Raw genomic sequence first — 70,328 nt, forward strand, 5'->3', positions numbered from 1 at the left:
TTGAGAGTAAAGAGAGGAATGAAGGTTGCAATTTGTGGTTCTGTTGGTTCCGGGAAATCTAGTATGCTCTCAGGAGTTTTGGGAGAGATATTTAAACAATCAGGGAATGTTAAGATTAGTGGAACAAAGGCTTATGTTCCACAATCAGCATGGATACTTACTGGAAATATTAGGGACAATATAACCTTTGGAAAAGAGTTTGATGAAGATAAGTATGAAAAAACTGTTGAAGCATGTGCATTGAAAAAGGACTTTGAACTATTCTCATGTGGTGATTTGACTGAGATTGGTGAAAGAGGGATTAATATGAGTGGTGGACAGAAACAAAGAATACAGATAGCTAGAGCTGTTTATCAAGATGCTGACATATACCTTTTTGATGATCCTTTTAGTGCTGTCGATGCTCATACTGGCACTCACCTCTTTAAGGTCAGTTTTTCTTTTCTGTACTTTAAATTTGTTAAATATTTCATGGTTTGAAGACTTGTTTGAGAAACAATTACATTGCTTTAATGTTTGGTGTTTCATATGTTTTCCGCAGGAATGTCTTTTGGGGATTCTCAAAGAAAAAACTATACTTTTTGTTACACACCAAGTTGAGTTTCTTCCAGCAGCAGACCTCATTCTGGTAAATGATGCTTGCTTGAAAGTTTGGTTCTATATTTATTTAGTCAATAAAGAGTATATCGAATTATGTTGTTGACGAGACTATAGTCTATTAAACTAAGAATTTAATTCATATACACCGTCAGTTTAAAGATTTTCTACATTGGCAATCAATCTTAATCCTCAAATCTTTAAAAACATTTGGCTTTAATCAATAAATACTTCTAAAGTCAGACATATGATGATTGGTTGTGATTTTATGACGGTGTAAAATATATAATTTTACTTTGGATTCATATTATTTAAAAAAGAGCCAAATGATTTTACTTTGGATTCCTTAATCTTGTTATACCTCTTCCATTTTTATCATACATCACACTGTCATTGATCCAAATGAAAACCAGGTGATGCAAAATGGAAGGATTGCACAAGCTGGAACATTTGAAGAACTTCTAAAGCAAAATATAGGATTTGAATTATTAGTTGGTGCTCATAGCAAAGCACTAGAGTCAGTTCTTACGGTTGGAAATTCAAGTCAAGCAAATTTAAATCCAATACCTGAAGGAGAATGCATCACCTACTCGAACTCAAGTTCTGAACTTTTACACACACAACTTGACACAGTGCAAGATAATCCTCCTACAGAAAGCAAAGGAAATAATGATGGAAAATTGGTTCAAGATGAAGAAAGAGAAACAGGAAGCATATCAAAAGAAGTTTACTGGTCTTATTTGACAACTGTTAAAGGAGGAATTCTTATTCCAATCATACTATTGGCACAGTCTTCTTTCCAAATACTTCAGATTGCTAGTAACTATTGGATGGCTTGGGTTTGTCCTACAAAATCTGATGCTAAGCCTATATTTGATATGAATTTCATACTACTTATTTATATGGTACTTTCTGTTGCTGGTTCCCTTTGTGTTCTCCTGAGAGCCACGTTGGTGTTAAATGTTGGACTTTGGACAGCACAAACTTTTTTCACAAGAATGTTGCATAATGTGCAACGAGCCCCCATGTCATTTTTTGATTCTACCCCAACTGGAAGAATCTTGAACAGGGTAAGAATTCATATCTATTAATGCTATCTTTGACTATCATTGTTATTATTACAATGCAATATTGAACAGTGTTGTCAATCTTGGATAGAGGAAAATAGTGCTATAGCGTCGCTGTTGCCTCTATTTGATAACATTTTGTACTAAATAACATATCGCCTAACAATATCGATTTGTTCAAATTCCTCATATGCTATAGCCCTACTATGGGCACTATATAACAACACTGATATTGAAAGTCTTACTTTCAGGCCTCCACAGATCAAGGTGTGCTAGACTTAGAAATGGCAAATAAAATAGGATGGTGTGCTTTCTCAATAATACAAATTCTTGGCACTATTGCGGTGATGTGTCAGGCAGCATGGCAAGTATTTATCATCTTCATTCCAGTAACTGCAATCTGCATATGGTATCAAGTATGTATCCTTTTACCTTCTTGCTCTCTCTATATGAGAGGACATAAAACAAGTGTTACTCATTACTAATTCCAAAATTAATGCAAGATATAATATTCCAATTTTACAATGTGTAATCTATGTGAACCGAAGCTTAAATTCAAATTTTAAATTTAATATTTAAATTGGATAAAAATGCTCATATTTGAGTTATTTTTGTACTTACAAAGAAATCAGTCTCTTTCTCATGTCTTTCTCTATCCACCATTGTTTTATGAAATCCTGACAGAAGTTGAATGATGTTTATTTCAGCGATATTATAATCCGACAGCAAGAGAACTGGCTCGCTTAGCACAGATACAAATTACTCCAATTCTCCACCATTTTTCAGAATCTTTAGCAGGAGCTGCATCAATACGAGCTTTCGATCAAGAAGGCCGTTTCATGAGCACAAATCTTGTTCTTCTGGATGGCTTCTCAAGGCCATGGTTTCATAACGTGTCTGCAATGGAATGGCTTTCTTACAGATTGAACCTGCTTTCAAATTTTGTTTTTGCCTTTTCACTTGTCTTGCTAGTGAGCCTCCCTGAAGGTTTCATAAATCCAAGTAAGTACAAAGCTTTATTGAGAAAATATCAGTAATAGACAATAAAACCATGTGTTTTGCAAACATACGAAGTTATTTTCATATAATACTCCTCACATGAATTGAAAATGATCTTACTTTCTTTTCCGGTATGTTACAGGTATTGCAGGGTTAGCAGTAACATATGGAATCAATTTGAATGTCTTGCAAGCTTCGGTTATATGGAACATTTGCAATGCAGAAAACAAGATGATATCAGTTGAAAGAATTCTTCAATATACAAATATCGCAAGTGAATCACCTCTTGTGATTGAAGACTCCCGGCCGCCAAGAAACTGGCCAGAAACTGGAACAATATGTTTCCAAAATTTGCAGGTTTGATATAGCAAGAATTAAGGACACACAAAATATGTAATGAATCAAGTTTCTATGTCCATTTTTTCCTAACATATCTTCTACACAAAATATTATGTTACAGATACGATACGCTGAACATCTACCATCTGTGTTGAAAAATATCACTTGCACTTTTCCTGGAAGGAAGAAAATAGGTGTTGTAGGACGAACTGGCAGTGGAAAATCAACCCTCATACAGGCAATTTTCAGGATTGTTGAACCAAGAGAGGGATGCATTATGATTGACAATGTGGACATATGTGAGATAGGTCTCCATGACTTAAGGTCAAGGCTCAGCATTATCCCACAGGATCCAGCCTTGTTTGAAGGCACAGTCAGAGGAAACCTGGACCCTCTGGAGCAATACTCTGACAGTGAAGTGTGGGAGGTAAGCACTTCAATCAAAGTTAATGGATATTTATTACTATTAGCACAGTTAAAATTATCTTCTCATTGAAAAGGAAAGAGAGTATCCAGATGAATACTCAGTGGTTACATTTAGGGTGTGTTTGATACACTGAGGTACAAAACAATGAGAATAGCACAAAACAAACACTTGATACACTTCACAACTCTTTGTTCTGTACATTTTTTTTATGGAGAACAACACAAGTAATATAATGTGAAATTTACTAAAACATCCTTAGTACTTTTTCTAAGAACAAATTATATATAGGTAGCTACACGTGAAATAGTCGTATTTTTTCCCTTATCATCAACTAAATGGTTTTTTCATTTTCAGGCACTAGATAAATGTCAGCTAGGTCACCTAGTGAGGGCCAAGGAAGAGAAGTTGGACTCCCCAGGTTATTGACATTAGCTATCAACTTGCACAGTTTATTATGCTTTTGGTAATAATAATCATAGTTACTAATAAAAACTGAATTGCTTTCGCAGTGGTTGAAAATGGTGATAATTGGAGTGCTGGACAAAGGCAATTATTTTGCCTTGGAAGAGCTTTGCTGAAGAAAAGCAGCATTTTAGTACTAGATGAAGCAACAGCCTCAGTGGACTCTGCAACTGATGGGGTGATACAGGATATCATTTGTCAAGAGTTCAACAATCGAACAGTTGTCACAATAGCTCATCGAATCCACACAGTCATCGATAGTGACTTGGTTTTAGTTCTCAGCGATGGTAAGTGTTTGAGATTACAAAAAGAACTAATTTTGACCATTTAATTGTGTTGCAAAATAGACCTTTAAATAGGTTTTCAAATAAAAAAATGTACACCGACAGTGTAAATAAGCATTACGCCAACAAAAATATGAAATATGTTGATAAATATTCTACAACCAAATGAAGTAACAAAATAATGACACTAGAGTTTGACATTATATGGCAAGTAGCTTAATATATATCTTATGTTACAGGGAGAATTGCAGAATATGATGAACCATCAAAGTTACTTGAAAGAGAAGATTCCTTCTTCTACAAACTTATAAAAGAGTACTCTAGCAGATCCCATAGCTTCAACAACTTGGCAACTCAACATGTCCAAGACAGGGAATAATTTCAAGACTTGGGGGATAATATATTAATTTATGGAGTCACAGATAGCTACTTGTTTGATGGACAAAAAAGGCTCCAAATTATTTCAGCCATAGCTTCAATAAAGAAAGAAGCTCTTTCCTGGTCCCATCCATATGAGGTAACAGAACAAAATGGGAAATCATTAAGAGCCTCTTTATTTGATATACCATATGTGAGGAGACATAGGCTCCAATTTTGAGCAGGAAAAAACAAATTGGGATGAGATTGTAAATAGGGATGTCCAGTCTCTCATCTGCTAAAACTGTAATAACTAGCAGTTCTCTGTAATCTGTTAAGAAGTGCACTCTTAGAGTATGGTTGTTTTTAGATGGAATTCTTCACCGTCCGTTTAGAAAGTAAAACTGAAAAAAAAACTCTTGTTTGATCTTTAGATTGGATCTTATTGTAAACTAAGTTTTGCCTCATTTTGCCTTCAAATTCGGTTTAAAATGGAATGGGAGGTTGTGCTTTAGCAAACTTCAATCCAATCTAATCCCGTCAAAAAGGGATCTTTCACTCGCAACTTTATAGAATAATCACTCGAGGAAGCTGAGATCCAATTAAGGTTTCCATGAGCTTGTACCTTTCCAAGACCACAAACCTGTGACAGAGCTTAGGAGATGTGGAAGTCTACAACTAATAATTGGGAGCGAAGAACTCCACTTTTAGCTCAAAAATTTTATAAGTAAATCCCCGCACATCAACTAAGCTATACCATTATGAATGTGTTCAACGCCAAAATTTAAAATGCTCTGATCATGTCCTAATAATTCCTTCAACTTGATTGTCAGTAAATATTGGGATTGAGGAAATAAATATTGAAAGAATTGAACCAAAAGGTAGTCTCTTTGACTAAAATAATACAGTTAAGGAAAGCATGTACAACTTCAACAATGTTCAAACCAAAGACCCTACTTCATTTCATCAAGGATAGGGTCACAAGTAATTGATTCTCCTACTAAAATTGAAAGGAAACAGGATGAAGCCATAAAAGAGAGAGAATTAAATTGATCCATAAAAGACACTGGTATTTATCTTTTCAAATTAAAGGAGCAAGAATGAATTTCAAACCACCTCACACATTATTAAATTTTGATATTTTGCTTCTAAACTCCAATGATTCTACATAAAGAGCTTGATCATCCTTACAATTTCATATAAAACATCTACCAACTACATCAAAAAACTACTTTTATCAACATCAATAAAGGCAAAACCAATAGCTCTAAATATGCAGCCCGCAGCAAAATGTTCGGCATTAAAATATATACACAGGGCAATTTTGCCAATTGAATGAAATAAGAGTATATGAGTGTGACTTGGGATTTTGCATGGGATCTGCTATGCCATATATCATTTTGAAATCCAATTCGAATATGGTTTTTGTTTCCTAGAATGACCACATGAACACTGAATTGTAATCATATTAACAGCTTATATCTGTTTCAATACAAGTCCGTGTATGTAAATATAAACACTATACACTAATTATTTTAAGCTACAAAAGCTATTCTCGAAAACAGATTCAAAAGAAGACCTTGTTTATGAGTTCACATTGATTAGATTAATATCAATCCCTCAATATTCATGTAGTTTAGAAACCTCTTAAACTATCCAGGACCAAATTCATTGTACAAAATTTGATCAAACATAACTTGGTTAATGTCGTTGGTTACTTTTTAAAATTAAAAGCAGTTGGTTTCAAACACAACACTTTCATGAGAAATCACCTAGGAAATGGTTCTGAATGTACAATATACATATCATAACCTGTTATTAAAATATTATTTCTATAGACTTCAGTCTTCAAATAATTGCACGCAGTAAGCAATTATAAGAATAAGAATTTACGAAGTTCAAAAGTTTTTAAAGAATAAAAAAGACTTTAACTTGATATTCAACATTTTCATTAAAGATGAAATGTATTATATACAAAATATACTTTTACAATGCCTACGAAAGAGTAACAAAGCATCAATCATTTTTCTCAAACAAACTTTTACCAATATCAAAGAATAACCCTTGACTAAGAGTCCACAGTTTTACCAGCTTGTAGAGTCAGGTTGCTCATTCTGTAAGAATTGATAACTTCCATCTTGTTGTAAACCCATATCATAAACTTCAGAATCTGCATCTCTAACCCTTCGTGAAACATTGTTTGAACTCCTCTGAGTATATTTTCCATATCTCCTGCCTGCAATGGAATTACTCCCTCTCTGTGTTCTGCCAGAAGCATCTCTTCCTGCATACATCCCATTAGACCCATTAACATCCTTTGACATAAACCTCTTTCCACTCTCCTTCCTCCTCAATCTAATATCACCAGATCCATTAGACCTAACAGCATCACCATCGTTGGATAAAACCCTCCTTGCACTCCCTTTATTCCCGAAATTGCCATCAAAACTCGCTCCATTCCTCGCATGTGAAGGAGAAGAACGCTCTGCATCATCCGACCCATCTACACCCTTTGGAATAAACTTCCTTCCATTCCCGTGCTTCCTCATTCTAGCATCAATATTTGATCCATTCCTCCCAGAATTCAAAGAAGAATAAGGATCTTCATTATCTGGCCGATCAACATCCCCTAATGAATACCTACTCCCGTTCTTTCTCAATCCACCACGAACATTCAACTCGGTCTTCCTAGTACTCAAATGAGAAGAACGCTCCCCATCATGGAACTGATCGACATCTTCTGGCAAATAACACCTCCCATTTTCATTCTTTCTGAATCCACCACGAACATTCAGTTCACTCCTCCCAGTACTCAAATGAGAAGAACGCTCCCCATCATGGGACCGAACAACATCCTCTGACAAATACCTCCTCCCATTCCCGTTCTTTTTCAATCCACCACGAACATTCAATTCACTCCTCTCAGCACTCAAATGAGAAGAACGCTCCCCATCATGAGACCGATCAACATTATCTGACAAATACCTCCTTCCATTCCCATTCTTTTGCAATCGACTGCCAACATTCACTTCATTCCTCCCATAATTCAAAGGAGAAGAAGAACCACCCTCACCATCATGAACATCATCTGACCCATACCCTTCACCGCCATCATTTTCTAGAACATCAGATCCCTCCAACAAGTCATCACTAGTAACCTTCATATAAGGCTTGATACTATGAACAACCCCTTTAGGAAAGAACCTTGCAGAAGGCAACTCATCAGGGGTTTGAAACAACTGAGGTCCATCATTTTCAGTCCAAAGGTCAAACCCACCAGGCTTCTGAAACCTATCAGCCAAAACCTTGAGCTGCTCATCGGCTTTGATAGAGAACAACTTAGGGGGCTTCTCAACCACCTCCCAGGGCCTCTCCAAGTCAGACACAGCAGCCTTAAGCTCAGCCCTCTTCCTCATTTCATATATCTGCCGCTCCCGGCACAGTCGTGCCTTCAAGAGTTGCTTGGCCTTCTTGGCCTGCATACGCTTCCATTGCCACTTGGACACCCCGCCTGGATACGTCCTTGGCCCACCACCCATTCGGATGACAGTTGAACGAGAAGGTGGTTTTGCTACAGTCACCGTAAGGAACAGCGCATTCTTGTTCTTGTTCTCCCATTCAAAACTTGATAAAGATTTTGAGAATGAAAATGACAGTTGTTGTACGACATTGGCGGATAACACATTCATTTTTGGCAGCTCAGTGTCTGTAGTATGGCTCAAAATACCACCATCCAATTTGTTTAACTTTTATCTGAAAGAAAAGAAAAAAAAAAGACAGAACTCAACCGCAAATGCGATATGAAAACAATACCATAATACATAATGAAACTGAAATTAACAAAATTTGAAATTGAAATTGGTTAAAAAAAGGAAACTGAAATTGGTCTATTTTTTTGGTTAATTCAGTAGCTTCTACTTAACCTCCATAAAAATGTTAAATTGAAGCTTAGAGAGAATTAGTGCAAAAACGTTGAATTGATGCTTGCAGAGAATTAGTTCAAAGCGGAATAGTGAGAAATGAAATTGGAAGAATGGAAGTGAAACTAACCGGAGAAAGAGAAAGCGGAGTATCGTCGTCTCTGTCTCTGTGGCTCTGCTCTGCGTTATCTCTGTAAACCGCCAATGATTTACTACTTACACCCCATAAAATACTACGTATATACCCCCTTTGACAACATCTATTTTTGGATCGATGGTATGTAGCAAGACATACATACCCAGGACGTATCCATTGCCACTTGGACACATGTCTTCATTAATTTAAAATCTTAATTGTTAAATATTTTTTTTGTCACATATCTTACATCCAAATCTTAAATGAAGTAAATGAAGTTTAGTTTAAATGGAGCAAATTAATTAATGTAAGTAGTTAGTTAATGACACTAAAATCTTTCCAGAAGACAATGACTTATCATCGAGTCATGCATACAATTGCAAATTATTTTCAGTAAAAAAAACATTCGAAGCAAGGACAAGATTCTATTTCTCAACATTTTCTATTATAAACGTGTCGTAAACAAAATCAATTTAACAACTAGCCTACAATTTGGAAGTATGTGCATAGTTAAAGAAATGAATATCATCACTTAATGTCATGATTATCATTAACTTCCTCTTTCTAATAACAAATAGTCAACATCATCATTTCATTCTGTTTATAAACATTGTACAATTACTGTTATTATTATTGAAATTATGGTTAGCTCAATTATAGGACCATGACTGTAAACTATTATGTATATTTAAGCACAGTTGCTGCAATGGAATATATATCACATTATTCACCATTTTCTATCTTGGTATCAGAGCTTTAAGCTTGAAAGCTCTCATCGATCCAATCATGTCATCCGCTGCCAACACCAACCAGAAAAATGACCTTCCCACAATAGTTTCTGTCAAGTTGGACAGAGACAACTATCCATTATGGAAATCATTGGTTCTTCCATTAATCAGAGGCTGCAAACTTGATGTCTACATATTGGGGACAAAAGCATGCCCAAATCAGTTCATCACATCAGGTGAAACAACAAAGAAAGCCAATCCTGACTATGATGATTGGATTGCTCGAGATCAAGCACTCCTGGGATGGCTAATCAACTCCATGACAACAGACATAGCCACACAGTTACTACACTGTGAAACATCCAAGGAAATTTGGGATGAAGCCCAAAAGCTTGCAGGAGCTCATACAAAGTCAAGGACAATCTACCTCAAATCTGAATTTCATAATACTCGTAAAGGGGACATGAAGATGGAGCAATATCTCATGAAAATGAAAACTCTTGCAGACAAATTGAAACTTGCAGGGTCACCAATTTCAAACTCTGACTTGATGATCCAAATTCTGAATGGATTAGATGCTGACTATAATCCAGTGGTAGTTAAGCTTGCTGATCTGATTGATCTCAGTTGGGTTGAATTTCAATCCCAACTACTAGCTTTTGAAAGCAGAATAGATCAACTCAACAACTTGAGTGGTCTTACAATCAATGCATCTGCAAATTTTGCAAGCAAGGCTGAGTATAGAGGAAACAAACAAGGAACACGAGGCAATTGGAGAGGTTCCAACTTTAGAGCAATGAGAGGAGGTGGAGGAAGAGGAAGGATGCCTAAACTCATATGTCAGGTATGCAATAAAACTGGTCACACTGCTGTACAATGCTACCATCGATTTGATAAGTCCTATACAGGCTCAAATAACTATGATGAGAGTGTAAAACAAGGAACTCATAGTGCCTTCATAGCCTCACCCCATTATAGTCAAGACTATGAATGGTATTTTGATAGTGGGGCTAGCAATCATGTCACACACCAAAGTGACCAACTTCAAGATCTTGGTGAGAACAGTGGTAAGAATTCTCTACTTGTTGGTAATGGTGAAAAACTTACAATATTGGCTTCTGGTTATACTAAGTTAAATGATGTCAACCTGCATAATGTATTATATGTGCCTGAAATCACCAAAAACTTGTTAAGTGTATCCAAGCTCACTGCTGACAATAATGCTATTGTTGAATTTGATAAGAATTGTTGTTATGTGAAGGACAAACCGACAGGGAAGGCACTTCTAAAGGGGAGGCTTAAGGATGGCCTATACCAACTTTCAACCAATAAAGAACCATCAGCCAATAAAGATCCATGTGTTTACATGTCTCTCAAAGAAAATTGGCATAGGAAACTTGGACATCCCAACAATAAAGTACTGGAAAAGGTGTTGAAAGATTGCAATGTAAAGACATCACCTAGTGACCAATTTACATTTTGTGAAGCCTGTCAGTTTGGCAAACTTCACCTGCTACCCTTCAAATCCTCTTCCTCTCATGCTAAGGAACCTTTAGATTTGATTCATACTGATGTATGGGGCCCTGCACCAATTTTATCTCAATCAAATTTTAAATACTATGTGCATTTTATTGATGATTTCAGCAGGTTCACTTGGATTTTTCCCTTAAAACAAAAATCAGACACTATACATGCTTTCAATCAGTTCAAAAATTTAGTTGAAAACCAATTTGACAAGAAAATAAAAATGATTCAGTGTGATGGTGGAGGAGAGTTCAAGCCTGTCCAAAAACTTTCCATAGAATCTGGTATCCAATTCAGAATGTCATGTCCATATACCTCTCAACAAAATGGGAGAGCTGAAAGAAAGCATAGGCATGTAGCTGAACTTGGATTAACACTACTAGCACAAGCCAAAATGCCACTCTCATACTGGTGGGAAGCCTTCTCTACTGTTGTCTACCTAATAAATAGACTGCCATCATCTGTGAATACAAATGAAAGTCCCTACTCATTGTTGTTCAAGAAAGACCCTGACAAAACTGCCTTGAAACCTTTTGGTTGTGCCTGCTACCCTTGCCTCAAACCATACAACCAGCACAAACTTCAATTTCACACGACTAGATGTGTATTCTTAGGGTACAGTAGTTCTCACAAAGGCTACAAATGTGTCAATTCACATGGAAGAATTTTTGTGTCAAGACATGTAGTCTTCAACGAAAATCATTTTCCCTTCCAGGAAGGTTTTCTGGATATAAGAAATCCTATCAAAACTGCTACTAATGAAATTTCTATAGGGTTACCTTTTTATCCTGCAGGTGTTACTACCGACAACACAACTGAGGAAACCAACAATATTGTTGATCACGAAGAGCAAGAATTAGATGACAACAACACTATAGCAGATCAACCGGTGTTGGGTGGTAGCTCTGAGAATACACATGAGAACAATCTCAGGGAAAGTGACAGTGAAACTGAAGACTCACCAGAAGCAGTTGGAACACCAGAAAACAATTCACCACCTCAACAGAACATCAGCAACACACATTGGATGAGAACAAGAGGCAAGGAAGGAATATACAAGCCCAAACTACCTTACATAGGGCTTACTGAGGAACTTAAAGAAGACAAGGAACCAGAAAGTGTAAGAGAAGCACAAGTCAGGCCAGAATGGAAAGAAGCAATGGATGCAGAATACAAGGCTCTAATGAACAACAAAACATGGGCATTGGTACCATTTCATGGACAAGAAAATATCATTGATTCAAAGTGGATCTACAAAACAAAATACAAGGCAGATGGCACAATTGAGAGGAGGAAAGCGAGACTTGTTGCTAGAGGTTTTCAACAAACAGCTGGATTGGATTATGATGAAACATTTAGCCCAGTTGTCAAAGCAAGCACTGTAAGAATCATTCTATCTATTGTTGTACATCTCAATTGGGAAGTTAGACAACTAGATATAAATAATGCTTTCTTGAATGGCAACCTCAAAGAAACTGTTTTCATGCATCAACCTGAAGGGTACATAGATAAAACCAAACCACATCACATATGCAGATTGACCAAGGCAATATATGGCTTAAAGCAGGCCCCAAGGGCTTGGTATGACAGTTTAAGGCACACATTATTGACTTGGGGATTTCAAAACACCAAGAGTGACTCATCTTTGTTTGTTTTAAGGGAGACTAGTCACACTACATTTCTACTTATCTATGTTGATGACATAATAATCACTGGCAGTAATAACAAGTTTCTAGAGGCCTTCATCAATCAACTTAATCTTACCTTTTCACTGAAAGATCTCGGAAACCTTCATTACTTTTTAGGAATTGAAGTTCATAGAGACAACAGTGGGATGTACTTGAAACAAACAAAGTACACAAAAGATATGCTCAAGAAATTCAACATGGAAAATGCATCATCCTGCCCTACACCAATGGTAACCGGGAGACAATTCACAGCTGAAGGGGAGCCAATGTCCAATCCTACACTCTACAGACAGGCTATAGGTGCATTACAATACGTAACCAACAGAAGACCTGACATAGCCTTTGCTGTCAACAAACTTAGTCAATACATGAGCTCTCCAACCACAGATCACTGGCAAGGAATAAAGAGAATACTGAGGTATCTCCATGGTACAACAAACCTAGGCTTGCACATTAAACCATCAACTGATCTTGACATAGCAGGGTTCTCAGATGCAGATTGGGCAACAAGCACAGATGATAGAAAGTCTATGGCAGGTCAATGTGTGTTCCTTGGTGAAAACTTGATTTCTTGGGCTTCAAGAAAGCAAAAAGTGGTGTCCAGGTCAAGTACTGAGTCAGAGTATAGAGCCTTAGCTGATCTAGCAGCAGAAGTGGCATGGCTCAGGTCACTACTTGCAGAACTCAAAGTGCCAATACATAGAAAGCCAGTTTTGTGGTGTGATAACTTGAGTGCTAAGGCACTAGCTTCCAATCCGGTTATGCATGCCAGGTCTAAACACATTGAGATAGACGTTCACTACATACGTGATCAGGTCCTTCAAAATGAAGTCGCAGTTGCTTATGTTCCTTCTGCAGATCAAATTGCAGACTGCCTAACCAAAGCTCTCACTCACACTAGGTTCAACATCTTGAGGGACAAACTTGGAGTAACAGAGTCACCATCAGTTTGAGAAGGGGAGTTAAAGAAATGAATATCATCACTTAATGTCATGAGTATCATTGACTTCCTCTTTCTAACAACAAATAGTCAACATCATCATTTCATTCTGTTTATAAACATTGTACAATTACTGTTATTATTATTGAAATTATGGTTAGCTCAATTATAGGACCATGACTGTAAACTATTATGTATATTTAAGCACAGTTGCTGCAATGGAATATATATCACATTATTCACCATTTTCTATCTTGCATTAGGTTGAAATGGACATAAAAAATGAGATCGAAATTATTTGACATTCATTAGGTTAATCCAACCATCAACTTCATTGATCAAGTTTGCCAAAGGAAACAACACCATCTTATGCATCACTAGTATAAACCTTGAAAAGGAACATATATTGACAATATATTTCTATGATGAACTTGAGGTTTTAGACCTTTGTACAAATAGGCATCATGGTCTATTTCTGATCCTTATCTAAAAATTTAAAACACTTAGAAAACTTTACATTTGTAAAAATTACATGTCTGTTGAAATTCCACAAGAGATTGGTAAATTAACATCATTTGAAGACTTAGTGACTTGTAATAACTTGGGGTTTTTCTGCTTCTCTTTATTAGGTGCTCAATTTTTATAATTAGAACTTCAAATTGTTTAAAGCGGTCCTTTATACAAGTCTCAGCTTATTGTTATATCACTTATGTTGATTTCTCTTGTTTTTCTAACATTGTAGGCATACATGGTGGAATTACATAAAAATGCTTTGAAAAATCTCATGTTGCCTAAGAATGCGGTAATGATCCATATGTTGCCTGTATTTTTTTGAAATGGCAAATTTATTACGACGAGGATTGCAAGGCGCAAAACACTCACGAAAAAATGAAGAAATAAATACAAATGGCGCTGTAAATACACGGGACACCAACAATCCAAACACCCAAAACAAAACAAAATAATGAGACCGAAGTATACCACCGGAACATTAAAACACCGGAAGCATACCCTGCCTCAAAAATATGTTGCTCGTATAATTTTCAATTGCTAAACATTTATGGTTCACAATTGATTATGTAGAATGATTAAAAGTTGTTTATCTATATGATATGATGTTTGTCGAACCAAAGCTTTCAAAACATGCACAAAATCATGTCATGATTTCTCCAAAACTCTTCCTCAATAGAATTCAACACTACTAGAAAATATTTTTTTTCATTCAAAAAAAAAAAACAGTTCATTAAATATATAATATTTGATTGATAATTTTTATCTTTCAACTCAATGTCTTTCTTTTTATTAATTTAAAATATATTTTTATTATTTTATAATATTTATAATTTATTAAATCTATATTTTTTTTAGGGGAATCAATATTATTATTCTCTTTTTTAATTTATTTTTTTGTTCTTTCGTAATGAAATACTTATTTTTATTTATTCTTATTCTCTTTTTATCATATATACTTTTTTAGAGGTTGTCATGTCTATGTTTTGTTTTTCCCTAAAAAAAAAAAAATGTCTATGTTTTGTTAAGCATGTTAATTTTTTTTTTTCCTTTTCACTTTATTTTCTCTATCTTTCTTTCATCAACCCAATACAATATAAAGAATTTAGGAGCTAACTTGTCCCGATTTATTTTTTCTTTCTCAAGGATTAAAAATTGTTTTTGTTTTTACTATGGACTAAATTGTGTCTCATAGTTTTTCTTGGAGACTAAAATGATTCTTAACTTAACAGTTTAAAACCGGGTGCTAAAAACAACTTTTTAGTTAGGGTTTAACTTTATGATTTATTATATTTTGCAAAAAATTAACTTTATGATATATGTATTTTTTATTGAGAAAACTTTAAAACCTTTATGTGTTTATTCTATCATAATTTTAATTTAAAAATTTCAAGTGGCCAAAATCAGACGCACCAAACATGTTGAAAATTTCACATGATTAGTCTTATCTCCATATATTCCCTAAAAAAAAAACAAAAGTCTTATCTCCGTATATGACAACTCCTTTTTTTTCATTAACCATTGCTGAAAAAAGAAAAAAAAAATTTAGGTATATTTTCTTATATGTTTTTCATATGAATCTTAACTAAACTACTCACGATTTTTTAAATCCACAACTTTCTTAAAGTTTGTTATAGCCACAAATATATGGTTTTAGTTAAAAATCATAAAAAAAAAACACATAAGAAATACATCTAAGTTATGTTCTTTTTTTACAAAGAAAATGACTCCATTTATTAACTACTTGCTTTAGTTTTTTTTAACCGTAGTAATACGGGATTTCTCAATCATTCCCTGAATTTACATTAAAAAATATAAATTTAAAAAACTCCTCGACAAGTTTAAGAGCCAAACCCCAAATCAAAACTAAACTTTCAGGGTCACGTTGCTTTGCATACTCTTTCAATATAAACAAACACCTAACTTTATCCATATATCGTGACAAAATAGATAGCGTAAATCTTAGTCTAGTTTATGATTTTTTTGAAGGATAGTATAGCTTATGGTTGAGTAGTACCGGTTCACCACCTCTCACACTTCTCATCTTTAAAATAATCTCAAATCACTTTCCAACCATAAAGCTTAATATTTCTCATCTAAATAAATTTTTAAATGTGTTGTGTATATTACAATCGCTCCAATATAATATAAGATAAATCTTCTTTTTTAAGAAGTTAAAATAGAATTTCAATAACCAAACTTCTTTGATTGCCCCACAAAAGTAAGTCCTGATCAATATTTACAAATTCATGCACCACTACATCTTATTATTATTTTATTTTTTTTGAATAAAGAAATTAGGAAATTAATTCCGAGAAATACAAGTTATGGACTTGAGCTGGAACTTTTTCCACCCAAATCTTATTAGGGTCAGTGATAGCTAATTGGGCTAGTCCATGAGCTACACCATTACCACTTTTTCCACCACTGCATCTTATTATTATTTCAACATAAAGAACTATATCAGAATGCATTATTTGTATGAACATTTCACTTCTAGCAGTGGCGGAGCCCTTCATGAGCTGTGGCCCACTCGGAAAAATTAAAAAATCAACGATTATAGGTCTATTTTGCGAGATTTTATACAATTTTGTGTTGGTTTTATGTTTTGGTTGATCCAAATTCATGCAAAGTGGTGTAATGGCCCACCCGAAAATTTAAATAATTCAATTATAGGTCTATTTTGCGATATTTTATACAATTTTATGTCGGTTTTAGATTTCGGTTGATCCAAATTCCCGCAAATTGGTGTAGTGGTTCACCCGAAAAATTTAAATAATTCAGTTATAGATCTAGTTTGCGAGACTTTAAACAATTTTTCAATAGTTAATTTTAGTGGCCCACCCTGACATTTTTTTCTGACTCCGCCATTGACTTCTAGTGAGTGTTTTTATCCCCTTTGTCTGTTTTTGGCTCCTCGGTTCCAAAGTCTAAACCTTGGAAAGACTTTTGTGTTTTAGTTGGTAAATGGAGATTTTCAAGATTTGATAAAATGATTGTTGTATCTATTGTGTGGCTTTTAACTTTAGCTATTTAGCACCGACTTTTCAATTAAAAGATGTGTTTGGTGTCCAAAACCGACACATTTTATTCAACCATTTTACTTACTCAAATTATTATAGTACAAGCATGTTAGTTTTATGTCCGTATGTCTATGTTGATGTTTAACATTATTGAACAAAATGAGCAAGTGAATGAGTTTGTATATGAGAGTAACATTTATACCCAAGATACACATAAAGCAAATGTTGCAACTTGCAAGGATATTAACAAATAGTAACAATTGAATCATATGGCAACATTAATTCAGGGTAGGAAACTTCATTGAACATCTTTGATGACTGTATATCACCCGGTCACAATTTTAAGCAAATATTATTTTTTCAGATTCATTGAATAACTGATGTATATGAACTATCATATGGTTTAGATATATCATATGGTTTGGATACATCAATTGTTTAATGAATTAAAAAAAATTGTTTAAAATACGAATACAAGAAATGTTTAGGAAGACATCAAAAGATCCAAGAAACAATTCAAAAAGAGAGAGAAAAAAATAAGGGACAACCAAGGAGAAGGGAAAAATTAAATTACAGCAGTGAGACACATCAAAGGGTTTTGCCTCCAAACATTGTAGTGAAAATCGAATGAGACAAAATACGATTTAAACCACTAAAACACTGGAACTTTAACCTGCTCAATGGTGGAATGAATAGTCTCGTCATTATGTTGAAAAATATGCATGTTTCTCTCTTTCCAGATAACGCAAACAACTGCTAACCAAATCATCTTGAAAGCTAAACAAATGTTTTTCGAAAAACCTCCCTAACCATATAAGTGATGAAGATGCGATAAAATGTTGCGAGATGATGCCGAGCAAATCCTAACCAGCCACAAATCAAATTTATCAAATATTACCATAAAAAACACAAGTGACAAACATATGATATCTATCCTTGTATACTCAAAAGCCTGTGTTATCTTAATAATTCTCAACATGTGCCACAACCTAGGGTTCTTAATAATTCTCCTATTTCTTCAAAATTTCTACCGATTGTCATGCCCACCAATTATTTGTTCATCTAGCTTGTTTTTCCCAAAATAAAGATCAAAGACGAAGTCACTAAAGTGAAAGAAATATAAACCAATTTTTATTTGATCACAAACCTAAATATAAAGGTTTTAGGCGCACACATAGGTGAATAAAAATAAAAAGAATTAAACAAGGTATATTTTTTAAATAAATAAACAATATATTTGATGTATGTGTATCTAAATCATCTTTACTTGGGCTTGTACCTTTGTAAGTATTTCTCAAGGAATATGATTCTCAAAGATAAAAAGAAATATACAATGTGATTTCTAATCTTTTTAGTTTTTACAAATCGACGTAGAACAAAAAGTATGTATTTTTTTCTTTTTTTTGAATCGGCAAAGATTTATTAACCAATAAATCTGTGCAAGATGCACTAATAAGTTTGGGTGAAAAAAAAAACAATTACAAAGAAAAATCGATTGCCATAGTAATACCGACTCGAACTAAAACCTCTTAAAAAATCACCCTCAAAGAAAGGAACAAAAAGTATGTATATAAAATGTGAGTTTTCTTTATTTATTATCATTTTTTGCAATTTAAAAGATGACAGCCTATAACAAAGTCATATAAAGAGGACCATGGAGGGACCTAAGGGCCACATGGACCCCTAATTTGATTCTACAAAATTGACTTTTAAAAATTATTTTAGTCATTAGATTAATTTGAAAACACCATCTTATCATACACTTGTAACACTGGATTATTTCTTTTACACCTCCCACCACCCTTCTCTCTCCTCCCGACCACCAACAACATCAAAACACACCACCAATTCTCCTCCCACCACGCCAGCTTTGCAATAGCTTGAATGACACAGATCTTCTCAAACAACTCTCATTCATGAATCTCCGAGTATCTTCTCCAACATTATAGTTTTTTAATTAATTTTTCATATGATTTAACTATGGTTTGAAAATTAGAGTAAACAAACTAAAATAGTGAATCGATCTTCTCCTCTTGTGAAATCAATTTAACATTGCAGCTGCTTCTATGTGGAACACACTGCCATACACAAACTCAATTATAAGAAAAATTGGAATCTGCAATTTTCATGAAGAAAATAAAAATTGAAGTCTACAAGCATCTAGCCACCCACAATTTGATTGAAAAACAAAGAGTACTTGAAGCTTTGTGAGGACTGTGTTCCATTACAATTCTCTAAATTTCACCATAAACCAAAACAAAAACTTAATTTTAATTATTACTTGTTTCGATTGATATGATGTGTAAATCTGCGATTTTATTACCTGTGAGTAGATTTGGTGAAGAAGAAAGTTGGATGTTTTTGTGAGAGGTGTGATTTTGAATTGCTGCGGAAGAGAAATGAAGGTAAGTCATGCTTTGTTTCACACACTTAAAGAGGTTTCAATTATTGGTGGTGTTTCTTTGAAGGTGGTTGCTGGTTGTGGGAGATGGAGCCTGGAGGGAGACGGCCACAAAGCTGGGAGCAAGATGAGAAAAATTTGGAAAGTGAAGCTATTGAGATCAGATGTGGGAGAACATGATAAGCTTTAATAGAAATGCACAATCTAACCATTTATCTTGTGTGACCCATGGTGGGAAGGTTTTATACCTTCCCATGTGAAATGCCACCAATAAATAAATATGAGAAGTAGTAGTTTTTTATAGATTTTTTAGCATCTTGGAAAATCAAAATAAAACAAAAGTAGGGGGAGGTTTCAATTTAAGACGATAGTCATAGTACCACTTGTCAAATTATAAATTGGTTTTTCCTTAAAAAAAATATATAAATTGGTTTTGTTTGTTAGCGAGCAAAATATTGTACTTTAAAATGTGCACATTAGCGGTGATCCCAAACATGTCTTAGGTCCTGTTTAGATAAATAACTTATATTGATGCTTATAACATTAGAGCTTATAGCACTAGAGCTTACATCATAAGCTCTTATACTCAATAAGCTCTTTATGTTTGGATATGTACACTAAAAAGTACTTACATAAATTGAAGTGTTTGGATGTATCATTATATAAGCAATTATGAAATGATAAAATATTTTTGGTTTAAATTAGAGAATTAAACCATAATTTTTGTAAGGAATTAACCCACGATTATAAAGTTGTAAAAAGAACAATATTGAAATATAGTAATAATTTTAACATGCATATAAAAAAGAGTTAAATAAGCTTTTTGGCCCTATAAATAAATATAGTCAATTTTATTTTTTAGTCCTCATAAAAATATGACATGTTTTGGTCCCAATAAAAAAATTCAGCAAATAGTTTTAGTCAGTTAAATTAAAATTTCTTTAATTATGATTAAACTTTGAAATTTTTGAATGTTTTTTTCATACTTGTTTAGAACATTATAATAAGTTCCTCCACAAAAAAATGTACTCAAAAATTGATTTTTAAACCAAAATTTTACTATTTTTATCTTGAAATTTTGATGTTTAAAAAAATCATATTTAATTCTTTACATGATAAAAAGTTATAATTTTTGGGAAAAGAGTTTTTTTATAATATTCTTAACAAGTTTGTCAAAAAACTTTAAAAAATTTAAAAGTTTAAGCATAAATTCACAAATTTTAATTTAATAAGGACTAAAATTATGTGCTGGAAATTTTATGGGGACCAAAATATGTCTCTTTTTTTTATTAGGACTAAATAAAATTAGATATATTTATAGCGATCAAAAATTATTTTACCTTATAAAAAATCATCAATATTCAAATAGAAGAAAATTAACATTAGTGGTGTATATAAATAGTGTAAACATCACCATTCTTAATAAGTGTTCCTTCAAAAAAAATTCTTAATAAGTGTAATAATGTAAATACCCTTTTAAAAAAATATAACTATGCAAATATAAAAGTAAGAAATAACTAAGGCTTAATTGCACTTTTGGACCCCTATCTTTTCAAAAGTTGCGGTTATGGACCCCTAACTAATTTAAATACAAAACAGCCCCTTATGTTTTGATTCTTTGGCAGTTTTGGACCCCCAGTCCATTGTTGACTCAGTCAACGCTGACGTGGCACCCTAAGTGAGGTGCCACGTGTCAATTTTTTTATTTATTTTTTGCTTTAGGGGTCCAAAACTGCCAAAGAATCAAAACATAGGGGGCTGTTTTGTATTTAAATTAGTTAGGGGTTCATAACCACAACTTTTGGAAAGATAGGGGTCCAAAAGTGCAATTAAGCCAATAATTAAACATAGGTAAAAGTTTCATAGTCTTATATCATTGTTGAAAAAGTCTTTATTTTCTTGTTGATTGTTATGTGTGTTACTGTACTTACATAAAGATAAAAAAAGATAACTATATGACTAATCACAACAAAAGATAATTATACAATAAATAAAAACAGGCTTTGGAAAAAATTGCAACGAGAATCGAAGCACGTCTCCTTATTTGTATAAGCTGCGTAATAAGCTATATGTTAAGCTTAAAATTTAGGCTTATCAAAATATGATATAAGCAGCTTATGAAATTGTGATAAGCTGTTTTTATTGATTTACCCAAACACCTTTAAAAAAGCTTATGTTAGTAGATAAATCCATATAAGCTCCGAATAAGCCAATCCAAACGGGGCCTTATTCTATTTTTTATTTTCTATTTAAAGAGAAATTATTTATGTTAAAGTCAACTCAATTATTGATGAAGGGGTAATGAAGAGTTTAAAAATGGGACAATAATAAATTATCTCTTGAGAAACTATTTTTCATATATGTCATTGTCTAATTAGGTGTCATTGATTTCAATTTTACAGAAAAAAACAATTTGGAATTCTAGAGTAATGTTAAAAGTGATAAAGACTAATGAGGTAATATTCAGTAAAACCAAAGGAGGCACAATCACATTTCTAATATTTTTACGTCTAAACTTTTTTCAAAAAAATAAAAAAAAATACTCTACGTATAATCTAAGTTTTTTTTTTGCCGGAGTTTGAATCTCGGACCTTGCATATGTTATGCACCGTCTCTATCAATTGAGCTTAAGTCACGAGGACATAATCTACGCTATTTGAAATGATTTAATTTGTTTATTGAATACAGCAAAAAAAAAAAAAAAAACAATCCAAGATGTAGAAGAAAAATTAGTATTTTAGAAAAGAAAAATGAGCTGTCTTTGATATTTCAAACAAGGATTATACCAAATTAACAATAATAATTTTAGTTTTAGGAAACTACTTGGTAGTTCATGCCAAATACTATTAAACGTTCAATTAGTCTTTTTAGTTCAATTAGTTTTATACTTTACTTGGCTCAAAACTAAGATATTCTATGATTTTTAGAGATTTGGATTGTGTGCAGTCACAACTTCTTATTATACATGAACACTCAAATGATCCACATTTAAAGTTTGGTGTTTTACATTCCTTACAAAAAAAAAAAAAAATTGGTATTTTAGATTATAAAGAATCAAAATATGTATTGAAATTTAGATGTGAGTCACTGAGTGCCTCTCACACTACACACAATCCAAATCGAAGTTTGATTTAGATACCCTATACACCTCACTTTGTGTAGTCTCAATACTACTTTTGCTTGAACTATATCCTCAATTTCTTAGGAGTTTGATATCGCTCTTCATTTGGCTTTGACAGAGCTAAGAAGTTTTTCATGGACTACATGGCAACCATTAGTCTGACATGCTTGTTGGAACATGTAACTTTACCTCTAGAATTTGGCTTTCTTGTGATATTGTTAGTCCAACTCCTAAGAAATTGCATGAACAACATCACCAAGCAAAACAAGGTCTCAGAAGTGCATCCAAATTGCATAAAATTTGGTTTTCCTTACAAAATAAGCTTAGCTTGCACCACTTTATTGTTGGCTATTCATGCCTTAATGCTAATATTGATGCTCAATCATGAGCCTCAGTGTACTTCAAAACTTCAAACTTATACATCAGAGATCATTCAAGTGTTATCCTCTGCGACTATTCTAATAGCAATATGCAAGATGTCAAAAACTAATGCTAATTTCCATTGGATTGTAAGGCTTTGGTGGTTTTTCAGTTTCCTTTTGAGCATTATCAGCACAGCCCTTCATGTCAATTTCAGTATAAAAAACAAGGGTGTTATTGGTATAAAAGAATATGCAGATTTCCTTGGTTTGGTTGTTTCAACATGTCTGTTAGTTGTTTCAACAAGAGGGAAAACAGGCATAGTCATCATTGCAACAAATGGTAGCATATCTGAACCACTTTTGGAAGAGAAAAATGAGAAACATTCTTCTGAGTGTCTAAAAGAATCACCATATGGAAAAGCTACAATTTTTCAATTGATAAATTTCTCATGGCTCAATCCGTTGTTTGCGGTAGGGTATAAGAAACCTCTTCAATTGGATGACATTCCTAATCTTGACATCAAGGACTCTGCTGAATATCTAAATTGCGCATTTGATGAGAGTCTTAGACAAGTTAAGGAAAAAGATGGAACTACAAATCCATCTATCTACAAGGCAATCTATTTATTTGCTAGAAAAAAAGCGGCAATCAACGCGCTTTTTGCAATAATAAGCGCTTCAGCATCTTATGTTGGTCCATATTTGATCACTGACTTTGTGAATTTCCTCACCGAGAAGGACAGTCGCGGACTAAAGAGCGGATACCTTTTGTCGCTAGGTTTCTTATGTGCTAAAATGGTTGAGGTTATAGCTCAGAGGCAATGGATTTTCGGTGCTCGGCAATTAGGCCTCCGCCTAAGGGCCGCATTGATATCACATGTATACAAGAAGGGCTTACATCTGTCAAGCCGATCGCGTCAAAGTCATTCTGGTGGTGAGATAATGAACTACATGAGTGTAGATGTGCAGAGGATTACGGATTTCGTTTGGTATGTAAATGTTATTTGGATGCTGCCGATACAAATTTCCTTAGCTGTTATCATTTTGCAGACAAATCTTGGATTAGGTTCATTGGCTGCATTAGCTGCTACACTAGCAGTTATGACTTTGAACATACCTTTAACGAAAATACAGAAAAGATACCAAACCAAGATCATGGATGCAAAAGACAACAGAATGAAGACCACTTCAGAAATTCTCAAAAACATGAGGACTTTGAAATTTCAAGCATGGGATAGTGAGTTTTTCCAAAGGATAGAAGCATTGAGAAGTGTTGAATATGGTTGGTTATCAAAGTCATTAAGACAACAGGCATTTTCGGCTTTTATCTTCTGGGGTTCACCTACATTCATTTCAGTGATAACCTTTTGGACATGCATGTTCATAGGGATTGAGCTGACAGCCGGAAGGGTCTTATCCGCATTTGCGACATTCCGAATGTTACAAGATCCTATGTTTAGTCTACCTGATCTACTCAATGTCATTGCCCAAGGAAAAGTTTCCGGCGATAGGATCGCTTCTTTTCTTAAGAAGGAAGAAATCCAACATGACGTGATTGAATATGTTTCTAAGGACAAAACAGAATTTGATGTAGTTATTGAGAAAGGAAGATTCAGTTGGGATCCTGAGACAACAATTCCAACACTTGATGAAATTGAGTTGAAAGTTAAGAGAGGAATGAAGGTTGCAATTTGTGGTTCTGTCGGTTCCGGGAAATCTAGTATGCTCTCCGGAGTTTTGGGAGAGATATTTAAACAATCAGGGAACGTTAAGATTAGTGGAACAAAGGCTTATGTTCCACAATCAGCATGGATACTTACCGGAAATATTAGGGACAACATAACCTTTGGAAAAGAGTTCGAAGAAGATAAGTATGAAAAAACTGTTGAAGCATGTGCTTTGAAAAAGGACTTTGAGCTATTCTCATGTGGTGATTTGACTGAGATTGGTGAAAGAGGGATTAATATGAGTGGTGGACAGAAACAAAGAATACAGATAGCTAGAGCTGTTTATCAAGATGCTGACATATACCTTTTTGATGATCCTTTTAGTGCTGTCGATGCTCATACCGGCACTCACCTCTTTAAGGTCAGTTTTTCTTTTTCTATACTTTAAATTTGTAAAATATTTCATGGTTTAAAGACTTGTTTGAGAAACAATTACATTGCTTTAATGTTTGGTGTTTCATATGTTTTCCACAGGAATGTCTTCTGGGGATTCTCAAAGAAAAAACTATACTTTTTGTTACACACCAAGTTGAGTTTCTCCCAGCAGCAGACCTCATTCTGGTAAATGATGCTTGCTTGGAAATTTGGTACTATATTTATTTAGTCAATAAAGAGTATATCAAATTATGTTGTTGAAGAGACTATAGCCTATTAAACTATGAATTTAATTCATATACACTGAGTTTAAAGATTTTCTACATTGGCAATCAATTGTAATCCTCACATCTTTAAAAACATTTGGCTGTAATCGATAACTACTTCTAAAGTCACACATATGATCATTGGATTTGATTTTTGGACAGTGTAAAATATATCATTTTACTTTGGATTCCTTAAATTTTGATATACTTCTTCCATTTTTATCATACATCACACTATCACTGATCCAAATGAAAACCAGGTGATGCAAAATGGAAGGATTGCACAAGCTGGAACATTTGAAGAACTTCTAAAGCAAAATATAGGATTTGAATCATTAGTTGGTGCTCATAGCAAAGCACTAGAGTCAGTTCTTATGGTTGGAAATTCAAGTAAAGAAAATTTAAATCCAATACCTGAAGGAGAATGCATCACCTACTCAAACTCAAGTTCTGAACTTTTGCACACACAACTTGACACAGTGCAAGAAAATTCTCCTACAGAAAGCAAAGGAAATAATGATGGAAAATTGGTTCAAGATGAAGAAAGAGAAACAGGAAGCATATCAAAAGAAGTTTATTGGTCTTATTTGACAACCGTTAAAGGAGGAATTCTTGTTCCAATCATACTATTGGCACAGTCTTCATTCCAAATACTTCAGATTGGTAGTAACTATTGGATGGCTTGGGTCTGTCCTACAAAATCTGATGCTAAGCCTATATTTGATATGAATTTCATACTACTTATTTATATGGTACTTTCTGTTGCTGGTTCCCTTTGCGTTCTTCTGAGAGCCACGTTGGTGTTAAATGTTGGACTTTGGACAGCACAAACTTTTTTCACAAGAATGTTGCATAATGTGCAACGAGCCCCGATGTCATTTTTTGATTCTACCCCAACTGGAAGAATCTTGAACAGGGTAAGAATTCATATATGGCAATGCTATCTATGACTATTATTGTTATTATTGCAATGCAATATTGAACAACGATTTCAATCGTGGATGGAGGAAAATAGCGGTTCATTGAAATTCTCCTAAGCAACAATGCTATAGCGTCGCTATTGCCTGTATCTGACAACATTTTGTACTAAATAAAATATTGCCCAACAATATAGGTTTGGTCAAACTCCTCATATGCTATAGCCCTACTATGGGCACTATATAACAACACTGATATTGAAAGTCTTAATTTCAGGCCTCCACAGATCAAAGTGTGCTTGACATGGAAATGTTACACAGAATAGGATCGTGTGCTTCCTCAATAATACAAATTCTTGGCACTATTGCGGTGATGTGTCAAGCGGCTTGGCAAGTATTTATCATCTTCATTCCAGTAACTGCAATCTGCATATGGTATCAAGTATGTATCATCTCTCTCTCTCTCTCTCTCTCTCTCTCTATATATATATATATATATATATATATATATATATATATATATATATATGAAAGGACATAAAACAAGTGTTACTCATTTGTAATTCCAAAATTAATATAGAAGATATAATATTTCAATTTTGCAAAGCATAAGCTATGTGAACCGAAGCTTATATTCAAATTATAAATCAAATATTTAAAGTAGATAAAAATGCTCATATTTAAGTTATTTGATAATAAACGAATCTAGTAATTTGAAAAGGAGTTTACATTTCGGGACAAAAATAAATTCAAATGGTTGCTTAGATATAGGGACGGAGGGAGTACTTACAAAGAAATCAGTCTCTTTCTCATGTCCCTCTCTATACACCATTGTTTTATGAAATTCTAACAGAAGTTGAATGATGTTTATTTCAGCGATATTATAATCCGACAGCAAGAGAACTGGCTCGCTTAGCACAGATACAAATTACTCCAATTCTCCACCATTTTTCAGAATCTTTAGCAGGAGCTGCATCAATACGAGCTTTCGATCAAGAAGGCCGCTTCATGAGCACAAATCTTGTCCTTCTAGATGGCTTCTCAAGGCCATGGTTTCATAACGTGTCTGCAATGGAATGGCTCTCTTACAGATTGAACTTGCTTTCAAATTTTGTTTTTGCCTTTTCACTTGTCTTACTAGTGAGCCTCCCTGAAGGTTTCATAAATCCAAGTAAGTACAAACCTTTATTGAGAAAATATCAGAAATAGACAATAAAACCATGTGTTTTGCAAACATACGAAGTTATTTTCATATAATGCTCCACACAGGAATTGAAAATGATCTTACTTTCTTTTCCGGTATGTTACAGGCATTGCAGGGTTAGCAGTAACATATGGAATCAATTTGAATGTCTTGCAAGCTTCAGTTATCTGGAACATTTGCAATGCAGAAAACAAGATGATATCAGTTGAAAGAATTCTTCAATATACAAATATCGCAAGTGAATCACCTCTTGTGATTGAAGACTGCCGGCCGCCAAGAAACTGGCCAGAAACTGGAACAATATGTTTCCAAAATTTGCAGGTTTGATATAGCAAGAATTTAAGACACGCAAAATATGTAATGAATCAAGTTTATGTCCATTTTTCCCTAACGTATCTTCTACAAAAAATATTATGTTACAGATACGATACGCTGAACATCTACCATCTGTGTTGAAAAATATCACTTGTACATTTCCTGGAAGGAAGAAAATAGGTGTTGTAGGACGAACTGGCAGTGGTAAATCAACCCTCATACAGGCAATTTTCAGGATTGTTGAACCAAGAGAGGGATGCATTGTGATCGACAATGTAGACATATGTGAGATAGGTCTCCATGACTTAAGGTCAAAGCTCAGCATTATCCCACAGGATCCAGCCTTGTTTGAAGGCACAGTCAGAGGAAACCTGGACCCTCTGGAGCAATACTCTGACAGTGAAGTGTGGGAGGTAAACACTTTAACAAAACAGTTAGTTCATGAACATGAAAATAAAGTTAATGTATATTTATCAGTATTAGCACAGTTGAAAATATCTTCTCATTCAAGAGGAAAGAAAGTATCCAGATAAATATTCATTGGTGACATTTACGGTGTGTTTGATACACTCTGAGGTACAAAACAATGAGAATAGCACAAGACAAACACTTGATAATACACTTCAAAACTCTTTGTTCCGTATATTTTTTTAAGGAGAACAACAAAAGTAATATAATGTGAAATTTACTAAAATATCATTTGTACACTTTCTAAGACCAAATTATACATAGTTTGGTAAACATGAAGTTGTCATACTTTTCTCTCCTTATCACAAACCAAATGATTTTTTTTTTTCATTTTCAGGCATTAGATAAATGTCAGCTAGGTCACCTAGTGAGGGCCAAGGAAGAGAAGTTGGACTCCCCAGGTTATTGACATTAGCTATCAACTTGCAGAGTTATTTTTCTTTTGGTAATAATCAAAATCATTAATACTAAACTGAAATGCTTTCTCAGTGGTTGAAAATGGTGATAACTGGAGTGCTGGACAAAGACAATTATTTTGCCTTGGAAGAGCCTTGTTGAAGAAAAGCAGCATATTAGTACTAGATGAAGCAACAGCCTCGGTGGATTCTGCAACTGACGGAGTGATACAGGATATCATCTGCCAACAGTTTAACAATCGAACAGTTGTCACAATAGCTCATCGAATCCACACAGTTATTGACAGCGACTTGGTTTTGGTCCTCAGTGATGGTAAGTGTTTTAGATCACAATTAGAACTGATTCTGTCCATTTAATTGTGTTACAAAATAGGCTTTCAGATTAGAGAAAAAAACTATATACCAGAAGTGTTAATAAGCATTGTACAGATAAAAATATGAAAAATATTGATAAATATTCTAAAGCCGAATGAAGTAACATAATAATGATGCTAGAGTTTGATGTATGATATTGACAAGTAACTTAATATATATCTTATTTTACAGGGAGAATTGCAGAATATGATGAACCATCAAAGTTACTTGAAAGAGAAGATTCATTTTTCTACAAACTTATAAAGGAGTACTCTAGCAGATCCCATAGCTTCAATAACTTGGCAACTCAACATGTCCAAGACAGGGAATAATTTCAAGACTTGAGGGATAATATATTAATTTATGGAGTCACAGATAGCTACCTGTTTGATGGGACAAAAAAGGCTCCATATTATTTCAGCCATAGCTTCAATCAAGAAAGAAGCTCCTTCCTGGTCCCATCCATGTGAGGTAACATAACAAAATGGGAAATCATTAAGAGCCTCTTTATTTAATATACCATATGTGACCAATTTTGGGCAGGAAAGATCAAATTGGGATGAGATTGTAAATAGGATATCCTGTCTCTCATCTAGCAAACTGTAATAATCTGTTCAGTGCACTCTTAGAGTATATTTGTTTTCAGATGGAGTTATTCACTGTTCATTTAGAAAGTGAAACTGAGAAAGAAAGAAAAAAAAAACTCTTGTTTGATTTTTAGATTGCATCTTATTGTAAACTCATTTTTGCCTTCAAACTCAGTTTAAAATAGAAGAAGAGGTTTTGCTTCAGCAAACTTCAATCCAATCTAATCCCGTCAAAAAAGGATCTTTCACTCGCAACTTTATAGACTAATCACTCAAGGAAGCTAATCACTCGAGGAAGCTGAGATCCAATTAAGGTTTCCAGGAGCTTGTACCTTTCCAAGACCACAAACCCGTGACAGAGCTTATGAGATGTGGGAGTCTACAACTGATAATTGGGAGCTAAGATCATATCCTGACAATTCCTTCAACTTGACTGTCAGTAAATATTGGGATTGAGGAAATAAGATTGTCAGTAAATATTGGGATTGAGGAAATAAATATCGAAAGGATTGAACCAAAAGGTGGTCTCTTTGACTAAAATAATACAGTTAAGGAAAGCATGTACAACTTCAACAATGCACGAACCAAAGACCTAGTTCATTTCATCAAGGATAAGGTCACAAGTAATTGATTCTACTACTAAAATTGAAAGGAAACAGGATGAAACCATAAAAGAGAGAGAATTAAATTGATCCATAAAAGACACTGGTATTTATCTTTTCAAATTAAAGGAGCAAGGATGAATTTCAAACCACCTCACACATCACTAGACTTTGATATTTTGCTTCTAAACTCCAATGATTCTACATAAAGAGCTTGATTATCCTTACAATTTCATATAAAACATCTACCAACTACATCGAAAAACTACTTTTATCAACGTCATTAAAAGCAAAACCAATAGCTCTAAATATGAAGCCCGCAGCAAAATGTTCGGCATTAAAATATATACAGAGGGAAATTTAGCCAATTGAGTGAAATAAGGGTATATGAGTATTACTTGGGATCTTTCATGGGATCCACTATGCCATATATCATTTTGAAATCAAATTCGAATATGGTTTTTGTTTCCTAGAATGACCACATGAACACTGAATTGCAATCAGATTAACAGATGTAAATTTAAACACTATACTCTAAATATTTTTAGCTACAAAAGCTATGCTCGAAAACTGATTCAAAAGAAGCCCTTGTTTATAAGTTCACCTTGATTAGATTCTAGCATGCAAATATAATATCAATCTCTCAATATTGATGTAGTCCAGAAACCTCTTAAACTATCCAGGACCAAATTTATTTTACAACATTTGATCAAACATAACTTGGTTATTGTCCTTGGTTACTTTTTAAAATTAAAAGCAGTTGGTTTCAAACACAACACTTTCAAGAAAAATCACCTAAGAAATGGCTTTGTATATACAATACACATATCATAACCTGTTATTAAAATATTATTTTTATGGACTTCAGTTTTCAAATAATTGCACGCACTAAGCAATTATAAGAATAAGAATTTACAAAGTTCAAAAGCTTTTAAAAAATAAAAAAGACTTTGACTTGATATTCAACGTTCTCATTAAAGATAAAATGTATTATATACAAAATATACTTTTGCAATGCCTACGAAAGAGGAACAAAGCATCAATCATTTTTCTCAAGCAAACATTTACCAATATCAAAGAATAACCCTTGACTAAGAGTCCACAGTTTTACCAGCTTGTAGAGTCAGGTTGCTCATTCTGTAAGAATTGATAACTTCCATCTTGTTGTAAACCCATATCATAAACTTCAGAATCTGCATCTCTAACCCTTCGTGAAACATTGTTTGAACTCCTCTGAGTATATTTTCCATATCTCCTGCCTGCAATGGAATTACTCCCTCTATGTGTTCTGCCAGAAGCATCTCTTCCTGCATACATCCCATTAGATCCATTAACATCCTTTGACATAAACCTCTTTCCACTCTCCTTCCTCCTCAATCTAATATCACCAGATCCATTAGACCTAACAGCATCACCATCGTTGGATAAAGCCCTCCTTGCACTCCCTTTATTCCCAAAATTGCCATCAAAACTCGCTCCATTCCTCGCATGTGAAGGAGAAGAACGCTCTGCATCATCCGACCCATCTACACCCTTCGGAATAAACTTCCTTCCATTCCCGTGCTTCCTCATTCTAGCATCAATATTTGATCCAGTCCTCCCAGAATTCAAAGAAGAATAAGGATCTTCATTATCTGGCCGATCAACATCCCCTAATGAATACCTACTCCCGTTCTTTCTCAATCCACCACGAACATTCAACTCGGTCTTCCTAGTACTCAAATGAGAAGAACGCTCCCCATCATGGAACTGATCGACATCTTCTGGCAAATAACACCTCCCATTTTCATTCTTTCTGAATCCACCACGAACATTCAGTTCACTCCTCCCAGTACTCAAATGAGAAGAACGCTCCCCATCATGGGACCGAACAACATCCTCTGACAAATACCTCCTCCCATTCCCGTTGTTTTTCAATCCACCACGAACGTTCAATTCACTCCCCTCAGCACTCAAATGAGAAGAACGCTCCCCATCATGAGACCGATCAACATTATCTGACAAATACCTCCTTCCATTCCCATTCTTTTGCAATCGACTGCCAACGTTCACTTCATTCCTCCCATAATTCAAAGGAGAAGAAGAACCACCCTCACCATCATGAACATCATCTGACCCATACCCTTCACCGCCATCATTTTCTAGAACATCAGATCCCTCCAACAAGTCATCACTAGTAACCTTCATATAAGGCTTGATACTATGAACAACCCCTTTAGGAAAGAACCTTGCAGAAGGCAACTCATCGGGGGTTTGAAACAACTGAGGTCCATCATTTTCAGTCCAAAGGTCAAACCCACCAGGCTTCTGAAACCTATCAGCCAAAACCTTGAGCTGCTCATCGGCTTTGATAGAGAACAACTTAGGGGGCTTCTCAACCACCTCCCAGGGCCTCTCCAAGTCAGACACAGCAGCCTTAAGCTCAGCCCTCTTCCTCATTTCATATATCTGCCGCTCCCGGCACAGTCGTGCCTTCAAGAGTTGCTTGGCCTTCTTGGCCTGCATACGCTTCCATTGCCACTTGGACACCCCGCCTGGATACGTCCTTGGCCCACCACCCATTCGGATGACAGTTGAACGAGAAGGTGGTTTTGCTACAGTCACCGTAAGGAACAGCGCATTCTTGTTCTTGTTCTCCCATTCAAAACTTGATAAAGATTTTGAGAATGAAAATGACAGTTGTTGTACGACATTGGCGGATAACACATTCATTTTTGGCAGCTCAGTGTCTGTAGTATGGCTCAAAATACCACCATCCAATTTGTTTAACTTTTATCTGAAAGAAAAGAAAAAAAAAAGACAGAAACCGCAAATGCGATATGAAAACAATATCATAATACATAATTGAATAAAAAAGGGTTGAATTGCATGAATTGAACAAGAACAAAAATGATGGTTGATGAAGAATTGGGAAAAAGGGGAATAGTAAATTGACAGAGGTGAAATGAAATTGAGCACTGAATAAATAATGAATTGTGTAATTTTTAGCAGAATATGTACTCAGAGCTGTTAAAGGAACTTTTTAATCCTTTACATATCAATATCAATAGCTGTAGAAACTTATTCTCTTGTACCAAAAAAGAAACTTATTCAACAAACTTCAACACATGCATTTCCTCAAACATATGGCATGCAATATAACCTCAAGAGCGTAAAAAGGGAAATTCGAGAAAGAAAACCTGTTTCCGGACAGTTGAGTTCAGTTAGTTCATAAACAAAGCTGCTGAGTGAGAAACATGTGGAGAATTGCTGATGACACATTAGCTTTGACTCAGAAACACGAGTAAATTACTCAAATGTCCTTCGGCAGTTAACTGCCGAGGAAACCTCAAACCTATTTTTTTTTTTTGACAAAAACCATAAATATTTTTTAAGAATATTCCGCGGTCTTTATCATTTTTCATTGATTTTTCTTAATAATTCGTTTTTAATTTTATTGATTTGCCTTCCTTATTTATTTTAATTGTATTACTCCTTTCATCTTTTTTTTTTTTTTTGTTATAACTGCTTTGATCTTTCTTTAACAATAGTGAATATTTTATTTCCAAAGAACTTTCACGGAATTTTCTTCTTTTATTTCCTTTTTCTTTATTTTAGGCTTAACATTTAAGTTCTCAAAAAACATTTTAATAAGTGTAAAAATTAAGTATTTGAATATTGTTTTGCAAATTACTTAAATAAAAAAAAAATCTTTGTACACAATTATTTTGATGTAGAAAATATAACAACATATTATACCTTAAAAAAAATCGTTGTGTACAATTATTTTAACGATTTTTTTTTATTATTTGTATTTAAGTAATGTGCAAAACAATATTCAAATGCTTAATTTTTACACTGATTTAAATGTTATTCTTATTAAGATATATACGCATAAGTATAATACTGCAATTGTTTGAAACGTACCAAAATAATGATTGAAACATTCAAAATCAATAAATATTATTAAAGACAATTTATGGTTTTTGTCAAAAAAATAAAAAAAAGGTTTGTTATTAATGACAATTTATGGATTTTGTCAAAAAAAAAAAAAAAAAACAGATTTGAGGTTTCCTCCGCAGTTAACTGCCGAAGTTTTCAGTTTTCCTCGGTAGTTTACTACCGAAGTTTTCCTCGGCAGTTAACTGCAGCCGTATTTCTAAAACTTCGGTAGTTAACTGCCGAGGGGCATTTGAGTAATTTACTCGTGTGGCACAGCCAAACAACATGTGGGAACAACAATTCTCAAACATGTGTATAATGGGTTGGATAAAAGTTTCGTATCCAAATCCCCTCCTGCTTTCTCTCCTTCCCGATTTACCATCGTCCGATCAATCTCAAGGTTGAGAGAGAGAGAGAAACAATTACAAAACTACTCCATCCGTTCCTTTTTAAGTGTCATTTTTGGAGAAATTTTTTGTTCCTATTTAACTGTCACTTTCAAAGTTCAATGCAACAATAAATGTTGTTTTACCAACATTACCCTTAGTTATTTATTGCGGAGAGAGAAATATATGAAATAAGATATTAAATGACTAAGACTATTATAGTAAAAGTATAGATTATTGTATAAGAAAAAGAAATATTTATTGAGTATCTTGGTTTGTGTAAAATGTCAAAAAGTAACCGTTAAAAAGGAATGGATGCAGTAAAATACAATATTGATTTTAGTAGTAATAGTGATTTTAATGTGAACCAAAGTTTCAGTCTAAGAATCTTAAATGATAAGTTTTATAAAAATTTATATATTTAATGCATTGAAATTGAAATATTTAATTTTTTTAATAAATAATTTCTTAATTTAAACGCAAAATTCTTAAAATAATTAGATTCAATAATCATCTATCAAACTATTGTCCAACTTCAGGCAAACCTATCCACAATAACCTAATGCCTACACTAATTCAATGTTGGACCCCCGTTTTTATTATGTTAATTAATGGTCTTGAGAAAAATCATTGTGCGCCAACATGTCAATCAATTTAATGAAAAATTTGACCGAATAAGAAGTTCAATCCCTACATTAGAGTATATGTCACCGCCTCTTCGAAACAAGCACTAACCAATAATCAATAGAGAAAATGGTAATGTTGGATATTTATATATAAAAAAAAAATAGAATGATTAATAAGATGGAAAAAATTATCATTTTTCTCTATCATATTAATCATTCTATTTTTTATTTTTAACAAAAATAAATATCCATGGAACGGCATTTGTACCAATAAAAGAATGGAACATAAATATCCATGGAACGGCATTTGTACCAACAAAAAAATGGAACATGATTCTCTATATAAGGTGACAAAACTCATTCATTTGGAACGGCATTTGTAACACAATTTTCTTCTTCTGCTTTAATTTTTTTATTCAACGATATGGCAAGTGGACAAAACTCATCCATTTATTCTCATATGGCAGCTGTATCATGAAATTAGAGCAAAAAAGAGTAGTCATGGTTCCATTTGAAAAATTGTGTGAAAGTATATGTAACAATTTTCTTCTTCTGCGTTAATATAGAACTTCAAAAAGAAGTTATCATAAAATTAAACTCTTATCTTCTTTTGCGTTATATATGTAACAATTTTTTCTTTTGTGGTGGTCATATACTTTCTTTCCATTTCATTTCATTTTTTTGTTACAATAGTCCTTCCATTTGCATTTTTCCATGCATTTAATATTAGAAGTAGTATTTATTTTTGTAGTATGAACTTATAAAAAAATTAAAAAAATTGAATGATTAATAGGATAGAAAAAATTATCATTTTTCAAGACAAGATAATCAATAGGATAGTTTATGTTGAAAATATTGGGACATTTATAGCATCTTATCCTATGCATAGAAAAACCCATAGTATATAGGTTACTAATTTTAGTAAAAATCAAACTCATACCATACAACAATCGCGCATACACAGACACCCCGCAGCTATTACTCACACTAGATCACGTGGTCTTAGATGTTTAATCATATTCACTATAAATATACTTGAGCGTGTTTAATTCAATCAAACTGTTTCTTATATCCAAAATCAATACATGTAAGACAGAATAAAAACAATACACCTAAACAGTCACACAATTCAATATTTTTCTTACAAAATTATACTCATCAAGCGGGGTAAAAATACAACAATATTCCCTGTAAATTCCAAATATACCTACAGTGTATTTTTCAAGTACAAAAAATTACCCCAAACAGCTCTCTAAAAGGTATTACTAATGACAAGCTTTTTCTATAATAAATCGACTATACGATTCTGCCACTTCTTGTTACTGCAGTGTCATAAGCTGGAACAGCATAACATGGATACAACAATTTGTTCAATCAATGCCCAAACTGGAATAAGGTTCAATTCCACCCTGACAAAGATAAAACAGAGCAAGAAATTGCAAGATAAATCTACTTTGGATTCTACTCTATCCTATACAAATAAAACTAGCAAAAATTATTGCTCAACGGACAGAACTTTTTATAGCAAAAACAGAAGAGGCTAACATAACATTTGATATATATAACTCAGATTCAACTACGAGACATGCCATTATTAATAATACAATCTAGCAATAAATGGAAGAGTTTAACTCCAAGTTACATGCTCAACTTTTTCCAAAATTGATGTATTTGAATAGATGCATATGTGCATGTAAGCATGCAAGTATGGAGAGTAGTCTCCTTTTTTCTATTGGTAGAATGAAGAAATGACCAACGAAACTTATTTTACAGAAATATGCTACTCACTGAGCAGTCATCATGAACACGCCATATGGTCTCGCCCAGAAGGTTTGCTACTGATAAGACAGTTAATTGGGGGAAGTAGTTCTTCTCTGCCACTGGAATTGTATTAGTTATGATAACTTCTTGAAATAAACCACTTGACAATCTCTCTATAGCAGGCGGGCTGCAAAAGCAATAATGATGCATAAGTTACAAGTAAAAGGCCTTGCATCAAAAAACAACTAAGAAGAGTACTATATTAACCATCATTGCAATACATCCGTCACATGTGTCAATCTATCCATATACATAAACCACATTGGATGCCAAAAGAAAGCTGGTTGAGGTTCCTGTCCCAAGGGAAAAAAACATATTCATGACATCTAAGTCACTCTTAGATCAACTAATCGTTCAATTAAGAAATTGATACAGTATAGATCAACTCGTACCCAGACATACTTAACACACTCTCCACAATTCTTGAGATCAATCTAGTTAGAATAGCAGTAAGTAACAATAGTGAAAGGGAACAAACGTCCCTTTATTTGCATTTCACCACAATTAACACGATTAAAGTGCCTCAGCAGCACAAAGCCACAAACCAAAAGTTGAAATAAATTATTAAAAGAACATTATACCTGAAAACAGCATGTGTTGTGCATGCATAGACTTCTCTTGCCCCTTCTTGATGCAAAAGAGCTGCTCCTTTGGCGATGGTCCCTATAAGACAAATTAACAATTTATTGAGTGGATCACTGATAAGACTTAGTCATACCAAGCTGTAGCAAGAGAGAATTGACACAAACAATCAAGAATCTAAGAAGTATATCCGAAGCGGCACCAAAATTGTAGCGAAAGATAATTATGCCAAATGAATAGACTGATTAATCCAAGGAAGCAACCATCATGTTTAACCTGTCAGGTATAAAACCTAGAATGATTTTCATCTCTAACATGCCTCTATACAGAAAAGCGCATTGCACTCTAAAGTTTGGAGAAACCACATGTCCAAGATGCAATTTGTTATAATCTAATTAAAAATGAAGATGGTTGAGCAGCATGAATTGAACTCTTGACCACTTGGCACTTGATCAATAAATGCATTGATACCATGACAACGAATGACAAATAAGAAGGTACGTTGCAACAGCAAATGTAATTCAATTTAGATTCTCTCATTTTAGCTCCTATTGCAAATATTTCAATAGATGCCTTAAAACTGTGTCAAGGAATGACAAATTAGATGAGATGTATCGAAGACAAATATAATTCAATTTGGATTCTCTCATTTTAGTTCCTATTGCAACTTTTTCATTTGATAACCTCCTGCATTGTACATGGAAATACACATCTCCAGCACAGCCTAGACAGGTCCAGCGTACCTGATTAGGATCTCACAATTGTATCTTTCTCTCTCCTAAATTGACAGGATTAAGTTAGAATAAGAAAATTCAGAAACTCAATGGTTTCAGGCATTCCTTGCAAAGTTGCCAGCTTTTTTTAAGCTTTTTTTCTTTAGAAAAATAATATATACTCCCTCCGGTCCTATTTACAAGAGACAATTTACTTTTTAGATACATTAAATAATTTATGTATTTGGTTTAGGTTCTTGACTAGATACATACATTATTCAATGTATCTAAAAAGTCAACTTTCTCTTGTAAATAGGACCGGAGGGAGTATCATCAAGAAAAAGGGAGATTCAAAGTGTAAATAAGGGTAATTAAGCCCTACGAAATAGAAAGAAAAAAAAATAAAAATAAAAATAAAAAAATAAAAAAAAAGCAGAATAGAAAATTGAAAAAATCATTAACATGAAAAGTGTGCAGTCCCATAAGAAATAAAAATGACAACTCTCTTCAAGTTTTTTCATTAATTCCCAAGCCAAGTCTAGCAAGTTATCAGTTGAAGTATTTTTCCCAAAAGAAACCGTGATTCAACTCTATGCAACATTAAAAAAACTAATATATCAATTTCCAGTAACTTTTGCTCAACAAAACAATTCTGAAGTTTAAATATAATCATTTTCAATTTATCCAAATCAAGCACGCTAAGTAATTAGCAGAGGATGAGGACCTATTTTAATTAAATTTGTATATACCCTTCTCTTACAAGTCCTTTTTATGAATAAGGACGAAAAAATAGTATCAATTTAGTCAGCAAAACATATAAATGGGAAATGTATTTGAGTAAAGCACGCTTATTGATCAGAAATGTATATGTTTTGAGCCACCGGTCTAACTGATTATAGGGTCATAGAGACAAGCTATCAATATTGCACTAGAAACTCAAGTTTTACACAAACTTACCAGCAGTATCAATCATGTCATCTACCATCACTGCTACCTTTCCTTTTACATCACCTATCAAATTCATCACCTGCAAAATGAGATTCACCCAATAAGAAAAACCTAAAGTTTCTTCAATCTAGACTGTAAATAAATATGCTTCATTAGCTTAAAGGGAAAAATAGTAGACAGCAGTCAATCCTGAGAGATCTTAAGAAAAGTACATTAACATACCTCGGCAACATTATGCCCATGACGTCTTTTATCAACGATCGCTAAAGGAGCATCAGATAACTTTTTGGCAAAAGCACGTGCTCGAGCTACACCACCAACATCTGGCGAGACAACTACCAAATCATCTGAACAAATAGTCTTGCTTGCAAGGTAATCGAGTATAACAGGCTGGTAGTGGCACAAAAGAACATATGATTAATCAACAAAACGAATTACATCAACAGTTTCAAGGTAGGAACTTAAGATTAACCACCAATAAAAAATGTTTGCCTGAATGGGGGTAAGAATGTTTCAATACATCTAAGAATGGGTTACAAAGAAAATCAGAAATTTAAAGGGTCATATAAACAATAAAATAGGCATGTCAGTATAACATTGTCATTTCTGTTCAGAATTGTGATGCATCAATGCAATAAAGTAACAAACAATGACTGACTATAAATTGTTGCAAATATACAGCATCTTCATAGCATGTTCGTTTGGGTTGAACAGATCACAAGTGGTTTTATTCTTCAAAACTATGATACACAGATGAAAAAAACCAGGTACAATAATCTATTACCTGTCCATACACATGATCAACTGGAATATCGAAGTATCCCATAGACTGCCCAGAGTGGAGGTCACATGCAAGAACACGATTTGCACCAGCTTCAGTAATTAAATTTGCTACAAGCTTAGCAGCAATTGATTCACGCCCTTGAGTCTGAAACAGTAGTTGATGACCTTGTTTTAACTAAACTGAACTTTTTTTGATAAAACTAAACTGAACTTGAATGTCTGAATATTTTAAAAAATTTCATGTACAAGTAATGTTAGGTAACTTTTGCAGAGCTAAAAATGCATTACTTCAGAGATGCCTGTAGAACGTGATTGGTCTAATCACTAATGCCTTGGATATCGTCATCTTTACATCCACAGTATGATACAGAGATATGCAAAAAAGGTAGTCTATACATATGATGTGCATGCTTGATACTGATAGTCATTTGGTATGGCTGTCCAAGTATTTTGTAAAAAAATAAAAAAAAATTAAAAAATCTGGCTGAGACAGTCACTGATGTGTGTATTCTGCTTATTTTCTTAAGAACTCTGAAATGAGAGTGTTGTATACACGAGCCTTAACCCAACAGGTTAAGCTTTTGGGAGAGTTTAACGTTGATAGAAAACTCTCCCATTTGGCCTAATAAGTTAATAACAAAGGAGTCAAAGTTAACGCAAATGAAGTAGCTAGCGGTTATCAGTAATGGAGCATGGAGATGTTACTAACTGCACTAATTAACTCAGTTCAAAAGATAAGTAGTTTCAAAGATGATTGTGCATCAAGTAATTTTTTTTACAAATGTCAATCTGTTTATAGATTAGTTGTTTAGTATATTATATTATATTCTACAATTCTTATATCATGTGTTCTTTCCTAGAAATGACATTCTAGTTATACAGATAATTGTATCTGTATCAATACAACATTGTGAAAAGAAAGAAAAAAAATACAATTTGTATTCAACACAGGAAAATATAAGATAGTGAGAATATCTCGTCACCAATAAAAAATATACTATAGTTGTGTAAACAAAGCTGGCAAACAGACCTTTCTATCAGCTCTAGCATATCCAAAATAGGGAATGACTGCAGTAATATTTTTGGCAGAAGCTCTCCTGCAGGCATCAATCATTACAAGAAGCTCCATAAGATTCTCATTCGCGGGAGGACATGTAGGCTGCACAAGAAACACATCACACCCCCTGACACTCTCTTGCAGTTGGACATATATCTCCCCATCGGCAAAACGTTTTATCTTAATTTTTCCCAAATCCAGGCCCATATAGCATGCAATTTCCTATTTAAATGCAAATCAGAAATTTTAGTAAAAAACAAATACTGTCTGGTGTTATAACATAAAATTTCAAATATCATTAGGAAACAACAATAGTATATACGTTCATAAGTTCAATACGCATTACTTATTGACCAAATCATATTATATCATGAGCAAGTTTTGAATCCAAATTTCTCTACAGGGACATGGTGTTTTTCTGAGCTTAACTACTGGTATAAGAACTTGACAGTGGGTTTCGGAGAACTTATGAAAACCATTTATGATATATCTATAAGTTATTTTCCATAAGCTTTCGAGGATAGCTTATGAAAACAACTTATAGCTAACATAAAAATAGAGTATTATTTCTTTTGACCATAGAAATAGCTTATACATAAGCACTTACATGATAGTGTTTATCCTATAATATAAGCGCTTAATTAATTTGTTTATCCAAACAGATCCTAAAAAATTCTCAAGTTAACTATGAGATTGTTAAACAATATCTTTTTAAGTATAAGCTATTGATTAAGTAAATTGAGATGTAATATATTGGTTCTCTCCTCCAAGGGTTCCCCCTTTCACAATAGAGAATACTCTATTCACACACAGTTACAATGTTCAAAGATACTCCTAGGAAATGAAGGGCTATTTAAAGATTTTCTAATAGGCTTAACAGCCACATAACGAACTACCCAACCAATTAGCTAATTCCTATAACAACTCTTTACTACTTTAACTATTCTAACTAGTTATTATTCTATATCCTAATGAACAGTGAGATTGTTAAACAGTAATTTTTTAAGTGTACGTAGAAATGCTTTTACAACTCAATTTTTCAAAAAATAAAATAAAATGGAAATGTTATATTTAACTACTATGCAAACTCTCCAATAAGTTTATGTTCATAAGCGAAGAACCATAAACTATTAGGCTCAGTTTGGCAAGGCCAACTTATAAGATTGTATGACCAAACTAGACATTTTTTATAACTCCTTCAAGTAGCATTTGAGCTTATCATCTTTTTTCTGTCAATTTTATCCTTATTATCGTATTCGGAAAGAAAAAAAATATTAGTTAAAATATCTTTTTATGTCAACCAGCTATCAAGTACGGACACTCCTTAGCTTAGACGTGTCCGAGACCAACACATAAAAGTGTCAGACGGGTCAGTGTTCGTGCTTGTCAGGTCATATTTAGCTAATTTTACTGAACATTACAAGTTTATACACCATCAGCTAGCTTATACACTATCAACTAGCTTATCCGCATTATAATCTGATTCAGCTAGTTTATCAGTTATCCACTACTCCATTACTTTTTACCAAATAGAGTCTAATTTTTTTAATATAAAAAAAAAAAAAAAAAAAAGCTATAAAGAGCTAGAAGCTAATCGAAGTTCAAAACATTCTGTACGATCAAGATTGGATGATACCTGAGCGAGTGCGGGATTAGCGGTGCCGGAGAAAATACGAAGACGATTCTTGTTAACAAGATCATGAATACGAGTGTTTGGCGCGACTAGATAACTCGGAATTGAACTTGTACCACCGGTAACTGAATATTCAGTTGAACGGTACGGTTTTCCGTTTTCTAGATTGACAGATTGTACTACATTATTACATCTCTGAAATCGAAGAAATTCACATTCAGCTATTAAATCAAACGAACACGAAGAGAGAGAGGGAGAGAGAGTTACTTACGACGGCGGCAGCGTAGCGGAGGGAGAAACGAGGAGTTATCGGAGAGAAGGAGGAAGAAGAAGAAGAAATGAAAGAAGATTGAAGTAGAGTGGACATGATGAATGAATGGCGTAACACTCAGTAAACGGTTACGCTAAATTCGGAAGGAGGATTAGGTGGGTCTATTTATACTATTACTACTTCTATTACATTCATGTTTATCACACTAGTGTTGATTAGTTGTGTCCTAATCATTCATTTATATTTGAGAATACTCTATTTTTTTTCTCTCTTCTATCTTATCTTAACATATTTGGTAAATATTAACTAATTTTACTTTTATTATGAAATTTATTTGACTATGATTATTTGGTAAATATTGTTCAATAGAAAAAAAATATTCATTGGAAAAAAAAATTATATTAATTGAAAAATATTATAAAAATGACATCCTTAAAATTGGACTCAAGTGGTTAATGAGTTTCATCAAATGACAAATTTTTTAGGAGAATCTTAATAGATTTTACTCACTTTTTGTTTGAACTCTCGATTACTAAAGGATACAAGTACTTTTTGTTTATATTCGAGACCGAAAATTGTATAATTTGCATGGTAAGTCTAAAACATATTGAGGTCTTAGACGAATTTTAAAATGAGACATTTTGAAGCTCAAAATAGTACATCAATAAAATTACTAGAACATGAACTATTTTTATCATGTAAATGTTCAATGATACTTTATTAATTTTAGTAAAATATGAGACTTTTTTGTCAAGTAAATTTGTGTCAATGGTGGAAATTTTGTATCATGAAGTAATTTGTACCTAATGGAATAAATCTTCGTTCATTTGTTATGAGCTCATCAAACCTTATTTCACTTGTTATTATTTCTTACCACCCTATTTCTTTTGTCTTCTTTGTTAGTTTCATCAAACCTTATATGTGTTGAGGGAAGTGAAATAACAAATTCTTATGTCTCTTAATGGACACGATATGATCTCAAATAATATGCCAGGTATGCTCTTTGTTGTTTTTATGATCATACGGGTAAAATGATATCTTGGAAAACATGGTGCCCTTATTTTGATGTACTCATATGCTTTTGCCAACGATGTGGTCCAGATGCTTTATTAGTTAGTATGTTAAAGAAGAGATGTTACTTTGAGAATGAGATTTTCTCATTTGCGTTAAACATAGTCGTCCAAGACATAGTTTGACTAATTTCTTGTTGATTTGTAATAGTATAGTAACAAATGTGCATAAAGTTAACATCCCCAAGGGAGAGGGGCAGGGTTCTGTGTCAACACCTAATAACATTGAAGAAATAAAACGTTTTCTTCACAAGTCACAGCTCTAACAAAATGAAGTAACATTGAAATTTAAAACCAAACAAATACCAACTAGAAAAGCCAAATTTGCTTGGATTTATGAGTGCTGCTGTTCTATACATTATTATCGTCATTATTATTACATTTGAAAACATCAACAGACATGGACAAGGTTACATGTGCTTAACTCACTGTCCTATTGATATGTCAGAAATTTCTACATAGAAAATCCAAGCATGTCCTGCAGATTAAGGCAAGATTTTGGTGTTGATGAATGTGAGCATATTTGAACAAAGGGTAGCTACAAGAGTATAGGTCCAGGCTTCATGAAGTAACTCCGTATGGAAGAAGTGCGGCAGCCACGATGCGACCTTCTTCATTCAGTATGTTGTAAGTTGATGCTGCATTTCTCTACTCAATAATGGATGATAATAAGTAAATGGATAAATAATGTAACATTCAAAATTCAACGAGAAGCAGTCAAAATGGAAGTGTTCATATTTTTGGTTGGTGAGAATTGTGCTATGAATAACCTTTAAGCCACTTTTAATCTATATTAAAATCATTGTTCCAATAACACTAATTATAATTGCAAATAATCTACTACTCCGGTCTCGAATATAAGAAAAGATTCATTTTTCAGGTTCATTGAATAAATGATGCATTTGATTTATATTATAGACCACATACATTATTTATTGAATGAAACTTAAAAACTAAAAGTAACATAATGAGCAAAATACTACACTAAGCCTGTGTTTGGCCTGGCGTTGGAGTGCACGCTGCCGCACGTTTAGATAAAAGCTAGAATATCTAGCTTCAGCAAATCACGGTGAGAAACAAATTGGAACGCGAGATTCCTTGTTTCCACGTGATACCAAACAGGCTATAATACGCGTATTTTAAACAGATACAATGATTATTTGGAGTACTTCAATAAATACTACACTAATACACATATTTTCAACAGACAGCCAATCATATTCAATCATCCTGTCACATTGAAAATGAGTTTTTAAGAGGTACAATATGATATGGCAAGATGGGAAAATATGATCGGACATGTGTGTAAAATCTGAATACACTATCAATGCACATTTATCAAACTCACAATCTATAACTTCTATACATTGATTGATTCAAATAAAATGAAAACTATTCCCACCCATAAATTGATACCCAGAACAATAATGCCAAAAATGACACTGCTAAAATATACATCCTATGATTTTATTTCGGTGCATCCAACTATATGTTGCACGTCATTTAAAGAGTTTGACATGTATAGATGTTAGCACGGTCAAACTCTTTCAATGACGTGGAAAAAGATAATTGAATGACATTGGTGAAATAATTTTACATTATAAACTACTTCCTAACTATTGGTATAAATGCTGAATTCTCCTGTCATCTCTCAGAAACTCTCCTAGTAACACCCACTCAAAAATCAAGCCATGTAGCCTATTTTTCAAAACCATGTATCAGATGACCGGTTCTGCTGGTGTCTAAAATTGTAATGATTTTATTATTGAAACCTAATAATAGTGCACCAACAATGTAGGGTAAAGTAAAACACAATTCTCACAAATTAAAGCAATCATACATACCGAGTCAACAGCTTCTAACTTCATGCCAGTTGACCGAATAAACTGTCTTAGTTCAGGATCAACATGCTGAATGTTCCTTCCGCATCCAACAATCAGAATCTCTGGCAAAAAAATTCTTCCAAATTTTAGTCAATATAGATCAAAGGCAGTTTGATACTTGATAGGAGGTAATAGCATCGATTTAGTAACATAATGAGCAAAAAGAAGGGTCATGTAATTAATTCAAAACAATTAGCTAAAGGGACAATAAATCCCAGAGAGAAGACAGTAGAAAATAGAATTAGACAAATTCATGAGAAACTGTTTCAAATAATTGTGACAGTGGGATTTTCATCAGCTTCAAGGTCCCAACTTGACACTTAGAAACTACAGGTACATGTATAGGGATCATAGTGTTCAATATATCAACTTGTTCCCAGGTAAATAATCAATTAAGCAGTTTTTTTATATGTAGAAGAACACATTATCAAGTGCCCCCACTCCCCATAAAGCACCCAAATAGGAAAAATATAGAATTGCACCAAAAAAAAAGAGAAAATCAGAAAGTAAAAAAAAAAAAAAAAGAATAGCAAAACTGAAGAATCCAACCTGGAATAGGACGGACAATTTGAAAGAATGACAAGCTGCAACAAAAAACAAGATGGCAACAAATAAGATGTCAAAGCAAGGTAAATAATGCAAGCAAATATGGAACTAGTTGAACTAGATTGTTATGATGCATTCACTTCTTGATGTTTCTTCGCCTGCTTGGTGATTATCACACAATGATTGTTACATTGATTTTATCAGAGAGGCTAACTAATCAAATGAGTCATTGCCATTCATCAGAAGCATCATCTATTTTCTCTTATTAAAATTAGCATCATAAATACAATAATGTTACCATGGATGATGGATCAATAACTAATTACACAAAACAAAATGGGATAAGGCATACAATAATTATACTAGCAATCGAGATAGCTACACACTAGAGAAGATTATATAATCTCGTCTTATGTTTTTTGGATAGGATTAGGCATACAATAATTAGATGAGCAATTGAGATAGCTACACATTAGAGAAGATAATAGAATCTCGTCATAGAAATACGGTGAGATACACCAAATTGAGGGTGGTTCAATAGTTAGAGGCGAATGAGACTGAATACAACTATAGGTCAAACTGTTAAGAGAGATTAAGAGATGAACAGTCTATTTTGCCTTTGGTCCTAATACAATACGAAATTTAATGGTTTCGACTAATTTATGTAGCTGATTCCACCTACTGCAGAAAGGTTTGAATATTGTTGTATCATCCATTTCATTCATTCTCAAAATAACGAAGGATAATGAACGTATTAAGTACTATCCACAAAAGAATTTTACACAGTTTAAAAGTGGCAGTAGCATTGAAACATGAAAGAAAACAGCTGGTCCTAAAAATATTGTTCATATGGGAAAAGGAATTGCAAGAGAAAAGCAAGCACGTAGACTGAAGGAACAATTGCAAAAAAGAAGAAACAAACCTTTCAGCGGTGATCTCTGAAAACTTTGTTGGTTTCCAAGACATGATCAAATTTCCAACACAAAGCAAACTTCCTTCATATTCAACTCCATTTACAGTAAATCCAGTATCTTTAAACCTACAATATCATTAAACTCAGTACCATTAAATCCCTGCAACAACTATTGCCGATAAAACAATGATCTTAGCAAAGATTATTCACCTTACATTTAAAAATAAAAAAATAAACTCATTTCACATTCACCTCTCTTCCTTGACCCCATATTGAAACAATCATGTTGTTAAGTCCCTTCAGCAATGCAATTATTGGCTATGATATAATGATCTTAGCTAAAAAATAAAAAAAAAATTCACATTTTTTAAAAATAAAAATGACCCATTTTACATTAAAGTCTTTTCCTTGAACCCCAAATGAAAACTTTGAAACAGCCCATTATGCAAAATGGAATGAAAAGAGGAAGAAGGTACCCTTGAAATCGGAGCTGGTCTTCGGGGACATTGTCAATGAGATTGATCTGATCGTATAAAGAGAAAGCGCGACGGAGAGAAGGCAGGGAATTGGGATTGTTGTGAGGAGAGGGTTTGAGCTTGAGAGGATGTTCGTTGCGGAGACTGCGTATGAGGTTTGGAAGTGCTGTTACTGCTCTTTGTCGAACAGCCATCTTTTTGTTTCTCTCTCTCTTCCCCGCAAACCCACAAACTTCTTTCTTGTGTTGTTTCTGGGTGGGTGGGTCAGGTCAGAACTCAACAACCATCTCAATGGTATCGAACACAACGACCCGACCCGGCTCAATTAATTTAATGTCAAAATATGAGTTTTACGATTAATCTGTATTGAATAAAAAATGATTGGGAAATGCTAATAAGTAAATAAATACATTTGAGTCATTTGGAACACTCTTTTAAGGGATTAATTTGTCATTTCTTTATGGTTCTACCCTACTCTTATAGCGAGAATTTTTGTCATTCATTACAATTATGTCCAACTCGAGGGATTAATTTGTACAGTCATGCGAAGATACTTCATCCGTCCTATAATAAATGAGTCATTTACAAAAAAGAAAAATGTTTCAAAATAACTTAGTCATTTCACGTTTCAATACAATATTAATTACCTTTTTTCTTTTATAACTCTAATTAATATTACTTTCAACATTTCCAATTCAATATATTCCAATTTACATTTATGATAGTGGAGAATGCACAAATACTTAACAAATGCACTTAAAACTATTTTTTCTCTCTCCTTCATTTATACATTTTTTTTAATACATGTGAAATGAGTTTTTGACTCAGTTAATCCGGGACAGAGGAAGTAATATCTATTTTAAAAAAAGTAGCATCTTAAACTCTCATATGCAAATTCCTAGAATTCTTGTAGTGATAAGTGTTTGGGTGGTTTTGTTGAATTATTTGGTAGTTGTAAATATTGATGGGTGTGTTTAGAGCTGTCAAAATGGGCCGGGTCGTACGGGCCAGCCCGAAAGCCCGAATAAAATGTAGGGCCTGGGCCGAATAATTGCAGCTCGAATTTTTCAGGGCTTTTTAGCCCGGCCCAAAAAAGCCCGTAGCCCGTTCAGGCTACGGGCAGCCCGCCAGCCCGCCAAAAAATACCAATTTTTTTTGTTTTTTTGTGTGGTCTGTTATGATAAAACCCATGTATCACAAAGCATAGGAACAATTAGGAGCTTCGAAGTTACACTGGAAGTTTAATTGTGTTAGGTTTCTTTCTCCATTTTATAGATGATAATTTTGTTACATATATAGAAGATAGAACCTATATCTGATATTGTCAATACTAAACTCCAATTTAGATGTTTAATATTTGAGCGGCAGCACATACTTCTTCCTTTACTTATGATGTCATGTGTCTCTCTAACAAACCCCACTGTTTCTAATCTCGTTAATTTAATTAATCATTATTACATAAAAAATACTTGGGAATCTTGAATTACACATTGCAGAAACAATATAGTTTCAACTTTCAACATGCGTTAATTGCTTCTTTGTTGTGTGCGAATAATTGCTTGCTTCTCTTGTAATTGTATATATGTTATAAATTAGCTATGTTCTTGAATTTGTTTGAATGTAATGTGCTACGTGCTATGGTTGATCAACTTGTGCTACGACAATGCAGTTCTTAAAAAATGAAAAAAAATAAAAAAAAATACATGCGGGCTCAGGCAGGCCCGTTAGCCCGGGAGCCTGTATAGGGCCGGGCTCGGGCTCAATTATTCCCGCCCATATTTAAATCGGGCTTTTCAGCCCGGTCCGAAAAAGCCCGTTACCCGGCCGGGCCGGGCCTAAACGGGCCGGGCCGCCCGTTTTGACAGCTCTAGATGTGTTAAAAGATTTACGATATGTGTGAAGTTTGGGTTTTATAATGTGGAATTTCGTATTGACTCGTAAGTGGGTTAATATGCTTGTTGGATCAAATCGACCTTATCCTTTTGGGTGGAGTATGTGTTAGAAAATTCGTCATTTGCTATAATTAAAATGGTACATGCAGGTTTGACATATCTATCATGAAGCCAATTTATCTCCAACCCTCTTTCAAAAAAAACCCTCTTTAATAAAAAATTGTGTAGTTACTAGTTTTTTTTTTTTTAATCTTAAAAAAACTAGTCTCTTTTTAAATGTATTAATTAACTCAACTAGAAAATCTCAAACGATGTACCATATAAAAAAAAAAAAACTGAAAATAAAATATAATTGATATTTTGATTACATTTTATATGCCGGAGTTAGGTTCGAACCCGAACATTCAATTTCTCTACAATTATTAAGTTACGTGTAGCCACAAAACTATTTCAAAAAAAAATAAAAAACCGATCCTATCAGTACTGCTTTTTCCGGTGGGTTGAAGTGAAAGAGGGAATGAGTTATTGTTGTGGAGGTTGGCGTGTGTTACAGATACACAGAAGTCACAAGAAGTTAGTATATGGCATTGATACTGCATTAGTAATGTTACCGCTCTCACTCTCACCCTTTCGTCCTCTCTCTTCTTCTTCTTCTCTTCCATTTTCTTCCAACACCCACCTTTCTTCCTCTATTTCCCAAGTAACAGCAGAACAAGACCAACACCAACAAAACTCACGACGAAAAAGCTCACAACTCGTTGCATTAGAATATGCTGAACTCAACCTCTCTAACAACTTGGTGAGTGAGTTATCTTTTACTTCCAATTCCCACTTTAAACTGATAATATTTTCATTTTCTCTGTTTTTTTTTTTGTCAAATTTCAGGATATGGGTCATGTCAGAATCAGGCAACATGTCAATCCCCTTAGTTCTTCGTTCTCTGTATGTTCCTTTCTTTAATATATCAATTCAATTGTTTAGTTTATTCATATTCATTAGAGTTTAATTTTGATATATTGGTGATATCAAAAAGTTTTACACAATCAGCCAATGACAACCAATCTTATGTACGACTTTAGAAGCAGTTACAATTAAAGTCAGATGTTATCAATGATCAAACCGTTATAATTGATTAAAAAAGGACAACTCGGTGCACTAAAGCTCCCGCATGCAGGGTCTAGGAAGGGTCCCACCATTTTTTACACTGACGGTGTATATGAATTAAATCTTATTCATTGTATGGTTAAATATGTTTATAATTCATATTCATATAATTATCTCAAATTCTGTTTTTAGTAGTATATGTTCTTTTTTCAGTCCCTAGGAATTACAAAACTGCATGTTTTCATTCTCTATTAAAGGATGTAATTTTGTAATTTGAAAGACTGATAAATGGGTACAAATACTTAAAACAAAAAAATGTAACTTTTATAGGGTCAAAAACCAAAACAAACAAAAAAATGATTTTTTTTATAGGAGCTGGCAACATATTTAACCATATTCATTATAAGTTAAATTATATGTTTGGTCCATTATGTTTATTTTACGTTTTAAGTCGGTCTCCTATATTTAAAATGTTCAAAAGTTGATCCCTTACGTAACCGATGTCAGCAAAAGTTCATCATTTCCGTCAAATTTTGAGTTAACTCTGTCTAAAATGTCCAGGCGACACCCCCTTAAGTTATCCATGTGAGCGTCTCTGTTAGCCACGTGGATGGTTTAAACGTAAGTTTTACTGAAATGACTAACTTATTGTAATGTTAGTAACACAAGCATCTCTGTTAGTAACGTTAGAAACTTTTTAAACGTAGGGGGCTGGCTTGAAACCTAAAATAGACGCAAGGGACTAAAAATACAATTTAGCCTTCACTGTATTATATAAAAGCTTTTGGTTAAAATGTATATTTTTTGGTCTCTCTACATTATATTTGTGCGCCACATATATATAGTTTGATAACTACATCTTCCGTCCTTTTACACTAGTATCTAATCATTTTTCAGCATATTTTCACACCAATTTTAGGAATGGTATATTGATAAGGAGAACCGGATAAACAAACCAGACATAATAGGCATTTCGTTCAGTGAATCCTTCTGCTTTTCATTGTTTATGAGGGAGTCCCTTGCTTTCGTCTAATGATTATTTTTCTTGATAGACTCCTGCACAAGTACCAGACTGGAACCAGGTGTTTGCAGACCCTGCTCTGCCACTCATGGTGGATATTGGATGTGGTAATCCCAATTTCATTGATAATTGACAAATTTATTTTGTTTTATGCATTTGTTCTTGATTGTTAGATTTAGCCTACATGTTATTGATTGGCATTGGCTTGGACACCATCTACGTGGAAGTTGATAATTACATGATCTATTATTGAGTTTGGATTTCACCCTTTCTGTTTTATTGAACCAAAACATCTTGTAATCAAAGTGTCAAATATTTTTCACGAACTCTTTTACCCTAACATCAGGATGTGGTAAATGAGTAGGCGTGTTCTTACATAGCAGCTATAGCGTAGCGGAATTTGAATCAATGGCTATTGTTTTGCAATATGATAGTGCAAAGTGTTGTCAAATAGAGGCTATTATGACGCTATAGCGTTGTATCACAGAATTTGTACAAGCCGCTATTTTACGCAATCCACAATTGTCGACATTGTTATAACTCTAAGACAATCAAATAATCATTTCACTACCTGATAAACAGCACTCTTACTCGTTCAACTATATCTGTTGTTTGAAAATAATTACAGGCAGTGGTAGGTTTCTTATGTGGCTTGCAAAAAGAACGCCTAAAGTGAGAAATTATTTGGGATTGGAAATACGGCAAAGGGTAAGTAAACAGTTTTCTTTTTATCACTTTTTGTTTTGTCTGCCCTCAACGATTACTCCCTTCCCGTCCAGTAAATTTGATTTCTCATCCTCAGCTTAGAATAGAGAGATAACGTCCTTATGATTATGTAAACTTCGATTCCATGTGCAGATGGTGAAGCGTGCTGAGTTGTGGGTAAAAGATCTGGCTCTGGATAACATGTACTATGAATCCGAAAACTATATACACAGATTATTTTTATCAATGCTGAAATAATGACTGTTTTTTACGCTAAATTGCAGACATTTCTTGTTTGCAAATGCCCCAATTTCTTTCAAGCAGTTGGTAGAATCATATCCTGGACCCTTGCAGTTAGTTTCAATTTTGGTGAGTATTTCTAAAAGCACTAAAAAGAGAAATTCGGTGTCACTGTCCTAATGGCTTGTTGGCTGGATTTGGATTGCCTGGAGTCACAATCCCACGAATTTATGTATTCAGCACATTGGTGGCCGTTATATCGAGATCAAACGACACAAAAAGCAAAGCAGATTTTGACTGCGTGAGACTGTGACTGCAGGCAATCACTTATTTGCTACATTGTTGTTACTTAAGGTTTGACATCCAAGGGTCTTTTATTTATAGTTAATGATTTCCCTCACCGGATGCAGTGTCCAGACCCTCATTTCAAGAAAAAACATCATAAGAGAAGGGTTTTGCAGAAGCCTTTGGTTGGTGCTATTGTAGATAATTTATCTCCTGGGGGACAGGTATATTTTCTGTATGCTTGATATATAACATATTTATGGTTGTGACATTCCTTTTTAATGATATTTCATGCCTGAGAGAATACTTAAGAGACTCATTTTCCCTCTTGTGGTCGTCTTTTTCACAGGTATTTGTACAGTCTGATGTGGTTGAAGTGGCACTTGACATGAAAAACCAGTTTGACGAAGTTGATGCACTTAGTCACATAGATGCTTTGAACTCTGATATATTGTGTGACAGTGAAGGATGGTTATTAAGCAATCCTATGGGGATTAGGACGGAGCGAGAGATTCATGCCGAATTTGAAGGAGGAAAAATCTATCGAAGGTTGTACGAGAAGAAGTAGACATGAATGTTTTGTCACGCTTGAGTGCAATCCTGTTCATTCCAGACATTTTATTGTGTCTGGTGATGTATTCATGCATTTTATATGTTCAATTTCAACCACAGGGGCAAAGCATGCATGCTCTTAGGATGATTACCAGTATTTTCTCTAGATATTAATTTTTCTCCTTTTTCTTATAGTGGGTTCTTAATTTTGAAATAATTATTTACTTGTAACTTAAGAAAGTTTCTTTTAATAAAATTTGTAGGTGTTATTGAGAAGTTAGATGAAAGAGATTATGGGTAAAAGTATTTGATTTTTTTTTCTTTTCATAAAGTGCTTGCTAAAATGATTTTTGAAAGGATGTTTTGTGAAGTTCTGGTGTTGCGTATGCATTTTCTAAAGGTTGTCAGGTCTGTTGATATATTGAAAAGTTGTGACTATTTAGTTTTAACTTCACTATTTATTGTATTTGTATTGATTAATCTTCCTTATTAATTAGGGATTAACTAGGAGACTCCTACCCATATAAATGTACATTCTCCTCACATAATTTGATATGATAAACATAATTTCGGTCTTAAGAAGGTCTAGAGGTTTGCAATATGATATGCCAACCATTTCTCTCCCGATAAGTCACTAATTTAACTGCTCACTCTCTTTCAAGATGAATGCCGAATAAGGTTTTCGCGCACAAATTAAGAAATATAATAATTGTGTCAAAAGACATGACAATTTTACTAAACTAGCCTTATTTACTATTGTTGTAATGCTTTGAAATAGTGTACACACAATTAATTAAATGGTATTATTAGAAGTGAAATAACATAATTCTACATTAAAAAGTATAAATGACATTCATTTTAATTTATTTTTTTTCCTTCTAAAACAATGCTCATTTTAAAATTTCATCAAAGTTTAAATATATAGTTGTCCTTGTACAACATATATATATATATATATTAGTTGGGTTTGTTTTATCTTTGAGGCGGCGTGGTTGATAGTCTGTCTTGCACAATTTTGAAAAGTGTCACGAAACGTCTTAAAAAGAGTGATATGGTGGTGACTCAATCTAGTAACAACTTTGGTAGATAATAGAATACAATAATTTTTAAGACGTTTCCTATTGCTATATCTACCGATCGCGAAGAAGTTATTTATTGAGTTTTGTTGTCCCAGAATAAAAAAAAAAAAGAAAATCAAGTTATAGAAATACATCTTTAAACTGAAACAATGAAGTGATTGTTGTTATAAATAACAACACAAAGAAATTTGCATATGTGACTTTGAATTTGTTTTTAAAAATCAAAACCACATTGTGAATAAAAAAAAAATCGAACACTACTTGTTTAAGACTATCATTTTTTTTGCAGGATTGTTTAAGACTATCATTAATATTAAGGCTAAAATATAGGTTTGATCCCTGCAAATATACCTTGTTTTGGTTTTAGTCCCTCTAATTTTTGTTTTGTTTTTGGTCCCTGCAAATATGTTTCGTTTTGGTTTTGGTTCCTGACCTCACTTTTGTGATGATTTGCACACATGACACATGATGACTGAACCCATTTATTAGAAAAATAATCCCTGCAAAATCTTTTGATTTTTAAAAAGATCCTTGCAAAATATTTTACTTTTGAAAAGGTCCAGAGACTATTTTCAAAAGTAAAATATTTTACAAGGACCAAAAACAAAAAAATATATATATTACAGAGACTAAAACCAAAACGAGACATATTTGCATGAATCAAAATCATATTTTAACCTAATATTAATGATAAAATGGATATGTCATGGTTTTTTAGATTGCTGCAAAACATAAGAAAAGTTTTGGACCGAACAGAAAATATTGAACTAATGACTGCGTGGGATGGAATTGCTTGGCATAGATTCGGTCGTTACTTTAAGTGGATTTGCTCTATTCTACTTTGGAATGACCATTTGCAAGAATGTGCAAACTCTTAAATTTGCGTTCATAATAGAGTGCCAAGAGATGGGATCACGGCTGCAATAAAATTTTGTGCCAAGAGATGGGATCACGGCTGCAATAAAATTTTATGCAACTGAAGCTAGTTGATCTAAATCATTTATTAGGCAAAATACGCAAATTAATTTTTTCAACTACGATTACATAGGTTAAATTATGAATCGTGAGCTATAAACTACGTAAATTATCGTATAAAAAAATGTTACAAGTTAGTGCAAATAAAAAAATGTTTATGACTTCTATTCGGTGTTATCAACTTATCATTTTCCTTTCCTATAAGATGCACATCGACTGTTTCGAAAGTGAAACCAAACACAGAAGAGTAAATAATAATAATGCGGTTTCAAGGTCAGTACTATTACCTCACTCACTCTAATATTGATTTTCTCTCTTTTTTTTTTTTGTTTATCCTTCCAAAAATTAATTACTTCATAGATGTTTCTGATCAACATTGTTTTGGTGATTAATGCATGTGAAACAGGAATAATAAAGAAGTATTTAAAGATTTGGCTGAAATCTTCTATAAAATGTTCACCACTTTAGCAGCCATGGTTGCAATGAAGTGCACAAATGATGGGGAGAAGCTATTAACACAGAACTATAATATATTTTCAGCAATCTCACTCTACATCATCATGGCATACTTCTTAATTTGTGTGCTCCAAATTCTCTTACAGTTACAACATCCTGTTACTATTTTTCCAATCTCACTCATACTCTTGTTGGGGTATGCTGTTTCCTTTCTAGCCTTGACACTGATTTCAAGGAACATTGCTTTGATCAATTTGGCCTTATGGCTCCTTATTTTCACATTTGTTGTCATCTTCTATAAATATCAACCCAGCAAAGAACTGTCGGATAAAATCAAACAAATTTTTGAGAGGTATATCAAAATTCCACCGCAACTTAGAGGTAGATTGCCGGTCTAGATTGTAGAATGCTTAATTATAAGCTAATATAGCATGAATTTATTATACATGTACCAGCCTAGAAGAATGTAACTGAGTGAATTTTATTAAGATCTTTGAGTATGTCCCTCTCAAGGCATTTGGTTCGAATCTTTTGGATACTAATTTATGTGGTAAACGATGAGAGTGGTCTAATCAGATTAGTTTGTTCTTAAATTGAGCATCATATTTAAAATAAAAAGTCAATTTATATCTCATATGGCGTATAATTTGTGTTAAACTGTTGACAATTGTTTGGGGAGAGACCCCCTTAAAAAAAATTGTTTGGGGAGACATTAAAATCGATAAGGAGTGGCACTTCTTCAATAGGGATATCAACTATCAAGATACAAACAATGTGTTACGTGCATACAAGCCATGTTTACCACCGTTAACGAATCCATTTCCACAATATTGAAAGTAAGTTGAGTCTTCATACTAGGCACAAGCCAAGAATTGTGCTCCAAACCTCTGCATCATTGAAATTTCATTACCAATGTTCTAGGGAAAAACCACATATAAACCGTCCACTAGCACTGTAATGTGAACCATGAACAATCAACTTGTAACTGTTAGACGTAGGAGGAGACCATTTGACATTAAGCTCATAACGACTTGCATCGGTGTGAGTGGGAGATTTCTTGAGCAAGAAGTTGATCAATAATTGGAATATGAGAGAGATCGTGAATTGTTTATGTGCGTAAGTAGTGTAAATATATTTACTAACAATGCTTATAACTTAAACTCTGAGAAAAAAATAGTTTCAATGATCGGATATATGTGCAAAACTTTTTTCTTTTCTTTTTCACAGACAATATTTATCAATTAAACTCTTAAAAGATATATATGTAGACCAATTTTTCATTTAAGTTTGATAAAAATAAAATATTTTTTCATTTTGGTAAATATATTTTGAAATTGAAGTTATGACATGAAAAAAATAGTTCTATGTAATTGAATATTAGTATAAAACTAATTTAAAGTATACAATTAAACTTATTATTATTTTGAAAAAATATTACTGTTGAACTTTTTAAAATAATAAAAACAGTAGAATTATTTAGATTTTAGTGTAAATTTTAAAGAATTTTTATCCAAGTTATTTTTTTGGTCAAGTAATTTTCATACAGGTTAACAACTGATAAAAAAAATGGTGGCATTTTACATGGGAAGGTTTTCCCACCATGGAAAGTTTATTTTGACCTTTAGATCAAATCAAGAATACATTCTTATAATACTCTCTTCACACTAGATTTTCTTTTACACACTTCCACCACCATTCTCTCTCCTCCATGTCTTTCCCTCATCCACCGACAACATCAAACACACTAATACTCCATATCCAGCCCCTCCATAGCTTCGCCACCTACCACCATTAAACACACCAATACTCATGTCATATCCACTCTCTTCACTTTGCAGTTTGCACTCGATCTGAAGGCACTAAAACGTTGGAAACTTATGTAAATGAATACATGATTGATTATTGTTTTTTTCTTCTTCTTTTAAACAAAAAAATGAATGATTATTCTTAAGCCTAACAAATATTTGCATATCCCCAATAAGACAATAACAACCCTCAACATGATTTCTCTTAATTTCTTAATTAACTGATAAATTTCTATGCATATGTAGGCTGGAAATTTGGAAAATTATGGTTTGTTTTTTTGGGAATTGATATTCCGATGAACATGTTAAATCAACAGTTTGTGGAGTTTTTTTTTGTCAAAATCAGTCGACAAAATGGGGTTATAGAAAACCAGGCAACAATTTCTTGAGTTTTTTTTTGTTCTTTTAATGTTTTGTTTTTCAAAATGAAAGCTTTGAGGAAAATAGTAGAAGAATGAGAAATACTATCTTTACCAAAATCAAGACGTTCAATGACAAAAAGGCCGAAGGAGAGTTGGTGGTGGTGGTGCTAGACCGGTGGTGGTGAGACCCAAAGAGACTAGGGGAAGAGAGAATGGTTAAGGAAGATAATGAGAAAAAAATCTAATGTTGAGTAAGCATGGTAATACTATATACTTTATTTAATCAAATGGTAAAAATTAATTGATTCATGGTAAAAAAGTTTTACACCTTCCCAAACTTCCCAAATGAAACGCCATCAATAAAAAAACGTCATCTAAAATACACACATGTTTTGTTTGAAACCCGAAGAATCGACATGGAATAGATACAAAGTCAGAAGTCAGAACAAGAAGTTCTTTCTGCACTAATGTTAACATTCTCACCTCTTTCTTCATATACTTCTCTTTCAATCTCTTCTTCTTCTTCTTCTTCCCAAGTAATAGTAGTAGCAGCAGAACAAGACTATCAACAACAAAAACCACAACTACGAAGCTCACAACTTGTTGCATTGGAATATGCTGACCTCAATCTCTCTTACAACTTGGTTTGTTTCTTTATTTATGTCCTTTTTACTTAGAAATGGATAATAATATAATCAATTTCTATATTTCAGAATTTGGGTCATGGCAGAATCAGGCAACATGTCAATCCTTCTTCTTTCTCTGTATGTTCCTTTACTTTACCAATTCATATGTTTTATCCTTATTCATTTTAGGATTAAGATAATAAATATGTTTTTAGTTTCTATTATTATAATTTATCATGAGTTTTGTTTCGCTTAATTGCAGTCTACTCTATTTTTATTTGCTCACGAAATCAGCCCCCCTTTTTAAATAGAGTACATTAGATACAAACACAAATTCGAATGACGCAAACAAGTTTGATCCGACGTCAATAAATTCATCTGAGCGAGTGAAGATAAAGAGATCAAAACCACAATTAAGTCATTTTGTATTTAGTACCTGTACCCTTTTCAATCTCTACATTGCAAAACTGCATGTTTTTAGAACCTGTTAAAGAACACAGTTTTGCAAGGACTAAAGAGTATGAACACTAGGACTAAAACAACAAAATTATAAGGACTGAAAACAAATTTAACCTTCATTATATTATATAAACATTTCGGATAAAATATATATATTCGGTATCTCTACATTATATTAGTGTGTGATACGGATATATAGTTTAATAACTACGCCATCTTTTGTCACTCTACACAGATATCTAATCAGATTTTAACATTTTGTCATACCAATTTTATGAATCTTATATTAATAAGATGAATCAGATACAGAAACCAGACCTAATAGGCATTTGGTTCAGCGAATCCTTTTGTCTTTCGTTATGTATGAGGGGTATTTTGCTTTCCTGTAATGATATTTTTTTCTTGATAGAGTCCTGCACAAGTACCAGACTGGAATCAGGTCTTTGCAGACCCTGCTTTGCCACTCATGGTAGATATTGGATGTGGTAATATGAATTTCATTGATGAATTTATTTTGTTTTATGCATTTGTTCTTGAGTTGATTGTTGAATTCAGCATATAAATTAGTGATTGGCTGGCATTGACTCGGATATCATGCATGTAGAAGTTGATAATTTCCATAATCTATTATTGAGTTTGGATTTCACCCTTTCTGATGTATTGAGCCCAAAACATCTTGTAATCAAAGTGTCAAATATTTGCATGAACTCTTTTACCTTAACATCAGGATGCGGTTAATGAGTAGGCGTGTTGCCAAATAGCAGCTATAGCCGTGCTATAGTGTAGCCGAATTTGAACAAATCTCTATTGATTTGTGACACGATACTGCTAAATAGCGGTTATTGCGGCGCTATAGCGTTGCAAAATTCGAACACTGCTATTTTCTGTGATTCAGACTCAGTTGACAACATTGTGAATAGCTCTTGTACAATCAAATAATCATTTCACTACCTGATAAACATCACACTTAATTGTTCCACTATAATGTCAGGCAGCGGCAGGTTTCTTATGTGGCTTGCAAAAAGAACACCTAAAGTGAGAAATCATTTGGGATTGGAAATACGGCAAAAGGTAAGGAACAATTTTCTGTTTGTTTCGCCCTTGACGATAACTCCCTTCCCTTTCAGTGAATTTTGATTTCTTATTTTGTTACGCATGTTCAGCTTAGAATAAAGGGATATCGTCTCGTATGATTATGTATACTTCTATTCCATGTGCAGATGGTCAAGCGTGCTGAGTTATGGGTAAAAGATCTGGCTCTGGATAACATGTACTATCAATCCTAAACTTTATTTTGATGTCGAAGTAAATTATATACTCGCCTTATTTTTATCAATGTTGAAATAATGACTGTTTTTTACACTAAATTGCAGACATTTCTTGTTTGCAAATGTCTCGATTTCTTTCAAGCAGTTGGTAGAATCATATCCTGGTCCCTTGCAGTTAGTTTCGATTTCGGTGAGTCTTTCTAAAAGCACTAAAGAGAATTTGGGTGCCACTGACCTAATTGCTTATTGGCTGGACTTGGATTGCCTGAAGTCACGCATTCACGTATTAGCACATCGGTGACTGTTGGATTGAGATCGGACGATGCAGAATACAAGCAGATTTTGATTTTTAAAACTTCAAAATACTGAGCTTGAAATCTTCGATCCAACAACCACCGATGTGCTGTTGAGGGATATTATGACTGTGGGCTATCAAAATCACCTGTTGGCTACATTGTTGTTACTTAAAGGTTTTACATTCAAACTTCGTTTATTTATAGTTAACGATTTCTCTAACTCATGCAGTGTCCAGACCCTCATTTAAAGAAAAAATATCATAAAAGAAGAGTTTTGCAAAAGCCTTTGGTTGGCACTATTGTAGATAATTTATCTCCAGGGGGACAGGTATATTTTCTGCATGCTCTAATATACAGGACAATTGTTATCATAAAGACTGTAAAATAACTTGTTAACTAAAACTACCACTTGGTACAAGATATGCTGATATTTAGGACTCTATATTACTCTCCCTGGTAAATAGATTTTGTATGTTCCTTTTTTTTCTTACTATTAGTGTAAATTTATGGAAACTTTACAACAATGTTGAGGCTCTTAGTTTTCTTCCCTTTTTTTTTTCATAATTTTTTTTTAACTCATAATCACATTTATGGTTCTGACTTGCCCTTTTAACAAAATTTCATGCCTTCAATAAGACTTAAGAGTCGTTTTCCATTTTATGGTCGTGTTTATGACAGGTGTTTGTACAATCTGATGCACTCGAAGTGGCACTTGACATGAAAAACCAGTTAGGTGAAGTTGATGCACTTAGTCACATAGATGCTTTGAACTCTGATATATTGTGTGACAGTGAAGGATGGTTATTAAGCAACCCTATGGGGATTCGGACTGAGAGAGAGATTCATGCCGAATTTGAAGGAGTGAAAATCTATCGAAGGTTGTACGAGAAGAAGCAGATGTGATTGCTTTGTCAAAGTTCGAGTTAAGCTGACCTCACACTTCAAATTTCAAATCTTAGATTTTGAAATAATTATTTAGTTCTTTGTAACTTAAGAAAGAATAAAACTTATAAATTTGTTTGTGTTATTGAAAAGTTAAGATCGATGGGTTCATGGAAAAGATTATGCATATAACTATTTGAATTTTTTCTTATTTACACAAGAGCTTGTTAAAATGGTTAGTGGGCTAAGGTGTTGAGCTTTGTAATCTGATATTCTGATTATTCACTTGTATGAGGCTCTTTCCTACAATCCTATAAAAAAACATCTTAGGAAAAAAAATTAAGTTCTTAATTATTCTAATTCAAATCAATTCAAATTATTCTAGTTAGTCATATTCTGATTACTATGACCATTTCTGTCTTGATCAGTCATAACTTCAACTATTTTATTGATTAACTTTTTCCATCATATCAATTCAAGTTATTCTAATTCATTTCTTCCTCTCACTCTATATGTTAAATGAGAATAAGTCTCCCTATGCATTAACAGCAAAAGAAAAAAAATTATACTAAAAAGTTTTTCTTTTTGTTTTTTGCATAAGAATATATACTGATGTTAAAAGATGATGGAAGTATCTGTTCCAATAAGATTATATATTATAATGATAAATTAGTGAAGAGCACTATAATCACTTTTTAATTTGTAAATTACAAATAATTGCTGAAAAATCGAAGGTTCAAATCTGAAACCTTGCAGTTATGTGTAAGTTTTAGGTGGTGTTTGCCACTTCATCTACAAATAGAAAAAATAGCTATAATTAAATATCTTGAATAAGTGCACAAAATGACAAAAAAAAGTGTATGAAATTTTGTAACTTATCTATCATTATAAGAACATATTTTTTAGAATATAGATAGATATTATATTATATTATATTATGTTCTATTATATTTTTTATGATATAACAATTATGCTTGCAAAAGGAATTAATTATATAGACAGATATATATTCCATATTGCGTAGAAACAACGTGTGCTTTTTCATAATTGAGAAATGATTACTATAAGAATAGGTGAAGCTTTAATTCTAGCAAGGTACCAATAAGCATACACTTTGGTCACCTTGGGGTTTTATTGAAAGCATTTGCCATTTTTCAATTGAGTAAGCATGAAGCTATAGTTATTGCTACTTTTTTTTTGCATGTTGTTGCTAACAAAATCTTGTATGTTGAGTTATTTCTTGGTTTGAATTTGACTTGAAATGTTATAATTCATTTTCCATTCTTGGTAAATTTCAATATAATTTGCATCATGATTGACTTTTTTTATTAATTAAAGTGACACTAATGATCATTTTACAATCATCTCCGAGGGGATATGAACTATGTACCTTGAAGTTACAAAACTAAGTTCTTACCACCGAGCTAACACCTCAAGTGTATCAAATTGTTCCCCTGCTACATAATTTACATGATTGATTCTGATTGTGGAGATGAAATCCCTTTAAGGGGTTTGCTATATATTGATGTCATAGCAATATATGTTTCTTGCATGAAGAAATAGGAATTTGAATAATATTTTGTTTGGTTCTGTATTCAATCTGTTTTACTACTATGTATGAGTAAATGGTTCCTTTATGTCTTAAAGTTGATAATTTGGATGGATTGGTAATATAGAGTCTATTTGATCGACTTATTTGAACTTATCTTCTGACATAAGTACTTGTGAGACTGTTTGGAAGAGATTATGAAAACAGTTTTTTTTTTTTTTTTGAGAGATATGAAAACAGTTTATGACATGTCCATAAAGTGTTTTCAGCTTTTTTCGACAAGCTCTCTAAGATAGCTTATACAAAAGAAATTTGACTTTATTTTATCTTTTGCTATAAAAATAGCGTATACATAAATAGTTATATGATAAACACTTATGCTATAAGCGCTTAACTATGTTGTTTATCCAAACAGGGATAATATGTATCTGATGTATTTATATTTTTGCAAATTTTAAATTGTCCTAGACTGAATCAAGATGAACTATGGTAGAAACAAGTATGATCAAGGAGGCTATTATCCACCAGCTGGATCCTATTCCTATCCACCTCAAGGATGCTATCCCCCACAATCTACATATCCACCTCAAGGAGGTTATTATCCACAACAATATCCACCAAATGCAGGAGGAGGGTATCCACCTTCTGGTTATCCTCATCATCAACCATCTTATCATGCACCACATGGTTATCCTTCAGGTACACTTGATCATCCTAATTTGTTATCAGTAATAAACATAGCGATTCGAGTACTCCTTGTACTTGCTTCGGCTTCTTCCTTTATTTATATATTCGATTTCCATTTTTAAAAAAAGTAATAAATATATTAGCATGCATATAAACAATCTTTTATGATCTACCTGATGTTGGTTTATATTTTTCACAAATGGAAGTGGTTTGTTCAGAATTTGAACAAACCTCTACTTTTTGCGATCCTTGTTCACAACATTGATAAAAATGAAATTATAGCTAAACCACTGGATCAATGTATTTGTGAATGGTTTATTTCTCCTTATGTTTCTTGCATAGGTTATATACTTGACTCATACAATTAGTATTGCATCTTTGTTTTACAAACTAGACTATTCTTGCACCATAGAATGATTCTAAGGGAGGGGTATGTTATGTACAATGTACTGATTTATTGTTATTATAAAGGACATGGTGCTGGTATAGGAGGACTGTTTGCAGGAGGGGTGGCTGCATACGGTTCTCACCATCTGTCACATGGACATGGAGGTTATCATCATGGTCATGGGAAGTTTAAGCATGGGAAATTTGGCAAACATGGAAAATTCGGCAAGCATGGAAAATTCGGCAAGGGATGGAAGTGATGCAGAGGCGAATATATTAAATATCCAACTTTGAGCATGATCATCAATGCTGAATTATTAGATGAATAATGTATGCTAATTTTATCTTGATAATAATAATGTATGCTAATTGTTATTAGCAACATACTAAGTTTCAATTGGATGTTTGCAATGAACATTTTCATTTGGTATTACTATCTTTTTATTTGAATGTGTGTGGATGTTCGATGTATGTATATGAAAGCCCTCAACTTTATTTAGGGTCTATTTGGATTGCCTTATTTGCAGATATTTCTTGTTTGCAAATGCCACAATTTGTTTGAAGCAGTTGGTAGAATCATATCCTGGGCCCTTGCAGATAGTTTCAATTCTGGTTAGTCTTTCTAAAAGCACTCAAAAGCAAGATTGGGTGCCACTGAGCTAATGGCTTGTTGGCTATATTATTGTTACTTAGAGCTTTTACATTTAAATGTCTTTTATTTATTGTTAAATGATTTCACCTAACACATGCAATGTCAAGATTTGTCTCACGTAGTTAGCTCGGTTGTTGAGCTAAAGGATACCAAATGATTTTAAAGGAGGTTTAGGGTTCAAACCGTGAAAACTAACGTAATCACTAAGTTACTAAATTTGTCTATCGAAAAACATGCAGTATCCAGACCCTCATTTCAAGAAAAAACATCATAAAAGAAGAGGTCTGCAGAAGCCTTTGGTTGGTGCTATTGTCGATAATTTATCTCCAGGGGGACATGTATATTTTCTGCATGCTCTAATATAAGTTACTACTCCTTTGATTGTTCATTATGTCAATTCAAATTTATCTTTGGTTGTTGATTATGGCAACTCTTAAAGAAGAATGCCGTTGAGAAAAACCATAATGAAGTCGGGGATTATGTGACTACGAATAGGAAGTGTGGAACTTCCAAGATATGCTGATATTCCATGCCTGGACAAGACTTGAGAGATTCTTCTGAAGGGAATGAAGTAACAGTGCATGTTTGTGTACCAAAAGAAGCAGATGTGATTGATTTGTTAAAGCTTGAGTGCAACCTTGTCCATTCCATGCCTGACATATATGGAATGGAAAAACAGTACAAATCACATGAGAAAAGTACACATGCTCTTAAAATGCTTACCAATGTTTTCTCTCTTGTGACCAGATATTAATAATTTATCTATTTTTTCCTTATAGAAAAAAAATTTAAATTTGTCACTTACGAAAGAAAAAACTTATAAATTTGTAAGTGTTATTAAGAAGTTACATTGTAATGTAAAGTTCTTATGTTGCACATCTCTTTCCTAGAGGGTAAGGTCTATAGCTTTGTAATCAGATATTGTGATTATTCACTCCTATTAAGCTCTTTCTCATAATCCAATAAAGAAATTTATCTTAGAAAAATAAGCCTCTCAGATTACCATGAAATTTCTCTCCTGATCAGTCACTACTTTAACTAGAATATATCTGCCTAGACTAACGTTGGCTTAGTTTGTAAGAAGTTGGCTCGCCCATAAGGTCATGGGGATCAAATTCCATTACCAATGCAAAGATCTCTTTGGTGAGTGATCTATAAGTACCTCTTTTCCGTTTCACCTTCAAACATGTCACACCGCGTTCCGAGGTATTGTCCTCTTTAGGTGTAAGCTCTTCACGGTTTTAACGAAAGACGAATCGTTGTATTGTATATAAACTACCGTTGGTTAATGTTCCATTCCACTCACAAGTACACCACATCATCTTCTCAGGTATTGTCCACTTTGGGTTGTTGAGTGACCTTTCACAGTTTTGTCTGTTATAAAAAGTGTCTAGTTGGATTCATTTGGCCTCGATTCCCAAGCAATGTGGGACTTTTAAGGTGTACCAAAACAACCTCTGTTAGCGTTTATTGAGTCTACAGGTCTGTGCTGACCTTGGCGAACCTCGAAACCCAACTCACCTAAACTTTTTATTAAGAAAAATAAATACACCTCCATACACGTATACATAGCAAAAAAGATAAATATATATTTAAAAGTTTTTTTTTTCTTTTTCAGAAGAATATATGCTTAAAAGATAGATGCATCTTTTCTTTTTTTTTTGAAGGTGAGATGTACCTCTACCAATAATATACCGTAATAGTGATCTGTAAAATCATTTTTTAAAAAAATAACCAGATTTGGTAATTAACCCAACTAACCCATTCATGCATGCTTTTCTTTATTTAAATAAATAACCAGTATTAAATATGCCAAATAAGATCACACAATGAAGGAAAATAAATGTGTGAAATATGTCACATATATCACTATAAGAAAAACTTTCCTTAGAACATAGATTCTCTTATGTTTTTTTTAAGATATCTTTTGCAAAAAGCAGAATATAACAGTCTAAGTTTCAAATGGAAGATAAAAATATACCAATTATGCTTGCAAAAAAGAATTAAATATATAGACATAGATACATATTCTTCCCTCAAAAAAAAAAGACATAGATACATATTCCATATTGTTGCGTGGAAACAACGTGTGCTTTTTCAAAATTGTGAAACAATAACTATAAGAATAGGTGAAATTTCAATTCCTTTAACTTTTTAAGGCACCAACAAGCATTCACTTTGGTCACCTTTGGATGATTTTATAGAAAGCCTTTGCAATTTTCAGTTGAGTAAGCACCAAGCAATAGTTATTACTACTTTTTTTTTTTTTCCTTCATATCTTTGCTAACAAAATCTTGTGTGCTGCAAAGTTTCTTAGTTTGAATTTGGCTTGAAATGTTTTAATTCTTGTTCCTTTCTTGGAAAATTCCAAGATATTTTGATTGGTTTTGGCTTAACACATAAACAAATAAGTTGTTTATAATAGGATAAGATGTACTTATATTTTTGCCAATTTGAAACTGTTTTAGGGTGAATCAACATGAACAATGGTAGAAACAAGCATGATCAAGAGTCTAGTGAGAGAGGTCTGTTTTCACATATAACAGGCTATCCAGCAGCACCACCTGCTTCTTACTCCTATCCACCTCAAGGAGGTTATTATCCGCCACCACAAACTGCATATCCACCTCAAGGAGGTTATTATCCTTCACAGTATCCACCACATGCAGCCGGAGGAGGGTATCCACCTTCCGGTTATCCTCATTCCGGATATCATCATCAACCATCTTATCATGCTCCACAATATGGCTATCCATATCCTTCAGGTACACTTGATCACATCCCAATTTTTTATAGAGTATACTATATGATCATGAATGAATTTGGATTATTAATTTATTGTTGTATAAAGGGCGTGGATCTGGTATAGGAGGATTGATCGCAGGGGCGGCAGCTGCATATGGTGCTCACCATCTGTCTCATGGACATGGAGGTTACCATCATGGTTATGGTTATGGTTATGGACATGGGAAGTATAAGCATGGCAAATTTGGCAAGCGTTGGAAGCATGGTAGGTTTGGTTTTGGCAAGTTTAAGCATGGAAAATTTGGCAAACGATGGAAGTGATACAGGGGCAAATATATTAAGTATATATATGCAACTTTGAGCATGATCATGGATGCTAAATTTTTAGATTAATAATAATGTATGCTAATTGCTGTTTAGCAACATATATAGTTTTGAATTTCAGTTGGATGTTTGCAATGAACAATTATTGTTGTATGTATATGAAAGCCCTTAACTTTATTTAGGTCTGTTTGGATTGTCTTATTAAAACTTGTTATGAAGATATCTTATGACATGTTTCTCATTCTCAATCACGGCCAATTTCTGGAACCCATTATCATAATCTATTTTGCCTCCATATCCCCAATGTTATTTTAAGAGGAATCATGAACGATGCTGCTCCTCATCTCTTTCTTATCACAATCTCATCTCTCATCTTGGTTTCTTGTATCAACTTTTTAATCATAATTGTGATTAATTTGTATTATGAGCATTGAATTCAATTAATTTGCAACAGCTTGTCTATGATGTTACCATGCATCAACAAGATATTACTATGATCCATTGTTTATATTTGGCTACACAGGTGTATGAATATAAATCTGCATATTATTCAACATATTTACACACTAGTCATAATATATGGAAAATACAAGCGATATATATATATATATATATATAAACTACTTTCGAAAAATCTGTCAAAAAAATTACTTCGAATGAGTTCAGTGTATTGTGTGTGCATGACATATAAAAAGCTATGAAAATCAATTAGTTAAATGCAATTGTATGTCTGTCGCGATAGATGAATGAAAGCTAGTCTTCCATCGTCACAACTTGTATTGTGTTTAGGTATACATACAAAGAGATATTTTTTCTAATAATAAAAAATAAAACTAAATTAATATTTTAGGGACAAGTGTGTCATTGTGTGTGTCTAAGCGTCGTACATTTGGTCTTATGATCAAGTAAGTGCTTCTTGATGAATGATTGATAATGGCCCGTGCCAACTTTTATATTATATAATATTTTTTTAGTAAAAATATTAATAAATTATTAAGTTCAATATAGTTCAATAAAAGTTCTCATAAAATATATAAAAGGTTTATAAATTTTTAATTAAACAATTGAACTCAAGTGGTTAATAAATTCCACTAAAGACGAATGATTAATTGTTTAAGAGAACATGAGTTCGATGCATAGATGAAACAAATTTTGGTGAGGTTTTAAGCGAATTTAATCCTTTTTTTTTTGTGATGCATTTTTTTTATTTTTTTTGGCTGAACGGGTGCTTTACTTTATCTAATAATATATTATATATTGATAATATATATATCATTCGACCATTTTAAGATACATGAATAAAATAAGTTAACCCTTTATATTTTTCATACAATAAATTGGTTCTTTAAATGATACAATAGTTACACCGTTATCATTTTTTATCCAATTTTATTAATAAGAATCACAAGACGATGATTTACTAACTTAAACACAAAGAAATATTTTGTAGGATTCAATAAAATAAAGAGAGACATAGCTCTCTTCTTTCTTGGTGCGTTACCTAGTGATTAGAGGGTATGTATATGTTATAGATTCAAACTTCAATGTTTCATTGTACAATTAAAAAAGTTTTAACTTCGTTCAAAATATAAAATATATTTAACCTAATATTATAAAATTCACATGTTTGATTTTTATTTTCAAGCTACTTTTATAAATATGTTTTTTAAGAAAATCCTAATTATTTGAGATTTCAGGATAATAAAAAGATATAAAGTCAAAATAAAAATTATTATGTTATTAAAAAAAATCCAAATTTTCATTACAAATACAAGTTCTCAAACATCATACTTTGTAATAAACACATGGATCTAATTATTATTTTTTTGGGTACACACATGGATTTCATATTCTAGTCTTCAAATTCGGTCTTCATCCTCATCACTAGTGGCCCCTTGTTCATTAAGAATTCCTTTTTCCTTTTCATCAGCCACCATTCCCTTGGATGCATTACTGTATACAAAAATTTAACATAAAAGGGTAAATAGAACATAAAATAAATATCTAGTAACAAACATAAGTATATATTTGAATAATCGACTAAAAAAATAAATCACAATATACCTTGATTCTCCTTTTTCACGAGTACATGGAATACCTTGCATGTCTTCTTCCGTGATGTCCATATCATTCATGTGTTCAGTACCCTAATTAAGGTTGATTGAATTTAAATTAAAATTTAAAAAGAATGATAGATCTTAGAATGTAACTATTCTAAAATAATAATTCACA

The 70,328-nt window shown here is 33.2% G+C and overlaps 10 protein-coding genes across 16 annotated transcripts in view; 6 read left to right on the plus strand and 4 right to left on the minus strand.

The window, feature by feature from the left end:
* Window positions 1-4,999, plus strand: part of LOC112417173 (putative ABC transporter C family member 15) — a 10,305-nt gene extending 5,306 nt beyond the window's left edge. For both annotated transcript variants that reach the window (XM_039828427.1, XM_039828426.1), the window contains 10 exons: window positions 1-429; window positions 542-628; window positions 1,011-1,667; window positions 1,916-2,080; window positions 2,372-2,666; window positions 2,806-3,020; window positions 3,124-3,429; window positions 3,784-3,847; window positions 3,939-4,178; window positions 4,415-4,999. The exon at window positions 1-429 is cut by the window's left edge. In XM_039828427.1, coding sequence (XP_039684361.1) covers window positions 1-429; window positions 542-628; window positions 1,011-1,667; window positions 1,916-2,080; window positions 2,372-2,666; window positions 2,806-3,020; window positions 3,124-3,429; window positions 3,784-3,847; window positions 3,939-4,178; window positions 4,415-4,554 — 2,598 coding nt within the window. In that variant the 3' untranslated portion in view covers window positions 4,555-4,999. The remainder of the gene's footprint in view (window positions 430-541; window positions 629-1,010; window positions 1,668-1,915; window positions 2,081-2,371; window positions 2,667-2,805; window positions 3,021-3,123; window positions 3,430-3,783; window positions 3,848-3,938; window positions 4,179-4,414) is intronic.
* A 1,484-nt stretch (window positions 5,000-6,483) lies between these two features.
* Window positions 6,484-8,747, minus strand: LOC120577438 (uncharacterized). Its single transcript, XM_039828871.1, has 2 exons — window positions 8,583-8,747; window positions 6,484-8,285 (listed from the first exon to the last, which is right to left on the minus strand). Exon 2 carries the CDS (start codon window positions 8,219-8,221, stop codon window positions 6,617-6,619), a length of 1,605 nt encoding a protein of 534 aa, XP_039684805.1. The 5' UTR covers window positions 8,222-8,285; window positions 8,583-8,747; the 3' UTR covers window positions 6,484-6,616.
* A 13,574-nt stretch (window positions 8,748-22,321) lies between these two features.
* On the plus strand, window positions 22,322-29,684 carry LOC25500164 (putative ABC transporter C family member 15). Its single transcript, XM_039829507.1, has 10 exons — window positions 22,322-24,973; window positions 25,087-25,173; window positions 25,514-26,170; window positions 26,448-26,612; window positions 27,047-27,341; window positions 27,481-27,695; window positions 27,797-28,102; window positions 28,495-28,558; window positions 28,647-28,886; window positions 29,120-29,684. Exons 1-10 carry the CDS (start codon window positions 22,658-22,660, stop codon window positions 29,257-29,259), a joined length of 4,485 nt encoding a protein of 1,494 aa, XP_039685441.1. The 5' UTR covers window positions 22,322-22,657; the 3' UTR covers window positions 29,260-29,684.
* Window positions 29,685-31,021: 1,337 nt separating this feature from the next.
* LOC120577707 (uncharacterized) lies at window positions 31,022-33,363 on the minus strand. The gene is made up of 2 exons (XM_039829508.1): window positions 33,296-33,363; window positions 31,022-32,892 (listed from the first exon to the last, which is right to left on the minus strand). Exon 2 carries the CDS (start codon window positions 32,826-32,828, stop codon window positions 31,224-31,226), a length of 1,605 nt encoding a protein of 534 aa, XP_039685442.1. The 5' UTR covers window positions 32,829-32,892; window positions 33,296-33,363; the 3' UTR covers window positions 31,022-31,223.
* Window positions 33,364-36,068: 2,705 nt separating this feature from the next.
* Window positions 36,069-43,015, minus strand: LOC25500166 (ribose-phosphate pyrophosphokinase 1). 2 transcript variants are annotated; one of them, XR_005643594.1, is made up of 9 exons: window positions 42,858-43,015; window positions 42,590-42,781; window positions 40,927-41,175; window positions 39,898-40,041; window positions 39,336-39,503; window positions 39,123-39,192; window positions 37,452-37,533; window positions 36,692-36,997; window positions 36,069-36,458 (listed from the first exon to the last, which is right to left on the minus strand). XR_005643594.1 is itself a non-coding variant. In XM_013588507.3 (9 exons), the coding sequence occupies exons 1-9, from the start codon at window positions 42,951-42,953 to the stop codon at window positions 36,420-36,422; spliced, it is 1,200 nt and encodes a 399-aa protein (XP_013443961.1). In that variant the 5' UTR covers window positions 42,954-43,015; the 3' UTR covers window positions 36,069-36,419. The 2 variants fall into 2 exon arrangements, 1 of the variants encoding a protein (XP_013443961.1); XM_013588507.3 differs by having other exon boundaries at window positions 36,838-36,997.
* A 1,173-nt stretch (window positions 43,016-44,188) lies between these two features.
* Window positions 44,189-47,985, minus strand: LOC25500167 (NADH dehydrogenase [ubiquinone] 1 alpha subcomplex assembly factor 3). The gene is made up of 5 exons (XM_013588510.3): window positions 47,746-47,985; window positions 47,279-47,395; window positions 46,360-46,394; window positions 45,772-45,872; window positions 44,189-44,575 (listed from the first exon to the last, which is right to left on the minus strand). The coding sequence occupies exons 1-5, from the start codon at window positions 47,937-47,939 to the stop codon at window positions 44,489-44,491; spliced, it is 534 nt and encodes a 177-aa protein (XP_013443964.1). The 5' UTR covers window positions 47,940-47,985; the 3' UTR covers window positions 44,189-44,488.
* A 2,121-nt stretch (window positions 47,986-50,106) lies between these two features.
* LOC25500168 (tRNA (guanine-N(7)-)-methyltransferase) lies at window positions 50,107-53,824 on the plus strand. The gene is made up of 8 exons (XM_013588511.3): window positions 50,107-50,436; window positions 50,523-50,579; window positions 51,794-51,869; window positions 52,391-52,470; window positions 52,621-52,670; window positions 52,752-52,836; window positions 53,118-53,216; window positions 53,342-53,824. The coding sequence occupies exons 1-8, from the start codon at window positions 50,155-50,157 to the stop codon at window positions 53,558-53,560; spliced, it is 948 nt and encodes a 315-aa protein (XP_013443965.1). The 5' UTR covers window positions 50,107-50,154; the 3' UTR covers window positions 53,561-53,824.
* Window positions 53,825-58,605: 4,781 nt separating this feature from the next.
* On the plus strand, window positions 58,606-62,037 carry LOC25500170 (tRNA (guanine-N(7)-)-methyltransferase). The gene is made up of 8 exons (XM_013588513.3): window positions 58,606-58,865; window positions 58,935-58,985; window positions 59,716-59,791; window positions 60,298-60,377; window positions 60,527-60,576; window positions 60,680-60,764; window positions 61,100-61,198; window positions 61,549-62,037. The coding sequence occupies exons 1-8, from the start codon at window positions 58,689-58,691 to the stop codon at window positions 61,771-61,773; spliced, it is 843 nt and encodes a 280-aa protein (XP_013443967.1). The 5' UTR covers window positions 58,606-58,688; the 3' UTR covers window positions 61,774-62,037.
* Window positions 62,038-62,751: 714 nt separating this feature from the next.
* Window positions 62,752-64,890, plus strand: LOC25500171 (glycine-rich protein A3). The gene is made up of 3 exons (XM_013588514.3): window positions 62,752-62,914; window positions 63,770-64,000; window positions 64,460-64,890. The coding sequence occupies exons 2-3, from the start codon at window positions 63,781-63,783 to the stop codon at window positions 64,633-64,635; spliced, it is 396 nt and encodes a 131-aa protein (XP_013443968.1). The 5' UTR covers window positions 62,752-62,914; window positions 63,770-63,780; the 3' UTR covers window positions 64,636-64,890.
* Window positions 64,891-67,089: 2,199 nt separating this feature from the next.
* LOC25500172 (glycine-rich protein A3) lies at window positions 67,090-68,277 on the plus strand. 5 transcript variants are annotated; one of them, XM_039828833.1, is made up of 3 exons: window positions 67,090-67,156; window positions 67,496-67,792; window positions 67,879-68,277. In XM_039828833.1, exons 2-3 carry the CDS (start codon window positions 67,507-67,509, stop codon window positions 68,091-68,093), a joined length of 501 nt encoding a protein of 166 aa, XP_039684767.1. In that variant the 5' UTR covers window positions 67,090-67,156; window positions 67,496-67,506; the 3' UTR covers window positions 68,094-68,277. The 5 variants fall into 5 exon arrangements, with proteins under 5 accessions (XP_039684767.1, XP_013443969.1, XP_024627858.1 ...); XM_013588515.3 differs by having other exon boundaries at window positions 67,093-67,250; XM_024772090.2 differs by having other exon boundaries at window positions 67,096-67,255.
* The last annotated feature ends 2,051 nt before the right edge of the window (window positions 68,278-70,328 follow it).

The sequence above is a fragment of the Medicago truncatula genome, chromosome 8 (assembly GCF_003473485.1).
Source record: "Medicago truncatula cultivar Jemalong A17 chromosome 8, MtrunA17r5.0-ANR, whole genome shotgun sequence".
Taxonomy (NCBI): domain Eukaryota; kingdom Viridiplantae; phylum Streptophyta; class Magnoliopsida; order Fabales; family Fabaceae; genus Medicago; species Medicago truncatula.

Coding starts and splice junctions, on each gene's coding strand:
- LOC120577707 (XM_039829508.1), bottom strand. CDS start 32,828: ATGAATGTGTTATCCGCCAATGTCGTACAACAACTGTCATTTTCATTC.
- LOC120577438 (XM_039828871.1), bottom strand. CDS start 8,221: ATGAATGTGTTATCCGCCAATGTCGTACAACAACTGTCATTTTCATTC.
- LOC25500166 (XM_013588507.3), bottom strand. CDS start 42,953: ATGTCCACTCTACTTCAATCTTCTTTCATTTCTTCTTCTTCTTCCTCC. Junction 36,998..37,451: donor ACAACACATGCTGTTTTCAG/GTATAATGTTCT, acceptor TTGCTTTTGCAG/CCCGCCTGCTATAGAGAGAT. Junction 36,459..36,837: donor GTGTTCATGATGACTGCTCA/GTGAGTAGCATA, acceptor TATCTTTGTCAG/GGTGGAATTGAACCTTATTC.
- LOC25500164 (XM_039829507.1), top strand. CDS start 22,658: ATGGACTACATGGCAACCATTAGTCTGACATGCTTGTTGGAACATGTA. Junction 28,103..28,494: donor CTGACAGTGAAGTGTGGGAG/GTAAACACTTTA, acceptor TTTCATTTTCAG/GCATTAGATAAATGTCAGCT. Junction 28,887..29,119: donor GGTTTTGGTCCTCAGTGATG/GTAAGTGTTTTA, acceptor CTTATTTTACAG/GGAGAATTGCAGAATATGAT.
- LOC25500168 (XM_013588511.3), top strand. CDS start 50,155: ATGAGTTATTGTTGTGGAGGTTGGCGTGTGTTACAGATACACAGAAGT. Junction 50,437..50,522: donor TCAACCTCTCTAACAACTTG/GTGAGTGAGTTA, acceptor GTCAAATTTCAG/GATATGGGTCATGTCAGAAT. Junction 52,837..53,117: donor TGCAGTTAGTTTCAATTTTG/GTGAGTATTTCT, acceptor CACCGGATGCAG/TGTCCAGACCCTCATTTCAA.
- LOC25500167 (XM_013588510.3), bottom strand. CDS start 47,939: ATGGCTGTTCGACAAAGAGCAGTAACAGCACTTCCAAACCTCATACGC. Junction 47,396..47,745: donor GACCAGCTCCGATTTCAAGG/GTACCTTCTTCC, acceptor ATGATATTGTAG/GTTTAAAGATACTGGATTTA. Junction 44,576..45,771: donor AGTTAGAAGCTGTTGACTCG/GTATGTATGATT, acceptor ATTATTGAGTAG/AGAAATGCAGCATCAACTTA.
- LOC25500170 (XM_013588513.3), top strand. CDS start 58,689: ATGTTAACATTCTCACCTCTTTCTTCATATACTTCTCTTTCAATCTCT. Junction 58,866..58,934: donor TCAATCTCTCTTACAACTTG/GTTTGTTTCTTT, acceptor TCTATATTTCAG/AATTTGGGTCATGGCAGAAT. Junction 60,765..61,099: donor TGCAGTTAGTTTCGATTTCG/GTGAGTCTTTCT, acceptor TAACTCATGCAG/TGTCCAGACCCTCATTTAAA.
- LOC25500172 (XM_039828833.1), top strand. CDS start 67,507: ATGAACAATGGTAGAAACAAGCATGATCAAGAGTCTAGTGAGAGAGGT. Junction 67,793..67,878: donor TGGCTATCCATATCCTTCAG/GTACACTTGATC, acceptor TGTTGTATAAAG/GGCGTGGATCTGGTATAGGA.
- LOC25500171 (XM_013588514.3), top strand. CDS start 63,781: ATGAACTATGGTAGAAACAAGTATGATCAAGGAGGCTATTATCCACCA. Junction 64,001..64,459: donor ACCACATGGTTATCCTTCAG/GTACACTTGATC, acceptor GTTATTATAAAG/GACATGGTGCTGGTATAGGA.